Source organism: Scardinius erythrophthalmus (genome assembly GCF_964197995.2).
Source record: "Scardinius erythrophthalmus genome assembly, chromosome: 19".
Taxonomy (NCBI): domain Eukaryota; kingdom Metazoa; phylum Chordata; class Actinopteri; order Cypriniformes; family Leuciscidae; genus Scardinius; species Scardinius erythrophthalmus.
Window position 1 is genome coordinate 36462189 of NC_138239.1, and position 52118 is coordinate 36514306.

At 39.5% G+C, this 52118-nt stretch overlaps 3 protein-coding genes across 3 annotated transcripts; all 3 read left to right on the plus strand.

Moving 5' to 3' along the window:
* The first annotated feature begins 1653 nt into the window (after nt 1-1653).
* acyp1 (acylphosphatase 1, erythrocyte (common) type) lies at nt 1654-7430 on the plus strand. The gene is made up of 3 exons (XM_081394361.1): nt 1654-1798; nt 1896-1994; nt 7026-7430. Exons 2-3 carry the CDS (start codon nt 1911-1913, stop codon nt 7239-7241), a joined length of 300 nt encoding a protein of 99 aa, XP_081250487.1. The 5' UTR covers nt 1654-1798; nt 1896-1910; the 3' UTR covers nt 7242-7430.
* A 13065-nt stretch (nt 7431-20495) lies between these two features.
* On the plus strand, nt 20496-25772 carry fosaa (v-fos FBJ murine osteosarcoma viral oncogene homolog Aa; the record flags this gene model as incomplete). Its single annotated transcript, XM_081347852.1, has 4 exons — nt 20496-20591; nt 21130-21339; nt 21634-21741; nt 25122-25772. The coding sequence occupies 4 exons, from the start codon at nt 20496-20498 to the stop codon at nt 25770-25772; spliced, it is 1065 nt and encodes a 354-aa protein (XP_081203978.1).
* A 6302-nt stretch (nt 25773-32074) lies between these two features.
* On the plus strand, nt 32075-49738 carry jdp2a (Jun dimerization protein 2a). The gene is made up of 4 exons (XM_081394359.1): nt 32075-32292; nt 45147-45364; nt 47618-47722; nt 48933-49738. The coding sequence occupies exons 1-4, from the start codon at nt 32202-32204 to the stop codon at nt 49089-49091; spliced, it is 573 nt and encodes a 190-aa protein (XP_081250485.1). The 5' UTR covers nt 32075-32201; the 3' UTR covers nt 49092-49738.
* The last annotated feature ends 2380 nt before the right edge of the window (nt 49739-52118 follow it).

A 52118-nucleotide genomic window follows, 5' to 3' on the forward strand; every position in this document is an offset into this window, starting at 1 on the left:
CTGTGTGGTCCTTTGCAGGTGTCTGAATGATATCACATCCTGTCACATGATATTGACCGCATGACTTTTATCCAAAATGGTGCCTTTATATTGGTTACTCCGAATGACATCAATGAAATTCATTTTTAAGGACAATCTTTCTCTTAACAAAGAAATGACTTCTACACATAATTTTAATACCATTTTGCACTATGTTGAGATATAATGTTATAAAATCAAGCCAGAATAAAAAATATATAAATCTATTAAATGTTAAGATATTTTAATCACAAATGAAATGGCTGTATTGGCCTTCGGACGGTTAAACCGAATGACCTTTTGACATTTCAAAATCTTTAAAATACCTTTATATGTAGTAAAATATAATTAAAACCTTTTGGATTCAATAAAAGAGATCAAGTTGTTCTACCTTACATAATTTGGATGTTATATCTTTGTTTTTTATTATTATTAAGGCCTTTGGACAAAAAACTGACCCGTCACGTCATTGACCCAAATGTATTGCTCATTGTTAGTTAATGTTAGTTATACATTAACTAATGTTAACTAATGAACCTTATTGTAAAGTGTTACCGACATTTCTTTAAAAAATAGTCAGGTATCATTTGTTCCTGTTTGTTCGGTACATCTTTGGTTGCTGCTTATGTAAAGTCCGAAAACATCATTAAAGAAAAGTACATCTATATGTGTGCAATATAAGGCAGTTAAATTAAACTTTAAAATCCACAGTGTTAATATCTAGCATTTCATTACATTACCCAGTCCTTGGGTCTGACAAGCTTGACTGTAAATATATATATATATATATATATATATATATATATATATATATATATATATATATATATATATATATATATATATATATATACAGTGCTATGCATAAGTTTAGACACCCATGCTAAAGTTGACTAAAAAGAGGAATAAAAAATCATCTTTTGGAAATTGAACTTAATGCCTTAATTTAAAAAATTAGGAAAAATCCAACCTTTAAGGACACCAATTTTCTTTGTGAATGAATAATGTATCGTAAATAAATAAATGTTCTTCCTTAAAATACAGGGTGCATAAGTCTGGACACCCCTATGTTAAATTCCCATAGAGGCAGGCAGATTTTTATTTTTAAAGGCCAGTTACTTCATGGATCCAGGATACTATGCATCCTGATAAAGTTCCCTTGGCCTTTGGAATAATCATCATCACATAGCCTTCACCATACCTAGAGATTGGCATAGAGTACTTTCCATAAGATCATCTCTCAATGCAAATCAAACCAGCTATTAGGCTAACTGAAATAAAACCATGCCAATCTCTAGGTATGGTGAAGGCTATGTGATGATGCGGGGCTATTTTAATTCCAAAGCACTGTATATATATATATATATATATATATATATATATATATATATATATTCACCAGTCAGTTAGTATCTTGACATTTTTATTAGCATTTTCATTCAAATGATAAAAGATTGAATGTATATTTAGCTTTAAACTCACCGACTCGTGTTGTCTGTGACTGTGAATGTAAACTGCTGGATCACCTCAGGTTTCCACTTGTGTTTACACTAGTTGCTTAGGAACAAGACAACGCAAACTGCCTTCGCATTTGTTATTGGCCAGTTGCGTCAGACGTCATGCCGTAGTGACGTCATCCGCATGAAGGACGCGCTGTGATGATGGTGCGCATGCGCCACTTCATGAGCGAAACTTGTGTGTTGAGGTTGAAACGATAATAAAGTCGATTTCACTGCGGATTTCAGAAACTAGAAAGCCGTTTAGTATCGCCCATCCACCGGTACGTCGTACAGTGTGTTTGACAGAGTTGAGAAAGTTGTGAGTCGCATTGGTCCGATAATGTCGGAGCTGTTATACTGATGTTGTGAGTGTTTCAGGTGCTCATCATCATCATGTCCACTGAAGAAGAGCTGCTGTCTGTGGATTATGAGGTGTATGGGAGAGTGCAGGGCGTGTTCTTTAGGAAACACACACAGGTAATGGACATATCAAGGTCGTGTGTGCCGGGGCTAGTTGTCACATCAATATACAGTCAAACCAACATTTATTCAGACACCTTCAACATTTCTCACATTATCACAGTTTATTCACTTAAGAAAACGGTAATAAAATATGAGCAGAACTCAAAGTTATCAGATCAGCTGATATTTGACTGGTTTTGTCCATCCTTCTGTTAGACTGTCTCACACATGAATTATGTTGAATATCTGTCAGCTGTTAAATTTAACCACACAATTAGATAATACCAGTTTAGCTCAACCAATGACCAAGCAATGCTTCATTGTGTTCAGTCTGTGTGTAAAAAGAGCATTAGCAATTAAAGAAAAAACACTTCAGCAAAACATGATCAGGTCAAAGTGTCTGAATAATAATAATTTTTGGTCCCAAAAGTTTATAAATGTAATTGGTAGTCACTTTATGATGAATTTTTGGTTATAATATGTCACAGTTTATTTTGCTATCCTCACTTACATAAATGAACTATAGTGTCCTGCACACACTATTTAAAAAAATATATATCTGAATAATTTTTGTTTTGACTGTATTAGAGGTGTTTCTGTGTATCAAACAGCATGCTTCTATCAGCAGATTGCACAAAAAGATACAAATGCATACTTGAAATGTGAAGTAAGTTGCTGTGGATGAAAGTGTCTGTCAAATGGATGAACGCAATTTAATATTTCTTAATTTTGGAACATTTCTGTATAGACAAAAACATTAAGGTCTTGACTAGGAAAAGTTTTAGACATACAAGAGATACAACTCATTGAACAGCTCATTTTTATGCTTTTTTTAACAGTAAAATAATAATGAAACAACATTTTGGAAAAGTGCAAAAATATAAAAGGTTACAAAAACTGTAGTTTATGAATTGTGTAGAATTATTACAACACGAAACAACTCGTTTACTAACGTAACTTCGGTTCCCTGAGAAAAGGGAACGAGTATTGCGTCTGCTATAGACGGTATGGGGAAAACTCCTTTTTCTCTGAATACTGAAGCCTTTTTTTTTAAATAACGCAGAGCTACTGCAAAGCCATAACAGTGCAGAGACTAATCGCACGCTATTGGCTAGTCAGTGGGAACTGTAGAGCGGCGTAACTGAAACCCAAGACAGGAAGCGCAAGACAGGAAGCGCTAACAGCGCTTGGAGGTTCCCCACTCACTTGACCGATGCTAAAGCTAGCACTAGTGCAATCTTAAGCGAGAGTGGTTTAAATGTTCTCGAAAGAAGGCCCCTTTTTTCAATAAGCTCATTACTTCGGTGCAGAGGACGTGAGTCACGTTGCTCCTCACTGAAGTGTCAACTATGCCCGTGAAGTGGGGTGGATTGTGACCGAATTGGAGCGAGTAACCTCGTTCTAGTGTGTTCAGAACCCATTGTGACACGCCAGGGATGGCTTTCCATGCAACGGCCCGGCTGGCTATGGGTTGGATAAATTCGAGTGACGGTGTGCTGCATTTGAGCAGGGAACCAATACCCGTGTGGTGTGGAAGAGGAAAAGTGCTCTTCTTTTCCGAATATTTTTGTTTTTTATTGTGTTTGCTATAACAGCGGTCGATTGCAAGGGGGCTTGAACTTGAACGGGACCACTGCTTGCAATCGCAACTTCTGCTCCACCGGCCAGAGCTGAACAGGGCGTTTGGAGGAACTCTCTGGGCTTTTTGGAGGGTGTTCCGGCTGCGGCGAGACTTAGCCCTCCCCTCTTCCTGTTTTTTATGATCAGGACTGCTTCTTATGTTCAGGGTCCAGCGTGATTCTAGGCCGGGGTCCCTGACGCTTAGGTGGGAAGCGTTTCGCCTGATGAGGGCGCTGCCGCTGCTGAGTCGGCGCAGGCTTGTGGCGACTCGGAGCTGCAGAGCTGGAAGTGTCGCATAGCCTGCGATGCCTTTTGTGCAGTCGTGAAGCGCTCAGTGAAACCATCCACTGCGGGGCAGAAGAGACCAGGGGAAGAAATAAGTGAGTCGAGGATGGCGGTTCTATCCACGTCCTTTATCTCGGTTAAGTTCAGCCATAAGTGGCGCTCCAGCACCACTAAGCTGGCCATAGCCCTTCCGATGGTTTCGTAGTGCGCAGGGCCAGATCTGTGGTGCTGCGGAGGTCATGAAAAGCATCTGTGTCTGGTCCAGACTCATCCATGGATCAGAGGAGCTTTGCCTGGAACACTTGGACCGCCATGGAGTGGAAAGCAGAGCCTGCCTGGCCAGAGTACGTGTAGGCCCCGTCATTCTGCAGGGTTTGGATGGGTGAGCCACCATGGACACAGTGGGTGGGCAAAGGTGCGCACCCTTTTCCTCAGCACCGTCAACGTTTAAGAGCGTGGCAGAAGTGGATACTGAGTAGGAGGCGCACCATGACTTCGTCAGTTCTTCGTGAACCTCTGGGAAGAACGGTGCGGATCTATGGCGAGGGGCCTGTTGGCTCCTCGGCAGGAGCCCAGTCGAGACCGAGCTCCTCGACAGCTCTTGATAGGATGCGGATAAAGTCGGCGTCCAGTACAGCTTAGGAGTCGCTGCGCTCATCCACAGAGCCCATCCCGTCCTCCGCGTCCGAAGCCGCTAATGACAGTGAGTCATCGTGAGGATCGTCCTCGGATCCCCCTGAACGAGACGAGGCCGCTGGCGTCACAGGAGGCATGCTGGTCTGAACAGGTGAACAGCACAGGCGACATCTCTCTCTGTGGAGAAAGTGTGGCACGCGGGGTCTGGGCTGGCGTGAGCTCACTAACCTCCAATGCTCAGCCCTCTGATTCTGCCGATTCTTCCTCCGTGGCTCGAGAGGAAAGGGAAACAGGAGAGCGCAAGGGGCGGAGTCGCGCTCTGAGAAGAACGCGATCCAAGTGTGGAGAGATGGGAGCAGCTCATCTCTGTAAGAGCGGCGTCCGCGTGGGCTTTGCCGCTGTGTCTGTCCTCAGCATGCAGAGGGGCTCTACATGTGCCACATCCGTGGCGTGACATTTGAAGCAACGTCGCTGCTCTTTTAGAGAAAGCTCGCTGGAGAGCGTTGGGAAACGGCGCGATAGCTCGCCGTGCGATTATCAGCTGAAGAGCGGGCTGGATCTGCTGCAGTCCGCTGGCTTGCACGCTGTTCCGCTGCCGGCTCTGATTCCTTGGCGAAGAAGGCGAATTCTTCTGAGAAGTATTGCTTGAAGTTTCTGCGAGCTCTGAAGATCGTCGCTTCAGTAGATTAACCTGAATTATATGGCGAAATGAGCATCTTTTATAGGCAGATGGCCTGCCCCTTCTGGCGGGCTCTGTGCTCAGATCGGCGGGAGGTGCACCGATGGTTCACGCAGTTACGCCGCTCTGCCATAGGTTTGTGCAGTTCCCACTGACTAGCCAATAGCGTGCGATACGTCTCTGCACTGTTATGGCTTTGCAGTAGCACTGCGTTATTTTATTAAAGGCTTCAATATTCAGAGAAAAAGGAGTTTTCCCCATAGCGTCTAACAGACGCAATATGATCGAAAGGGAACCACAACCCATCCTGACCAGACATTTCTTTAAAATAATATTGCCGCGCGAACACAGCTGAACATTTGGCTGAAATCTACTTTCATAATGTATAAGTCAACATGAAATCAAAAGACTTTATATACACTTTACATGTATTTTAAAAGAATAATCTTTATCTTCATAATCTTCACAATGTACTTGCTCAAACAATTAAATTTTAGGTTAAACCAAATTAAAATGAGACATGAAGGCAACTAGCTGAAATCATTATATACAGTGTGTATATATATATATATATATATATATATATATATATATATATATATATATATATATATATATATATAAAATTGTTTTATTTGATCTCAATTAACATTTATTATATTACAAGTAATGATTTGTTTGTTAAATCAAATCCCGTTTCAGCAGTTTTTCTCATTGACTGGCCTTTACCTTCAGAAAAATGTCAGATTACAGAAGTAAATGGCTAACTAAAGGCGAGTTTTACACATGGGTTTATTTTGTTTTGTTACAAAAATATTGGAAATGTTGTTTTGAGGATTTAAACATTGTTATAATTTAATTTCTGTCCTTTTATTGTCATTTTTATTTGTTTCATTAAATTAAGACCTGCCTTTCTTTTTTAAGTCTATTTTCATGGTCTTAAAGTCCCCCCTGTGGTCAATAATTGTACTCACTCACAGCAGCTCAGAGATCCCAACCCGATCTCACGGCAATTCGTAAGAATTTTACAAGGTGGATAATTCGAGGTGGACCTCACTCGTACGAATTCGTGCAATTTTTGCTAAATCATACATATTTTACGAGTTGCCAAATTTGTACGAATGGCCTACCCCTGACCCCGCCCCTAAGTCTACCCATCACGTGGGTTTAGACAAATGGTACGATTTTGTACGAGTGAGGTCGTAGGAATTAGCCGCCTTTTAATCACTCGTATTGGTCGTGAGATAGCGTTGGAGATCCACTCGTTGATGATCACACTTCCGCTCAATTGTAATTTTCCTTCATTACTCCGTCTGGGTTTGCGGTATATTCGTGGGTTTTCTTCGGCCAAATTTTTACCGGTCCAATCAGCGAACAGAGGTAGTGGCTGAGAACGATGACGATGAGGTCGTGCGCTAGTTTGAGTTGTAGGGTTACGTCACGACCAAACGTTAGCGATTGGTTATGTCAGATCCAGAGTGGCTCTGGGCAGATCCAATAGTTTTAAACTTCATCAGAGTACCCGCCTTCAAGGACGTTAACGCTTGTCAATGGAGAGTGGCCAGACTCTCTGTACAAATGAAATGTAGGAGAGTCTGGTAGGACCAGGCTAATTAAAAACACCACATAAGAGGCCCAGAGGCATTTGAGCGACGTCCGTTGGTGACGCCCCTTTGGAAATGAGTTATTAATGAAGCTTTGCCAGACCATAACTCAGTTACTACTGAGAATGGTCTGGTTTTAACCAGGCTAGCTTTCTATGATTATGTTCTTAAATGTGTATGAAGTGCGGTGCTCATGCGTCCTGTGTGTGTGTGTGTGTGCAGTCAGAAGGGAAGAAGCTGGGTCTGGTGGGCTGGGTGCAGAACACCGACGCCGGGACGGTCCAGGGGCAGATCCAGGGTCCGGTCGGTAAAGTCCAGCAGATGCAGCGCTGGCTCCGCACCACCGGCAGCCCGCAGTCACGCATCGCCAAAGCAGAGTTCGCGAACGAGCGCGCCATTGATAAACTGGATTTTAAGGACTTCAAAGTTGTTCGTTAATGACAGAACAACTCAAGTAGTATTTATTTACATATACTATTTATTTTAGGGTTTTTTTGTTTTGTTTTTTGTGACCTGTTGCCTGTTACTGGTATAAATATGAGGGAAAACACCTTTATTGACATTATATACCAGCTTCTTCCAGTTTCTGTAACACTCACAGCTAATATAATACACTCCACCCCTGTTCCTCCAGTGTGTGTGTGTGTGTGTGTTTTATAATGGCTTGGCTTGTATCATCCACACCTTTAATTTCACCTTGGTTTTAAGGTCTATACATCAGTGCTTGTGTTAAACCATATTCCTAGATCTTCCCAGCTGTGTAAACATGAGATTTATCCACAGTTATGTGAAATCTGTCAATAGTTTTATCCCTTAAAACTCATCTTTAATCACCAAAATTACACAATTAAACGTTTTCCTTACATTTAACATATCTTGACTGTAACTCGACACCCTCACCTCATTTAGTATGCATGGTTCTATGAATATGCAAATGAGCCCCGCCTCCACTCACTCAGCTCAGAGATCCACTGGTTGACGATCACACGTTGATCTGATTGGTTACAAGGTAGTTTGTGACGTCAGAAACACCAGCGATTTCAAAGCGTGTTTTTGAGACTGTCTTTGGTTCACTGCAGTTTTAAGGAGGAAATACTCAGCAATGCTGTCGACTTATAAATTTACACATGGTTTGTCTTAAAGCAGATTAAAAACACCACATAGACACATAAACAACATTAAAAGCTGGATTTTCACCACGGGGGGACTTTTTAAAATACATGTATTACAATAATATCAAGAAAAGATTAATATGTTTTTTGTTTTGTTTTTTTAGGTAGGAGGTTGTAAGTGTTTGTCCTTCAACAGACAAACAAAACTAACTTGTGCAAAACTAATGTGCTTTTTCTTCAAATATTTCAAAGCCAAGGCAATAAAACATTGTGATACTAATGTCTATAATGTTTTAGATCGGTGGACGGTAAAACTCATTCCAGTCTCAATTTTTTTTTTTTTTATGTAAATAGAGGAAAGTTTTGATATAAAAGTATAGATTGCAAAAAAAACTCAATTAAAACAATGACAAAAATAAGGACAATCAATTTTTTACTTGCCGTGCCAATATTTTCACTGGACCACAAAAATAAATAATTTAATTAAAATGATCTGGGTCATTTTATATGTCAGGAAGTAATACGTTTTTATTAAACATAATTTTGCAAAGTAATAAAAGGCCTGCAATAATAGTCTAAAATTATAATGCTATAACTTATTTGTTTGGGATGTACACTCTGGATGTTGGGGTCTTCAGAACAATAAAACATTCAGACGATATTGGAATATATGGAATTTTTTAAACAATCACTTTATTATTTTTTTCTCTACATTTGTGCAGTGTTGGGGGGATTTAAGATATTTTTTTAAATGTATATGAATATTATTTTTTATAAAAAAAGGTAATTTATAAAAATAACTTTTTATGTAAAATTCACTTTAAAAAATATCCACATTTCTTATTTTCATTCATAAAGATCACATGGACAGTGTGTCATGGTTTAATGTCATCAACTGGAGAACAAACATTTTTAAAACTAAAATAACATGGGATTTCAACCACAGCCAGTAGAGCCAGTGGCTCATTCCTCATGGGTATATATCTGTACACAAGGTTTTTATTTTTTTATATTAAAATTTAGGTTTATGTTTAGACATTTTAAAACAATTAGCATAACAATAAAAAATGACTTTTTCAAAGTTTAGCATTTTTTTGTACTGAAGTATAATTTTTTACAATTATGACACATTATTATAGTCAACCTGAACACAGTGTTAAATATGTGTTTTGTGTGTATGTTGTGTGTTTGCATTTGTTCTCCATCGTGGAAGTGTTGTGGTGTCACTCCATCATTTCTGTGTGTGTTAGCATAGTCTGCATCATAGCAGATTTATGTGGAGCAGAGAGCAACTTATGGCAGCCCATTTTTCATTTCTCATGAGTGATTTTGTGTGTGTTGTGTGTGTTTACTCCATCAGGGATGTGTTGTGGTATCACCCCTTCATTTCTTCTGCATTGTAACTGATTTTGTAACTGTAACTGATTGAGAAAAAAAATGTTTTTTGTCTATTTATAAAAATAATTAAAAAATCCTTAAATCTTAAATCTAAACACTGCACAAATGTAGAGTAAAACATTAATAAAGTTTTTTTTTTCCACACTAACAAACATCCAGATATCATTCCAATGTATTTTCCTTGTTTGTAGAGGTAGCAAATGTCAACCACCTCGTCAAGTCTCAGGCTGTGTAGATGAAGGGGACAGCAAATGTCATTTAGGGGTCAAAAGGACCCGAATAGCTTACAAGGGTTTAATAGAGACCATTCTGATAGAAAATGATGGCATACAGGGATTTGTGGATTCTAACTGATGCTTAAAGCAGACTATCATTAAAAGATACTTTTATCACAACACTTGTTATGGTGACCGTTCCACACAGATCTAAATTATGTCTTAAAACGTATTTTTTCATTGACAAAACAAGTAGTTGTCAAAAAGTCAAAAAAGTAGTTGCATAAACAGTATGATTCATATTCCACATATGCAGAAATATGCATTGATGCATGTAATGAGGAATGGGTTTTGAATTTAGTAGTAAAAGGCAAAAAAAAAGAAGAAATCTCTCTCTGAAATTAAATGCAGATTTTGGCTGAGGGTGCACCATGACGTGGCACGATCCATAAAACACACATCTCCATGATTCTTAGCTCGTATGCCATGTTTCACATGTACATTGACCTGTGTGTCTGGTATTCTCCCAGAACCAAGTCTCCAAGATGAATGAGTGTATTGTGAAAGAGCCAAACATTCCAGGAAATGAGCGTTCCCCACCCTCGTCTCCTTCCAGAGACCAGCTTATTTCTGCAGCCGCTTCTCAAGGCCCATCCACACACACGTCTCTGCACGAGCTGAGGCGAGTCCTTCTGATGACGTACACCACGACTGGAAAACGGCTGGATATACAGTCACACCAACATTTACTCAGACACCTTCAACATTTCTCACATTATCACGGTTTATTCACTATAGTGTAGAAAACGGTAATCAAATATGAGCAGAACTCAGAGTTATGAACTCAGTTTATATTTGACTGGTTTTGTCCGTCCTTCTGTTAGACACATGAATTATGTTGAATATCTGTCAGCTGTTAAATTTAACTACACAATTAGATAATACCAGTTTAGCTCAACCAATGACCAAGCAATGTATTAGCAATTAAAGAAAAAAACACTTCAGAAAACATGGTCAGGTCAAAGAGTCTGAATCATTTTTGGTCCCAAATGTTTATAAACTTTACTGGTAGTCACTGTATGAAGAATATTTGAGTATAATATGTCACAGTTTACTTTATTTTGCTATCCTCACTTACATAAATGAACTATAGTCAAGTCAAGTCAAGTTTATTTATATAGCGCTTTTCACAACACAGGTTGTATCAAAGCAGCTTCACAGTAATAAATTAGAACAATACATCAATCGTTCTCTATAGTGTCCTGCACACACTACACTGTAAAAAATGTTTTTTTTTTTTGGTGAAGTAAATACTACTGAAAAAAAACAATGTAATTTACATGAAAAAGTTAGTTCAGGCAAGAATTAAAAAAACTAAGTAAATTCCATATCAGTACTTAATTAAAGCGAGTAGAAATGAAAGCGTAAACTTTTCTGATACTGGGGTTCCCATCATGCACTGGACCTTGAATAATTAATGAGGTTGATTTTTCACTGTTTTCCAGCTGTATTTACACTGTTTTATCATTGCTTTTGTTGTCAGGATTACTAACTTGCCATTTTGTGACATTTCGAGTAAATTTTCTGCTCAAAATGACACATTCAAACACAAAAATGATCCATCAAATGTTACCGTCATTGTGTATTGTCTACCAAGTATTGAGGTCTTTGCATTCACATGATGCTTAACATCTGACATGATATAGTATAAATTACTTCGATAATCTAAGTAAAGCACATACTATAAATGACTGGTATAATTCAATATTATTGTTTGAGTGAAATCTAATGCAAAGGAAATTTCAACTAAATTGATATTAATCAACCTTATACTAGCCAAGTTAAAATAACTTATTTTCTTTGTTACTTTCACTTAACTAGGTTAAGTAAAGTTTACTTAATTCCATATTTCAAGTAAATTTAACTTAAAGATTTCTAATTAAAGCTACTGATAAATATGTTTAGGTTTTTACTTGGCAAACTTTGTAAATTTACTAGCATTTTCTGAGTGAAAAAACTTAAGTAAATCCTACTCTAAATTTTTTTCAGTGTAGTAAAAAATTATATCTGATCTATAGCTGTATGAATAATTTTTGGTTTGACTGTTCATCACTTGTCATTATTACTGAGTTCAGCATCTGATCTGTAAGACAGCAATCAGATCTTTGTAAGAGAATGTGTTATTTATTTCTTGGTACTGTTAGTAAAATGTTTTTTGTTGTGCAATATAGGTGGTAAATACCTGCCTTTAATACAGAGAAGAATTAATTAAACTGCGGTTCTAATATTGTTTTTAAACCATCAGTCGTTTCTTTAAAGTCACCATGAAAACAGAATGTCACAGTGATTATAAATGATTTATCCGTGCACATCATTATTTTTTAAAGTCCCCCTGTGGTTTATAGGGTAGATTGTAGTTGTTGTTTATGTGTCTATGTGGTGTTTTTAATCTGCTTTAAGACGAACCATGTGTAAATTCATAAGTCGACACCACTGCTGAGTATTTCCTCCTTAAAACTGCAGTGAACCAAAGACAGTCTCAAAAACACGCTTTGAAATCGCTGGTGTTTCTGACGTCACAAACTACCTTGTAACCAATCAGATCAACGTGTGATCGTCAACCAGTGGATCTCTGAGCTGAGTGAGTGAGTGGAGGCGGGGCTCATTTGCATCATAGAACTGCTTATACTAAATGAGGCAAAGGGTGTCGAGTTACATTCAAGATATTTTATCTTTTTTTTCAAGGACTTTATTTTTCCAAGGAAAAATCGTTTAAATGTGTAATTTTGAGCGATCCGAAAGCACTCTGAGCTTTATTTTAAATAATTACTACATGAACGCAGCATATGCTCGAAACAGCAAGCAGAACTTACCGTCATCTTAGAAGTGATGAGAAATAATGTGTTCCGACTTCAAGCAGCATTCCAGGTGTTAAAGTTTGTTGTAAGAACCATTATTTATTTGTCCATTCGCTCTGAAAAGATACCTTGTATACATGAACACCGGTGACTCGAACCGCTAGAGTTAGCTTTAAAATGCTTACATTTAAAAGTGTAATCCTGCTTTTTCTCTCAAAATTCCCAGTGAATCATGGGATAGACTAGGCTGTGGAAGATTCCACTCATTATATTCTCTCTAATGTGTTTTTATTTTTAATTATTAATTTATTTATTTTGCCCACCCTGTTACTTTTGACTACTTTCCCTTTAATTTAAAGTTGGAAAAATTAAATGACATAATATCATAAAGCAGTCATCACTTCTTTGGCAGGAAAACAACTTCTATTTTTTAGCAATTTTATCTTTCAAATTTGATTTGGTCAATCTTAGTACAGGAAATATGAAAAAAAGTGAATAGAAAAATACTAATATTTTTTAAATTACAGTTTTAAAGACCATGCAGTTCTTTATGAGATGGATCTCCTATAGCAGCTCCTGTTGCTGAGATGCGGTTCAGTGGCTGATGTTAGCTCAGAATATCCACCCTGTTAAACCTGAAGACACTGAGAGTGAACATAGTGATCGAGAAAGTAATTTATGTTTAAAGTTGAAGAATTTAATATTCTTTGGCAGTGTTTTACATATTGTTTCCCATCTAATTCCAGTTCAAAATAAAGTAATAATGTAACTGGTTGTATGTGAGAGATGGAAAATCATCCATCCATCTATTCTTTATTCCACCCTGTTATTATTTTGTCCATTAAAAAAATTTTTTTTTTAGTATTTTATGAAATCAGCAAACACAAAAACAAATAAAAAATTCAGTGCACACTTGAAGTGAAAATTGAAAGTCGAAAACAAAAACGCCCATTGCCATAACAACGTCAGCTGTCCTGAGGCTTCCTACACCGTAAACTATTGACAGTAACGAACACTGACGTTGATTTTACCATATCAATGCGAGCGCTAGTCCGATGATGAAACACTGGAAGAACAAGTTATTCAACCCGAACCTCCATCGCAAGGACGACTCGAGCGGGACTCAGTGTTTCTCAGTGATACACTACTCAGTTTGAGGTACATTATATGAGATGTTGCAACTGTAACTCCTCACCATCAGCATTAACAAGTGCATGTCCATCAACAAACCGATTATTTTACTTGTACTAATTTATTTACCGAGTATTTTTCTAATATATTATATTATGATTATACTGCTGTGATATCGTGGTCAGGGGCGGACTTTACCATTAGGCAAAGGTCGGCAATTGCCTTGGGCCCCAAGCTACCTAGGGGCCCCCAAAATGCCCCATTAATTTATGCTTAAGTTTTTTTTTTTGTTTTTTTTTTTAATTTTCGCAAATTATATATTTCTAAATCTCCATTTGCGAAAAATGGCATCAAATCATTAGTCGCAGAAAGGAGGGGGCCCCCCACCTCACTACATTGGACTATTCCATTATCTCACGCATCTGCGAAAGTGACAAGGCTGTATTGCGACAAAAAACTGACAGAGAAAAAGAAGTGATTGACAGAGTGTACAGAGTAGTAGAGTAAAAATGAAGCGAAGCTACACAAGCGGTGCTGAAAAAAGGAGGAAAAATTGCAGAATAAGGTAACAAACTTTTTTGTGATGCCCGCTGACAATGACAACAACGATACAGGAAATACACAAACAGAGCAAGATGAGTCTAAACGTGAAAATGAAAAGTTTCGAAGTTACCCAAGCGTCTCAAATAAAAGAAAAAAAGACTCAGATACTGTAAGTAGGCTATTGGGAAAGCTGCCAAAGATGACAAACTTTTTTATGGCTAGGAACAACAAACGTCCAACGCACAGAAAGATCGTGAAGCAAAGAGGACATGGAGACCGACAGACAAAACAGAGCAGTTTAAATTACTTATGATATGAAAAATCTCAGGTCTCAGATTCTGTCAATTCTATTACGAAATAATAAATACCGTTTGGAGCTTGTAATGTGACGTGACCGATCCCTAGAGGCACGTGAACTGATCATCTTCGGTAATAACTTACCAAAATGTATTCCTTATTCATAATATCGACCAATCAGTGTTTTTCAACCGCGGAAAGAGGTAAAACAGCTGGAGAACAATCGTCACATAACATTTAGCCTAACGTTCCTCAGGAAAGCCATTTAGTTACCATAATATAGGCTATAGCATGTTAGTTGACTAGAAAAATAAGATATAAAGAGTATTTAGCTAAATAGGGCCTATGTGTAGGCCTACTATATTATTTATTTAGTATATTGTTTACTTATAATTTAATTATAATAAAAAAACATTGTTTAATTTTAGTTATTTTTAACCTTAAATAATACCAGCTGATATGGCTCTCTGTATGTTCACAGCATTATGTAAGTTTTTTTTTTCTTGAGAAAAATTAACGCCTATCTTGTGTACCTAATATGTATCCAAATGAGTCAATATTGAATCAAATCACAAGAATTGAATCGAAATGGTGAAATTTGTCAAGCAAAAAAAAAACAAAAAAAACAGAGCTTACCAGAAATTGTACCATGTAAACATTGTAACGTTTCTGTTTAGGAGTGAATACATGCATGCAAGGTTTAAAGGGGAAGTTTTATTTCTCCTCTCCAACCTTTACCTGCCTATTCACCATTCAGTCTGTAAAAAAGAGATTTCGCTCTCTTTTAAAGGTGCAGTGTGTGATTTTTAGACGTCACAATAAGTCGATCTTCATAGAAGGGGGTTCCCGCGGTTATGTAGATATGAATGACTCATTCTAAGGTAATAAGAACATAACGGTTCATTAAGTAAGGTCTTTATACACCACTGAAAACATAGTTATGGATCTTATATTGCATTTCTGTCAATAGATCCTCAGAAATATGACACATTGCACCTTTAAAGATCAGATGGGGGGCCCATACATACCTTCGCCTTGGGCCCCCAATTTGCTAAATCCGCCACTGATCGTGGTAAAGATGAATTTTAACCACTGATTCTTTACATGCTCGTCTTTGGGCAGTGAAAAAAAAACTGGCTTCACCTTCACATTGTAGAGCACAGCGTCTTCTCCACATGATGCTGTCCAGTGCCCACAGGATCAGCTGCTGGTTTGAGGTTCCCTGGTGTCTGTGTGCAATAAGTGGGCGGGCAATATGCTAATGTTTCGTCTTGACGTCACAATGAAACGACTTATGACTCGTTTGAAAAACAATTAATTTCATTGACTCAGAGTCGACTCTTACTTTTAAAAGACAATAACTTTATATACGGTGCGCTGTCAGATCTAAAACTTTGCAGGATGTTTTCATTCACTTAGAGCAGGGGTCTCCAACACGTCGCTCGCGAGCTACCAGTAGATCGTGGCCTGATTGGAGGTAGCTCGCCAAGGGCCATTCACGTATTGCGTCTTTTGCCTGCTCAAGTTCGTTATTTCAAATAATTGAAGCGACGCGCTCATTTTTTCCAGGCGCAATGAGTCAACATGAAGGATGGGGGTGCACCCAAACACTACGGGTGTTTTTTTCTTCTCCGTAAATAAATCTAGTAGCAGAGCTACAGCAAACGTTTCTCGGTGGCGGAAATCCATTAGCTATTAAAACTTCTTTGTCGTTGTGGAGAGCGCAGTGCATGGTTGCATAGCAACGACAGACGCCACGGGAAAATCGGACCGAATTTTACTATTAATAATAAAAGATAAGCTATGTGCATTGTAAATGTCAGTAATTTATCTTTTTTTGACTCATTCTTTTTATAAAAATGATTTAAAGGCTGAAATATGCGAGGTTTATCTTTTTATAAAATCTTTTTTGTCTAAACTTTATTTGAACTTGTACATGTCGGTAGATAACGTTGCAAGACACTCCTTTAAAATCTGGCCATCATCTTTAATGTTATTATTTTAATGTTTATTTAAACAAAAAGTGCAAATTGATGCTAAGTTTGCTGGTTTTCGACATAAAACTTGGTGAATTGATTTTATTGTGTAGTATTAGTACTTTTTGAACAGGATTCTGTGATAACCGTGATCATTTTGGTCACTATAATCATGAAAGGAAATTTTCATGCCATTTCATCTCTAGTTATGATGCACTATAAAATCAACTATAATTATGTTTTTACAGTATAATATGCAAAGTACAATTTTCTATCTTTTTTTTTATCTCCGATTCTGTTCTTTTCTCTGACATTTAAGGGTGACATATATAGGCCTACAAAAACTATTTTAGGTCTAAAACAGTTTGGATAGTTGTTAATATGAGAGTTATGAGACATTATTTAAGAGATTTAAGTATTGTATTACATGAGTAGCTCTCGGCCACTTTCATTTTTAAAAAGTAGCTCTCAAATGAAAAAAGGTTGGAGACCCCTGACTTAGAGATATGTTACACACTACATGAATGGTCATTTTCAAAAATCTATAATAGGGGCCCTTTAAAAAACCCATGCATCAGTTCTACACAAATCACATTTACATTTAGTCATTTAGCAGACGCCTTTGTCCAAAGTGACTTACAGTTAGGACTGAATTAAGCGAGTCATCATGAAGAGGCAAAAACAACGCGAGAAGTGCTCAAAATACGAAGTTCAGGCATTGCTCAGAGTAGCATAAGCCAGACAAGGGAGGATTGAATGAAAAGGATTTTTTTTTTTTTTATGAGGTTAAGTGCTCACGGAAGAGAAGGGTTTTCAGCTGTCTTTTGAATGTTGTCAGGGATTCTGGATGAGGGTGGGGAAAGTGTTCCACCAGCCAGGAACTGTGAATGAGAATGTTCTGGAAAGTGATTTTGTGGCTCTCTGTGATGGAACCACGAGATGTCGCTCGTTGACCGATCGTAGGCTTCTGGTAGGGATGTAGACTCGTAGGAGTGAGTGAAAGTAGGAGGGAGCTGAGCCTGTGATAGATCTGTAAGCAAGCGTCAATGCCTTGAACTTGATGCGAGCAGCGAGAGGTAGCCAGTGCAGAGAGATGAACAGAGGAGTGACGTGTGCCCTCTTGGGCTCGTTGAAGACAAGACGAGCTGCAGCGTTCTGAATCATTTGTAGAGGTTTGGTTGCACATGCTGGAAGTCCGGCCAGAAGAGCATTGCAGTAGTCAAGCCTAGAGATGACCAGGGCCTGGACGAGAAATTGTGTTGCATGCTCAGTTAGGAAAGGCCTGATCTTCCTGATGTTGTGCAGTGCAAACCTGCATGATCGAGCTGTCTTTGAAATGTGATCTGTGAAGGTCAGCTGGTCATCAAACGTTACTCCAAGATTTCTGACCGACCTTGATGGGGTGATTGATGATGATTCTAGCTGGATAGTGAAGTCGTGCTGTAGAGACGGATTGGCAGGGAGGACGAGAAGCTCAGTCTTTGCCAGGTTGAGCTGCAGGTGATGTTCCTTCATCCACGTCGAGATGTCCGCCAGACAGCTTGAGACCCGTGCAGCTACTGTGGGATCATCTGGTTGAAATGAGAGGAAGAGCTGTGTGTCATCAGCATAGCAGTGGTAGGAAAAACCATGTGCCTGGATGATGTGTCCCAGTGATGTAGTGTAGATGGAGAAGAGGAGGGGACCAAGAACTGAACCCTGGGGAACCCCTGTGGTCAGCTGATGTGCTCTGGATACCTCGCCTCTCCATGCGACCCTGAAGGACCTACCTGTGAGATAGGACTCAAACCAGTGGAGAGGAGTACCTGTAATGCCCAGTGATGAGAGGGTGGACATAAGGATCTGATGATTCACAGTGTCGAAGGCAGCGGACAGATCCAGGAGAATGAGGACTGAAGATTTGGAAGCAGCTTTTGCGATCCGTAGGGCTTCTGTGACTGACAGTAATGCAGTCTCGGTTGAATGCCCTTTCTTGAAGCCAGATTGGTTGACATCCAGCTGGTTGTTCAGAGACAGGAGAGATGTTACTTGGTTAAAAGCAAATCGTTTAAGTGTTTTCGCAATGAATGGAGAGAGACAGGTCTGTAATTCTCTACAAGTGATGTGTTTAATGTGGGTTCTTTAAGCAGTGGAGTAACCCGAGCCTGCTTGAATGCTGTAGGGAAAGTGTCAGTTTGGAGGGATGAGTTGGTGATGTGTGTGAGTGCTGGGAGAAGTGTGGGAGAGACGGCTTGTAGAAGGTGTGAGGGGATGGGGTCTAGAGGACAGGTGGTAGGATGACTGGAGAGGAGAAGTGTAGATTCCTCGGTTAGCAGAGAGAAGGAGGACAGAGGGTTATTGGCTGTGGAAGGGGTCGTCAGGGTTCCTGTGTGTGTGGAGCTGAGAACTGACTGCTGATAGTTGTTGTTTTGTTGGTGAAGAAGTTAGCAAAATCATCAGCCGTTAAAGAGGAGGCGGGTGGAGGTGGACAGAGGAGAGAGTTGAATGTCTTGAAGAGTGATCGTGTGTTAGAGGAGCTGTTGATCTTGTGGAAATATGAAGATTTCGCGGCATGAACATCAACAGAAAAGGAAGAGAGCAGAGATTGATACATACTCAGGTCAGATGTGTCTTTTGATTTGCACCATTTCCTCTCCGCTTCCCTGAGTTCAGTCTGGTGTTCACGAGGCACCTCAGATAACCAGGGGATGACTACAATATGGATCTTACTGGGAGTTGTAAGTGTAATAGCATGATATTTGAAATCAAACGAGTTGTTTTTGCATAGAGAAGAGAGAGTTGAGTATTTCCAATCATGAGAAATGAGAAGACCTGTACCCCCCGTCCCAGACTGGCGAGGGGTGTGAGAGAAAGAGAAGTTGTTAGAGAGAGCAGCGGAGGTTGATGAATCTTCTGGACGAATCCAGGTCTCAGTCAAGCCCGAGATATTAAGAGTAGAATGAGATGCAAAGGCTGGAATAAAGTCAGCTTTATTGACTGCTGACTGACAATGCTATAGACCCACAGAAAGAGAGAGAGGTGTGTGTGTGAGGATGAGAGAATGGAACGCAGATTAGCAGTATTGTGCTGCCTTTTGTGTGTGATGAAAGAGCGATGTCGAGAGACAACAGGAATGTATTGAAAACACTGTAAGCTCACATTCATTGTGATCATTACATTATGCCATTCAGTGAATAAAATGTCTGACATAATGCCATCAGATATTGGCTATAGAAACTTTTCAGCTTAGTTATGTTTTGCTATCTGCGCAATATGCTCATTTGTATTACTGACAGGCGTCTAAACACGTTTTGGAGAGAAAAGCACAAATGCACTGCACAAAACACATAGCAGCAGCTTCAGCCCAGACACATGCTCACATTTCTCAGCACTGGAATCCCAACACGTAGTTATCCTTATATGGCCATTTTCCTGTTTGACAGTGTTACGTCACTGCGTGACGCGTGAGCAGGTGCAGATGCTGAGACTGGCGGGGAGAGCGACGCACATTAAAATACACTTGATTATATGCGATTGCAAAACATATAATCATCAGTGAAATAATTTCTACTAGAAAGCTGGTCCAATGTCTTTTTTTTTTACCTTTCTTTCACTCCCTCATTTTCACATTACTCAATAGTTTTTGTAGCTGAATTACATGACAACAGAACACAGATCAAATACTGCAGTGTCGAATATGAGCATCAGTTTGCATGAAATGATTGCGTTTTAAAATAAGTCATGCATTATTCAAAAGGACTTAATGCATGTCCTTATGCATATCAGGGTCCATCAGAATTTTATGAATGAATATGTGGCACGCACCACGTTTCGTCCTCTCAGGGGTTCGCCATCGACTCAGCGCGCGCAGCTTCACTACACTAACATCTGTTCCAATCGGCATTTTAGTTGGATATGGATAAAAGAATAACAATTAATATAAAACTCTCACAGAAAACTCTTTTTTCTTTGCATGTCGCTTAGAGCAGCTCCCCAAACGCGGAATGGTACGGCCCGTTTCATTCATAAAATTCAGGCGGACTATAAATAGGAGCTCGCGGAGCTGAGTGTCACTGACCAGGTTTATAAACCTGGAGAGAGCGACTGCAACATCACGAAGCGAGGGATTCGGACCAGAAGAGCTGGAATCCAGTCAATAGTTGCGTCTGTTTGTGCTGGAGAAATGTTCCTGAGCAAAGCTAATTCTGATCCGGATTCCTCGTCCTCTTCTGCCGGGGACGCGCGCGCGCACAGACCGATGGACAGCAGCAGCACACAGGTATGATGCTTTCACTTTCATCCATACATCATAATAATAACATCCACGCCATGATCGATGCATGTGTTTTAATATCTAATACATAATACAAATGCATTTGTGGATTCTTATTCAAACATTTAGGCTGTTAATCTGAAGTGTTATTAAATATTTATATATTTTGAATAGGCTAGCACACTATTGCAATGTTGGTGCTTCATCTGTTTATCAGATGTTGAATGTGATGTTGTGTCGCGCATTCTTTGCAATGCAGTGAAACATGGTAAAGCATTGTAAAAATGCAGCTGTTCATTGAGAAAAATAAATCCAGCGAGGAGAGCCCACAGCAGCTCTGCGTAAGCATTGACGTCAGAGACAATGCAAAAGTTAAATATTGATCAGGAGGCTATTTTTAGATGTTCGAGTGTATTTAAAGAAAGAGTCATAAGTGTAAACTTAAAAAAAAAAAAAAAAGTCATGCATTAATAAGAGACCTGGTATAAATAAGTGTTGTGTTTACGGCGCTATAACGATATCTATTTCTGTCGCATCATCGCAGGGCTCGTGCGTGGATGCCGAGTCTCCGGGCTCGTTCGTTCCGACGGTCACCGCGATCTCCAGCACGCCAGACCTGCAGTGGATGGTCCAGCCCACGGTCATCAAGTCTGGGTCTCCGTCTCTGGGAAGAGCCGAAAGCAACGAGCCGGCAAAGAGCAAGGTCGCTGGGAACAAGGGGAAATGCGCTGGCAGAAAGAGCAAGAGCGAGCAGGTATTTCTGCGTTCACTGCATGTCTGGCACGCGTGCTGATCTGTGACTGTGAAGCATGTGCCTGCATGGGATTGATGGGGATGCAGCTCTAGCTTTGGCATGTTGCCTAGACCAGCAGCATCCAATTTATATTCAGGTCACAGCGAGTCTGCAACAATAGACTATTTTTAGACGCATTGCAGAGAAACACGCTTTTGCCATTGCGTGAATAATTGGCGATAGAAGTCAGGCGTTTTAGCGAGGCGCGCACTGATTCTTCGAGATGACAAGTGCAATTCATCTTGCTTTGACTAGCTCTCTCCGGAGGAAGAGGAGAAGAAGAGGATCAGGAGAGAGAGGAATAAAATGGCTGCAGCGAAGTGTCGCAATAGACGGAGAGAACTCACCGACACCCTGCAGGCAGTGAGTACAGACATCACAACACATCCCTTTAACAGCTACACTTCATTCAGAAACTTGAACGCTCTTCTGTCTCTGTTTACTCACCCACTATTGAAAACATGATGATACGACGCTGTTTTGCGCCATCCCAGCTAACAAAATGTTATACATTGTAGGCCTAATGTTGCCATTCTGAATGTTCTCTGAACGTTTTTCCCGTTTATTAAATTTGTTTTTTTTTCTTTTTTGTGTGTGTGTGTGTGTGTGTGTGTGTGTGTGTGTGTGTGTGTGTGTGTGTGTGTGTGCAAACATTCTGGGAACGTTACTTTGGAATGTTCTGAAACAGTTAACATCTAGCAAATGGCAAACCTTCCATAAACTATGTATAGGCTAAATAATGTATTAGTGCCTTTACGTTTTGAGAACATAATTAAAAACCCTGATAAATTTTAATGAACATTAATGTTACTGGAAGAACGTTTGTTCATAGCTTTGCGGGAAACTTGCCAGGACATTAAAGTTCAGGAGAACGTTCCCTGTTAGATGGGATTGTCCAAGACTTCTGAAGACATGATGTACATACCAAAAACAGACCCCAATTTAAAGGTTAAGTATTAAATTCAAAATAATGATAAACGCTCAGATAAACATATTTAGACACACCGCCCAAACTCTTACCATTAGTAGAGTCTCAGATGTTGTGTGGTTCAAACAAACAGAGCAATATTTACAGGCGTATCCACCTTTATTTTTAACGTAAGAGCTTAACTTAATGTGTGAGGCATCCGGTGTCGTCCACTTACAAAAAAAGATTGCTATGCTGCTTGATTAGTGCTGGGCGGTTTACCGGTTCATACCGAATACCGGTGTTTATTTTTGTTACGATATGAATTTTTAATATACCGCAATACCGGTGTATGTCGCTTTAATCGGAACGCGGCGCTGCGCGACACAGTCTCACCCCTCATTTACAACACACGTCTGCGGCGCATTACAGCTGCGACAAGGTTTTATTCCGTCCTCCACGCGGTGCGTCAAAATAGACTAGGCGCCTATATTTAGCGAAGCGGCGCGGAGAGCCGGAAGCTTCGATCTGAAACACAAGCATTGACTAGAATGGGCACGAGACGTGTGGGGGTGAGAGTGTCTTTTTTCTCGCGGCGCGCGTGTTTTTATACTGTATTAACGTATCTGAAGTGAACTGACGGTCTTTAGAAAAGTTTCTTTGTTATTACGATTGAATCTTTCTTTATCTTTCCTGATAAAGCAGTGTTTATGAGCGTTGCTGCTTTGTGTACAGCCGTTACCGGGGAAACCACTGTTTCTGCCGCTCCTAAAGCGCGTCCTGCTGGCACCTCTTTGTAAACAGCCTTGCAAACCTGTATTATTAATATTAGTGTGGATTTTTTCTATAATATTCACTCATGACAATAAAATATGGCATTATAAGTAAATCTACTGCAGTATTTCCTCTCTCACTCAGTAGAAAATGTGGTTAACACCCATCATGCTTGAAAAAAAAAAAAACCGGTAAAAACCGTGAAACCGGTATAATTTAGAAAAAAATCGTGATGTTGATTTTTGGTCAAACCGCCCAGCACTATGCTTGATATTGCAAATTCTAAAGGTGCAGTCATATTTACCATTGTTCAGAGATTGTTTCTTCCAGTTTTTTCAATAGGCATCCACATGGTCAAGATTTTCACATGTGAGCAAACGTTTCCCCATGCAGGCTTTGCATCAGGGTTCGAGTTGGTCACACTAATTTACTCCGTCGATCAACTGAAAGCTGTTTGGTTTGAAAGTAACTTCTGTTCTGTGCGAGCAATATGCATCATACATCGCCACACTATTGACAATGGACCCTTTTTCATTTGCTATTGGGTTAAATGGTAACGCAAAATTACATTTGCTGTCGTCTCCCATTCACTATAGACGTTTACCCAACTATGATGATTTCACCTTCTGAGAAAGCCGGAAATGTGAAAAGATGGACCTTTTTGCCCATCTAATTGTGCTGACAATTCGTTAATGTGAACACACCCCTTAAATGTTAATAGCCCCCCCCCCCCCCAAAAAAATCATCAATTACTCACACACATGTTGTTCCCAGTCCATAATAATTATCATTTTTTAAAATTTACTTACTTACTTAAACTTACTTTTAGATTTGGTTACGGAAGCTCAAGCATAAGGACCAATGAAGCTTGTTCTTGTGTGTCTGTATGGTCGAGCTTCTGTTTATGTTCGCTGATCAATGTTTATACGTGAATAAAAGCCTAAATTTGATCTGATTATATGATCTGTTCATCATATAAAGTGATTGTGTCTCTTCTGAAGACTTGGATTAAACAGCTTGATTCATAAAGATTTATTTTACGATCTCTTTATGAACATTTTCAGAGTTTTGGGTGAACAGAGTTTCAATCTCTCAGATTTCATTAAAGGAGAACTCCGGTCAATTTTAACATTGAGCTCATTTTTTTGTACATTTGGAGTGCTGTCAATACAGAGAACAGTATTTGCACCCTGTTGACTTGAATGGGGCAAGTTTTAAACCTGCTTTTAGCCTCTTAACATCCTTGATGTGTCATTACAAGTGCACAGCCAATGTGAGTGATTCCTTCAGAGTGAACATGGTGAATCTGACTGCAGTAGATGTGAAAGATATTAATAAAGTCCACAGTAGTCGATTGTCGAGTTCACGCGCGTGATAACCTATGCGCGTAAACTCGACAGTCGACTACTTTGGACTTCGACCGAAAACAGGAAATAAATACAGGTATGAGCACTGGCTGAATTAACATAATTTTTATTAATATCTTTCACATCTACTGCAGTCAGATTCACCCGTGATCACTCTGAAGGAATCCCTCACATTGGCTGGGCACTTGTAATGACACATCAAGGATGTTAAGAGGCTAAAAGCAGTTTTAAAACTTGCCCCATTGAAGTCAACAGGGTGTAAATTTTAAAAAGAGGATAACACGGTGTAGGTAACACTGATTTTTGTCGTTGTTCTCTGTACTGACAGCACTCCAAATTTACAAAAAAATGAGCTCAATGTTAAAATTGACCGGAGTTCTCCTTTAATATCTTCATTTGTGTTCCAAAGATGAACGAAAGTCTTACAGGTTTGGAATGACATGATGGTTAATAATTGAGTGGTTTTTGAGTGATTTTAAAGATCACTTTGCACCATAAAGGTTTGGAACAACATGTTCATTCGTGTTCTGAAAGATACATGAAAGTCTTTTGGAGTGACATTAGGGTTTCGTAATTGAGTGGACTATCACTTTAAGCCATAAAGGTTTGGAACGACATGAGGGCGAGTGAATTATTTTTGGGTGAACAGCTCCTTTAAATCTGTTTGTGGAATAACCCAGTTTTGTTTTCTCCAGGAAACAGACAAGCTAGAAGAGGACAAAGCTGCCCTCCAGACTGAAATCGAGAACCTCCTGAAGGAAAAGGAGAGGCTTGAATACGTTCTCGCCACTCATAAACCTCTTTGCCAACTGCCTGAAGAGCTGGACTGCCTGTTTCCAGACTCTCCTCAGCCACTTCCAACTCCCGAAACGGCCAGCAAACTCCCAGAGGATAGTCCGCAAGACGCCTCTTCCCTGCAGGACTTGGAGATCCCGACAGTGCCGTCCACCGCTATTTCTGGGAACTCCAACATCTTGTTGTGCTCCAGTGCCGAGGTCAGTTTGTGTGACCTGGAACCCTCTCTGGACGTCAGGGATGAGTTCCTCTCCTCCGTCGACGAGGACCGGGTCTCGGCTCGCTCCGTCCCCGACATTGACCTGACCGGCTCGCTGGGCATCACAGACTGGGAAACCCTATACAAGTCTGTGGCCAATGACCTTGAACCTTTGAGCACCCCTGTGGTGAGCACTTCCACACCTTCTTGCAGCAACTATCTGTCTGTATTCACCTTCGCCTGCCCCGAGCTGGACTCCCTGGCCGAGGGACTGGATGGTTGCAAAGGTGGCGTGACCAAAGCAGAGTCTGGCGTCGATATTCTCAACTCTCCGACCCTTCTTGCCTTATAAATGCAAGTGTAGATGATGTAATGTCACGATATTGTTCTTAATATCTATTGGATATCGCAGTGTTATGACGTCCAGATGTGTGATGTTGGTGTGAAGCCTATGGAAGTTTGTTTCCGCCACGGAATAAAAGATTAAAAAGGTAATTGCGACTTTTTATCAGGGTTGCAGGGTCTGCACAACAAAACCTGCCCAATTGCAAATCAAATCTAGCCCAATCATGGCCAACACAAGCGCCAAATCATGATCCAGGGGGGTTTCCCTGGTGAAATACGCTTCAACCCGCGGTCTACAAAATCAACCCGCGGTCTACAAAAACTGGGCGGCAACAGTGTAAAAGTAGCCCACAATTCTGACACTTTTTTACTCACAATTGCGAGTTTACATCTTGCAATGGTTTCAAATTGTGAAATATATACTCGCAATTATGAGAAATACAGTAAAGTCACAATTGCAAGTTATAAACCCGCAATTGGGAGTCATAAAGTCTGAATTTCCATAAATATAAACTCACAATTATGAAAAAGAAAAAATGACCTTAAAATTCGGACTTTATAACTTAAGTTATTAAGTGGGTTTATATCTTGCGATTCTGACTTTATATAACACGCAATTGCAAATTTATATCTCACAATTCTGAGAAATAAAGTCAGTTGCGAGTTATAAAATCAGAATTGCGAGTTATAAAGTCAGAATATTGAGTATATATCTTGCAATTCTGTCTTTATTTCACAATTCAGAAATGTTTACTCACAACTGTGAGTTAATTAATCAATTCTGAGAAGAAAAGTCACCTTAAAATTCTGACTTTATAACTTGCAATTTGCTGGTTTATATCTTGCGATTCTGACTTTATATAACACTCAATTGCGACTTCGTATCTAACAATTCTGAAAAATAAAGTAAATTGTGAGTTATATAAAAGCCAGAATTGTGAGTTTGTATCTTGCAATTCAGACGTTAATACTCACAACTGTGAGTTTGTTTCTCAGTTCTGAGAAGAAAAGTCCGAATTGCGAGAAAAAAACACAATTGTGATATTAAAAAGTCGCAATTATATATATTTTTATTCTGTTGGGGAAACACGCTTGCATTGAAGCCAGCTGTTCCATGTACAATGTGAGGGTCGGGGTATTACTTTCTTCCAGATACATTTGATGTAGCCCAAATACAAGAGCATGGACAATTATCTTATTCGAGCAGATATGAACTATGTTCTGGTTTGAAAAGCATGCACAAGATATCATGAATATATATATATAAATATATATAACATATATAGTATATATGTATCAGTTCCATATATGTTTGATCTGGTGCTAAGTTCTGTGGAATTGACTGCAGTTTTGTGTTTGTTTTCTATGGCAATAGATTATCGACTTGTGTTGTGCTTTAATATACAGTCATCAGAGTTATCACATACCTCAGTGTCATCATTCGACTGTGTTTTCACATTGTTCTTAAATGTTTAGAGTTTTCCATGAAAACATCCAGTGCTATATCGATGGAGATGTATTTTATGATAATTTATTTTTCTACATTTTAAATTTGACTTCTTTGTCAAATGAAAAGATCAGAAAGAGCATTGATTGCTGAATAAATATTCACGATATACAATCATGCACTGGTGTTCTTGTGTCCTTTGTTTCTGAATAAATTGCTGATAGAAAGTACAGCTTAATATTTGACATGTGAAGAGGTCATCTGCAAAAACAGATTTTATAAATTTTCATAAATCGTGTTTTTTTATTGTGCATATTTCAAGTAATATCTATCAAACTGCAGTTGGGTTGCTTTTATTAAGTAATAATAATTAAAGTTCATTGAAAGTCTGTTTTTTATATTTTAAAAGGTTTTTTTTTTTAGCAAAAGCAGATAACTCCACATTTCATGTTTCAGAGTGAAACAAAACCAAGTAATTGCTTTTTAATTGCATTTAAGTGCAATATTTAACATTCTTTAACTTAAAACAAGTAGGTAAAGAGCAGTAAAAATAGCCCATTAATTAGCTAAATTAAACATGACAGAATTTTCCCTCACCACTGTAAGTAACTGCTTTAGCAAGGTTGCAGAAAAAAGTTTAAAGGTCCCATGGCATGAAAATTTCACTTTATGAGGTTTTTTAACAGTAATATGAGTTCCCCTAGCCTGCCTAAGGTCCCCCAGTGGCTAGAAATTGTGATAGGTGTAAACCAAGCCCTGGGTATTTTTGAGAAAATGAAAGCTCAGACGGGCGAGTCTGGAATATTCCCCTTATGTCGTCATAAGGGGAAATGTTGCCTCCCCTTTCTCTGCTGGCCCGCCAATGAGAGAATGAGCGGCGCGAGCGCGATATTGGTTTTTCCTCGAGAGACATCATGGCTTGCTGAACGAGCGAAGCATGGCAGTTGCTCAGTGTTTGGATGTACAAATGAACACAAAAGTATTTTTTTAGTTCCTTCATCCGAGCCTCTGGAGAACCAGTGGGTTATGGGAATTTCTGATGTGTAATTGTTCAAGTTCAGACAGATAATCTTTCTCTCAAAGTCGTTCAATACTGTTTATGCATCAGTAAATCAAGCCAGCGACTAAACGATCAACTTCACGATCGTTTCTCTTAGTAGGATGAAAATAATCTTATTTAAACTGTGATTAATATACAGAAAGCGATCAAAGAACAATCCCTTTCCAATCGCCCAAGCTGTCAATCACACAGCGCGAGTTTATCTGGACACTTGCCAAAACTCGTTATGAAATCAATGACGCTGTTACACTGCACAACGAAGCTCTTACTGTACTTACCTCATGTTTGCATTGGTGAAATCATTAGTGAGTGCAGAAACTGTGTTGCAATGATAAGATCTTCATTCACGCGATCAACAGGCTGTCATCTGCTCAATGCTCATCAATGCAACCTTTTATGTGATGGGAATAGATCTAAATACTTAAAAAACGTCTCACGATTCGTTAATCTCGATAGCTGTAATAGTAAAAACATATAATGGCTGTAATAGTAAAAGTTTTCGAGAGAGTTCCACATGTAATGCTAGCTATTTAATATGCAAGCATGTCAGCCAATCACAGCAGTGGGCGTTTACACTGAAGTCTCACAGCAGCCAATCACAGCAGTGGGCGTTTACACTGAAGTCTCACAGCAGCCAATCACAGCAGTGGGCCTTTACACTGAAGTCTCACAGCAGCCAATCACAGCAGTGGGCGTTTACACGGAAGTCTCTCAGCAGCCAATCACAGAAGTGGGCGTTTACACTAAAGTCTCACAGCAGCCAATCACAGCAGTGGGCGTTTACACTGAAGTCTCTCAGCAGCCAATCACAGCAGTGGGCGTTTACACTGAAGTCTCACAGCAGCCAATCACAGCAGTGGGCGTTTACACTGAAGTCTCTCAGCAGCCAATCACAGCAGTGGGCGTTTACATTGAAGTCTCACAGCAGCCAATCACAGCAGTGGGCGTTTACACTGAAGTCTCTCAGCAGCCAATCACAGCAGTGGGCGTTTACACTGAAGTCTCACTGCAGCCAATCACAGCAGTGGGCGTTTACACTGAAGTCTCACTGCAGCCAATCACAGCAGTGGGCGTTTACACTGAAGTCTCACAGCAGACACACCCCTTCAAACAGAGCGTTCATATCAGAGGCTAAAATCAGGCTAAAATGCCCTTTGTTTCTAAATTATAACAACTTTTGGTCTAAAAAACATACTAACATTATAAGGGCACCCCAGGAAACATTCTAAAATAATAAAATAATACATGCAATGGGACCTTTAAGCTTTTATTTTCCTTTTACGTCCCGGAGAAGATATGGGTTCATCAAGTTCACCGAAATTATCCATCCTCGATCACTTTTAGTCAGCTTTGACGAAACTCCTCTCAGCTAGTGCGCCTTTCCGAAGTGACTAGCAGCCTTGTCACCTGACCTGAATACTGCGCGCTGATTCGCTAAAACTGACTTATTTGGTTGTGTTCTCAAACAACAAAGGTGCTTGTCGGTTTCTGCTGTAAAACGTGAACCCTTGATGCTTTGACGGAGGACATTATCAGCTTTTGTGACAAAACGTGTTTAGGGTTCAGAACGTGCTGTATGTGGAGAATAACGTTTTTTTTTTTTAAACGTGACAATTTATTGTTTTTATTGCAAATTAACTCTTCAATTTTCATACAGCTAAATCCCCTAACGTTGATGTCCCTACAAAAACAGACCTATGTGTAAAACTCTTGGACGTGTTTTAAAGGTTCTATGCCACAAACTTTACATACTTCACATACTTTTGAAAATCCAACGTTTAGTTGATCCAAATCCAACGTAGATTGCTCATTGTCACAGTTGTAAACACGACAGCTTGCTTTTTCCATAAGGGGGTTTGGCATCACGGCATCTTTGACCGTTAAAGAACGCGACACACATGTCTCCCGGAAATCCTGTAGAATTCAACCAATCAGATGACGACTTCGAAAATCCTGAAGTGTTTACAATTTTGTGTTGTCGTTTGCATCAGATGTTCAGCCAGCGGACCGTGTTCAGACTACAGTCACCCTTACACCAACATGTTCAGTTACAGTCTAAGGGATTATCTTATTTCAGTGCTTTTATTTGATATGATTGACAGTATTATCTAACAAATATCGCTACAAACCATGGGCCCAAGCACCAATGGCTCATGTGGACGATTACAAGTGAAATTAATATTTTCAAATATAATGTGGTTTTTACAGCAAAGCCTGTCTTGAATGTTCACTGAACAAATGTAGGCGGGGCTTGATTGTGTCTGTGGGGAATTGATTGGATGGTTGTGGTTTGCTATTGGCTGATCTCATGTGAGTGACAGGTTATAGCTCCGCCCTCGTCATCAGAGAAGAGAAGAGATGCTGCAAGAGGAACTTATTCTGATGCCAGGAACATGAACTTAAAACAGTCGCCGATACAGGCATTTTCAAGCGCAAGAAGACGGGAAAGAGAGATCAATTCAGTATTCACGCGCTGTCTGAGACATGGATTTCTGGGTTCGCGCTTCGGATTTTGCGCAGAGAAAACGTCCCACACAGCATGTCACATTGGTTTCCCCTTCGTGTCTTCTTGCTCTTGAATATTCCATTTGGCAAGGCTTACACTTTCATGGCGATGCAGCTCTTGCCCGTTCATGTTCTCACAACATTGCATTGCTAGAATTCATAAAAATATGGCGATTGACACATTTCATACAGCTAATTCGGTAACACTTTATTTTACAGTTTCCTTGTTACGTAACATGTTATGTAACATGTCCTTAACATATAGTCATTTATGAATAATAAAATTAGGCATAATTACATGCAACCAACCCTCAACCAAATCCAAATCCTACCATAATATAAGTACATGTAGTTAATTAATATTACTCAGCATTTAAATGTATAATTACACTGTAACAATGACACCTTAAAATAAAGTGTAACCGCTGACAACGATTTTTACTCGCATTTGGCTCTTAGCGGGTGTTATATATATATATATATAGTCATATTATTTTAATTTATTATCGTTTTCATAAACACACTAATTTAGTGTAAATAAGTTTATTGTCGCACACCAGATGAAAAACATCACACTGTGAACCTAAATTGCTTACTTCTGTGTTGAAAAATTAGGTTTTTTCCTCAAGAAAACTGGATTTAAAACCGTAATCTGAACTCATATATTGAAACAAATTAGGTTAAAAAAAATCAGGAGGATTACCAACGCACAGCTAACAATTTTTGGTTGCCATAATGTTCCCAGAACAGACATCCTAACTCTCTCTGTTGGTTAGCCAGAAATGTTTTATTTATGTAAACAAAACGTTCCCTGTTAGTTTGGTTTTCCTAACATTCCCAGTATCAGTCTTTTTAAATTCAAGAAAACTGAAACTGAAACAAATTAGGTTAAAAATTATGCTATATGCTTAGATCATTTTAGGAGTTGGTTGGGATTTAGGAGCTTATGGTTGTTTAGGAGAAGTAGCCTATATAGTATAGTATAAAGTGCTAGTACATACAAAAAAAAAAAAAAGAAAAAAAAGAAAAGTCCTATTTGCAGTCCTGAAACTGCAGCCTCCAGGATTGCAGGGTCAAGCTATACTGCACTTTAAAACTATTTATATTCATTCATATATCCATTAAAAAAGAGCATCAACATATGAAGACCCTCTTTTGATGGGGTGAACGGCTAAAAACCGGTCCTGGTACATCAATCTGCCGTTTGAGAAGAACTTCTGCTTGTTGAGGGCATGTAAAGCGCTGACGGTGAACGGGATGTTTGTTTTCTGGTTTCTAAGGGGTGGAGCGAGTCTCTGCTCCTCACTTCTCCACTTCTCCATGAGTGTTTTCCCTGCAGTTCATTTCTCATCCTCCCTGCTGACGTCTGACTTCCGCATTCCTCGCTCTTCCCGATCAGGGATCAGCGCTCGCGACTCGAGCTGATGCAACGATTCCCGCTCTTCAAGATCTACTCGCGACCTCCAGCTGACGTCACAAAGGGACTCCACTCGCTCACCTCGAGACCAAAGTCAGGTAAGAGGCCAACTTTGACAACTTTTGCACGGCTTCGAGTCCTAGGCTCTGCATTTCCCCCCGGCTGTGTCTCAAAGCGCAGAGAGACGCCTAGCGGAGCGCGTTTTTGCGCATCGGACGCGCGCAGGAGCATTCATGGACATCGCGCGCGCGCTCCGATTCAGTGATGCGCAAAAATGCTGTCTATCTAGGGAGCTCGCTAGGTTTTGAGACACAGCCCGAGTGTATGCAAGCACAGAATGTACACTGCAACATCAGCAACGTGCGTATTTATTTTGAATAACAACAATAGATTCTGTTGCAGGAGCTGCATGCGTTATGCAACTTAAATACCGCTTTATTTCACGCATTTCTCTCAGGCATGTCCATCTCTAGTTGTAGCCTACATAGGGAATGTTCACTGATGATGGGACAGACAGACAGACTCAACACTGAAGTTCATGTTACATAAGAGAAACTTCCGCTTTGAGATCATTTCGAGTCACTGTAGGGCGTGGTGCAAATGCACATTCATATGTTCATCATCTTTACCTTATTATCTCACTCACTGTATTGTCCGGTGTCACACACAATCCATTAAGCTTGTAATCAGTGAAACGGATGCATGTGTGTTAATGGGCAGCAATACTGTAGACACAAACTTTTTTAAATTCACAATTCATATTGTACTGTAGGTTAAAATCTGGGTTCAAGTCCAGTTTTACAGTAATATGCATTACTATATGCATGAATGTTGTGTGTCTTCGCCTCTAAAACTTAAGTGCTGCAAAAATTTGCATGTTACATCACGATAAAGTTAAATGAACTCTCTGTAGATCATCAGCATTTTCAGCTGTTCAGAAAAGGGTTTCACTTCCACTCAAAAAGAAGTGGGCGATAAAATCTGGAAGCAATGTGTGAAACTGTTTCTCATTGCATAACAGTGCTATTATAACTGCATGCATAATGCAACGAAATGACACTGACCTTTACAGATGTAGGAACGTTGATTATGACACACAGCTCATACACGCAATGATGTGATCAACACTAACTCATGCAAATATATGTCACTGTCAATAAACCTACTGGGTATCAATGTGCATTATGACGCTCTCAGGCATTAACAACTGTGTAAAATGATCTAAATGTATTGATTCGTTAACATTATAAAATGTGAAGAGTGTTTAGTGTTAAACATGCCATGTTTATGCTATACTTCATATGAAACGACTTTAAACTGCATTCATTTACAGTGAGCTCAACGCATATCTGAAATCTGTTGTCTCTGAAAACACTTCTTTCCATGCAGAAATGTGGTTATACTTCAGTGTTTTGAGATTTATCTAAAACACAGTTTAACATATGTCTTTAAAACAATATTTAAACATTAAACTGATGATTGAAAAAGGTTTGCTTCGTGTCAGTTTGGAAGTGTCGTTTTAGGATGTAATTTCAGTCACTTTTATAATTAGAAGCAGGGAAAAATCTTTGCCTTGTTGGACTAAATGAAACCTCATGGTTAATTTGAATGCTGTTAAACACGACTCACATGAAGCGACTTACAATCAGATGTTAATATGTTGCTATAAGAATATGATTCTGCAGCAAGCAAAAAATACACAGACAGCACACACAAATATTGGGTAAAATAGGTGTTTAATTAGACTGAACTGTTTTAGCGGCACTTGTTACAACTACTGAATCTAATTTTTATTCATTTGAGCTGCACGATTAATCGTTAAAAGATGCCGATCTCGATTCAAACACACAAAATGGCAATGATTCGTCTCTGTCTATTAAACTTTTAAAAAGTACGATCACAGCAAACATTCAGATCTGCGTTCTGATGCAGAGAGAGCCATCGTCATGTGTAGATATGAAACTGTGTCTTTTCAACACACACAGTGTGATTATTTCTGTGCTACAATATTTCAGATTATCACAGAAGTACCTGGATAAAAGTTTACAGTTCGGATATAAACACTGATGTCTATGGTAGCGATCAAAAATAGAGTAAATCAGATTTTGAAAGTAACTTGACGCTTCAAATAAAGATTGTATCAACTACATCGTTACACCAGTAGGTGGCGACAAGTGACTGTTAGAAAATGTATTTGTCATTGAATCATTCACTCAAGAGATTCGTTCAAAAACGCTGATTCATCCAGTAATGAAACAAAGAAGTCTTTAGGTGTGTTGGACTTGAAACGATCGTTGAATGGCATTAAAGACCCTGCGAACGATTAGAGAGCATTAGACGTCTCCATATGATGAGATACACCGATCAGTCCAGCACCGCTTCAAGTCCAACATACCTAGTATGAGCGAGTCATTGAATCATTCATTCAAACAGATTTAAAAATAATAATGGTTCATTCAAATCAATTAAAGTCCCCTGTGGTGAAAATCCAGCTTTTAATGTTGTTTATGTGTCTATGTGGTGTTTTTAATCTGCTTTAAGACAAACCATGTTTAAATTCATAAGTCGACAGCATTGCTGAGTATTTTCTCTTCAAAACTGCAGTGAACCAAAGACAGTCTCAAAAACACGCTTTGAAATCGCTGGTGTTTCTGACGTCACAAACTACCTTGTAACCAATCAGATCAACGTGTGATCGTCAACCAGTGGATCGCTGAGCTGAGTGAGTGAGTGGAGGCGGGGCTCATTTGCATATTCATAGAAATGCGTATACTAAATGAGGCGAGAGTGTCGAGTTACATTCAAGATATTTTAAGGCATGAATATTTTTGTTTTTTTCAAGGAAAAAATGTAATTTTGGTGATCAAAGATGAGTTTAAAGGATACAAAATATTGATTACAGGGGGACTTTAAGTTGTTTGTTCAGAATCATGATCTCAGTTGGAAAAAAAAAATGTGATTCTCAAATTATCCAGATTTGTGCAGCTATAACTAGCCTTATTAAATATTAACTCTTAAAGTCACTTTTATTTAGTTTTTTATAGACGTAAAATCAGTTACTTGCTGAACACAATTTCTCAATGTGTTGTTTAGCTTGGTTGTGCTGAATTTAACATATGGACAATAAATTGATTATTGTATTTATTTTGCTTGTTGTCCATATTATACTTGGACAAGCAACATAATCAAGTGTGGCATGTTTCATCATTCTCTGTAGAGTGCTAGACAGCATTACTTGGATATTTACTGAAGAACGGGGCAATCAATCAATTAGAGCAACACTTTATCTGTGATAATGGATCAAAATATTAATATAACATGTGGTAACGGTCACAGCGGAGAGAGCGTCGGTTTGCACGGCTCTGAACTAAAGCGCTCTTTAGAACTTTCCAGGGAAAATCTAAACAAAGAGAACAGTGTTGTATTCTGTTTATTTTTCCAAATCCTTCATGCTGTCATTCCCTCAATACATACTTGTCTTGACTGGTCGGTATGAAGTTTTATTTGGAAGTGTGTTAAAAGTTTCAAAGATGGTGATTTTTTTACTGTGGAAATCATTTTTCCATTGGGGCTTTTAGTGAGATGGCTCGTGTTGTAGACATGAAAAACCTCACACACCTTCTGAATATGAAACACACTTGAAAATGTTCCTGATTAATGTATTGCAGACGGGATTTAGTTAAGCATCGGGTTATTCAGTATATGCCTATATGGGAATATAAGCTTACTATATTTTGTGAGCATTTTTTCTTTGAGGTTGTAGGGTTTTTTGAGTGTTCTGGCAAATACAAAAGATCCCTCCATATCTGTCTGATATTGTGTAGTGATAAATGGATTTTTTTTTTACCAAATCAACAAAATGTTCAAAATGTCCATGTTCAAATGTTCTTGGCTATGTGAACGTTAAGGGAACATTCCGTTTCATCATTCTTCACACGTTATGGAATGTTACTTTTGAATGTTCTCTGGACGTTCTGAAAACAAGTTGTAACATTTAAAAACATTGGATAAACGTCCAACTAAAATGTTTCTTTAAAAAACATTCCATGAACAATTTATAAATAATGTTTTTGTGCTAATGTTTTGAGAACATTATTAAAGACCAGATAACTTTGAACAAACGTTATTAACTTTGATCAAACGCTATTAGCGTTACTGGAAGTACGTTTGTTCATAACTGTGAGAGAACCTTGTCACATCTCATTAATTATTGGCAAGCAACATGTGCAACATATTCCATAGCCTAGTAATAGTTAACAGAACACTCTTTATTAACAGAAAGTAATCAAATGGAAAACAACACTGCGTAGTCTTCACTGTATAAATGAAATATGGATTAACCCTAATAAATCTACTAAAGAGCAGTGATTGATTTTTTTCTGTCTTTTGTTGTTTAAATTAACATTAATGACACGGACAGCAGCAGGTTTATTAGGCTACTGTCACTTTAAGACCGAATCATAACCGACGGTGTTCAATAACTCTTTTTATCATCGACTACATCCTGCAGTTTAGCAACAGTAGACTGTATTTGATTTGGATGTCAAGTTTGGGCTTTTAGGGAGGAATGAAAGCGCAGATCTGTGAAGGAAAGAAATGCACTAGAATCACCATATAAACGAGAATCACACAGCTCTAGTTTCTTACTGTCATTGTTGTAGAGTTGCTGTCGTTGCAATGTCTCCACTCCACAAAGACGTTGCAAATGTATTGTTCAGGTGTCTGAACACCCGGTAGAACTGAATGTGTTGAAGCAATTTTAGCTGTGCATAGAAAAATTCACAACTCGCGAGTTTTGTGTCTTCTGATCGACCTTTATAGCTTAGGCTACAGACTCGAAATGTTGTATTTGTGTAGCGACAGACCAGCGCTCATGTGACAAAAGAACGCAGAACTCAGACCCGAAAGACTCGAAAGATGAACTAATCATTTCCGTTTTTGCATTCAGCCTATGGGTTTGTGACTTGAAGAACCAATCGACTCGAACCCGAAAAGACTCGAGAGATGAACTAATCATTTTTCTTTGCGGTACTGATAGCATAGTCTCTATGGGACTAACAGAAAGAACGAAAGACTCGGACCCGGCCTAACCTGAACCAGACTCGAGAGATTAACAAATCATTTCTGATACCGGACCGGTACTGCAGTGCATTCAAATGCACATATGGGGCTGTGTCACACGGCCCAGATCGAGATGGACCTCACTGCAGAACACGAAATCCAGGGGGAGGAGTTGGATCCAGATCCAACTCCTCCCACCTTACGTATACCTAAACCTACCAATCTCCACCCCTTAGATCTGGATCCAGCTCCCCCTGGATCTCGTGTACTGCAGGTGCTACTGCCCAGATCAGACACTGACGAGTCGACTGAACTAGCTAAACGTCTCGAAGTTCGAACCTGAAGACATGAGGTGGGGAACAGATGTGATAAAATTGAAGTTAGAAAAGAAAGAACGTCTCGGATCAGGAGGTGAGGTGAACTAACAGACTGCAAGAGCCTGAACTTAAGACCCAACTAATCAATTAAAGGAGCTGTATGTAAGATTGTGGCCAAAACTGGTACTGCAATCCCTTTCAAATTACTGTAGAGCAGTGTATCCGCTCCCCCTCCCCCCTGACTCGAGGTTGCCAGATATGCTGCAGGATCCAGCAGGAACGTAGGCTGCTACAAGGAGCTGCAGCTGTGGTAGAAGCAGCAGAGCTGGCAACCTGGAAGCCGAAACACTACTGACTTCGTGATTGGTAGATAGGTGGAGGGTGGGGCTTCAGGCCAAAACACAAGATGACAACATCAACATCAGTTGAGGGCTGCAAGTTAAATTTTTAAATTACAAAATCCTGGCCGTACTACTGTTGTCAGCGATATAAGTATTTGAAATGAACATGATTTCTTAATGTCTAGTGACATATCAGGGCCATTTTATGATTAATTGAAATACATTTCTTACATACAGCTCCTTTAATTAAACATTTCGGGGTCTTATAATTTGGCTTTGGCTGCATTACCCTGTATTTTATTTTTTGTTTATTTTTTCAAATAAAAGTACTAGATGTGTTGGGCTATTTAACATGACATTTTAATTATATTCTGCTGAAATGAACGAAATGACTCGAAAAAAGATTTGTTCATTTTGCTAAACGAGATTCAGTGATCCGTGACACATGAACTCCAGCATTGAGAACATTGTTTGTGTACACAGAGTTTACTAAAAAGAAAGATCTTGAACAACTCACTGTAACTGTGTCCGCCGGCATTTTGACAGTCAAAAATAGTCAATCTCAGTAACAGGGAGGAGAGTAAAGATGGAAAGCTCCTAAAGCTTAGTTCCATATAAATTCACGGATAATTTGTTGTTTTGTTGTTAGTGAAAATCAATATTGACCTTGTATTTGAAAAAGGATCCTCATATAAGAAACAATACTAAAATTCAGAGTCAGTTCATTCGCATTCGGAGATCGACTATTTTTGTCTGTCAAAATGCCGGCGGACAGAAACAACAACAGCTACAGTGAGTTGTTCAAAATCTTTCTTTTTAGTAAACTCTGTGTACACAAACAATGTTCTCAATGCTGGAGTTCATGTGTAGAGCCCCTGGTGATACTTCGAGCAAAGTTTAATGTTGTGTCGAGCCTTTTATTGTTTTAAAAATAGCGTTTTTTGATGCTCTCATAGAAGTGCCCCAAACACTCCCATTCAAAAGCATTTAACCTAAAATAAAAATATGGTCAAGCTTAAAAGTGGCGTTTCCATTCTAATTATGCTCTTAAACGAAAGTTTGCCTCAAGTAGAATAACTAAAAGAGCCTAGGTTGCATTTTGGCGAGAGTTACCCTTTAAAGGGGTGGTTGATTATGATTTCACTTTTCTAACTTTAGTTAGTGTGTAATGTTGCTGTTTGAGCATAAACAACATCTGCAAAGTTCAAAGCAAAGGGAGATATTTGCTTTTAAAGAAATCGCTTTTTAAGGACTACAACAAACGGCTGGTAGAGACTACACCACATTCCTCCCGGGTTAGTGACATCACAAACTCTAAAATTTACATAAACCCCGCCCCCTGAACACGATTTATAGATTATCAAGACAGAATTTGCTAATCAATGACTAGAAGATAACTACACATCAGCTACATACATACATACATCCACTAACCATTCAGAAATGTCCTGTTGCTTCTACATGTTGTCACTTCTTCTTGAGTCTCTCCATCATTGTCAGAATCCGGTTTGAACATAAAAGGCTAGAAGTTTTTGAAATTTTCAGTGCATGTGTGTGTGAGTGCATGCTTATGAAGCTCCGCCCCCTGTGCCGGGAGCAGCAGCTCATTTGCATTTAAAGGAACAGACACAAAAACTGTGCGTTTTTGCTCACCCTCAAAAAGATTTTTTTTTAACATGCTATATAAAAATATCTGTGGGGTATTTTGAGCTAAAACTTCACACACACACTCTGGGGACATCAAAGACTTATTTTACATCTTGTGAAAAGGGCATTACACCACCCCTTTAAAAAGGCATATTTTTTCTCATTTTATATTGTCTGCCTGGCAAAAGTCTCTTACAAAAGAAACACTTCTCAACAAGCTGCATAATTTGAATGATCTCTCTGTGAGAAAGAGTGCATGACGAGCGATGTGCTTAAGTTAGTAGGTTAAGGTGTTTGTTTAAATGACTAACGTTCAGTATGAGCAATGAGCAAAGACTAATGAAACTTCCTCTGAGTCAGAACGGTTGTGTGTGCCATGCAGAGGTTCACATATGGCAGTGATTTCTGGTGTCATAGTGAGGGCGTTTCTTCAAGAAGCTCATTCATGCCGGTCCCTTTCTGTTGTTCATCTCTCTGTAAGAATGGAAAGACTTGAGAGTGTTTTCTTTAAAATAGTTCTTCTCAAGCTATGGACTGCACATCTGAAGGGTTTCTTTATTTGAGGCCGATGACATTGTCCTGTTCGTCTGCGGCCACATTCCTCTCGGCTGACATGGAGAACTCAGATTTGGATGGGGGAAACTCGGGCAGCGGGCGGATCTTGGCTCAGTTCTCAGTTGTTCTCTCCACGGCTTTAAGGAGAATGTGTCTGGGTCTAGTTTTGTGCCTCTCGTAAAAAAAAGGGGGGGAAAGGAGCAGCTTATCTTGCCAAGGGTCTGTAAGTGGTCGTTTTATATACACATGTCAGATATTGAATATCTAATATGCAGAATAGACAGTGCATGGGCACAATTGACATGTGTCAATCAAAACAATGATTGGAGACTTGTGTGTATGTAACATTTCTGTTGGTTAGTTAAAGTAACCCATATATGCTATTTAAAAGGTTCCTAATTTCAAAGTTAAATTTTCTTTCTGGCAGTGTCTGAAACAATTCGATCAAGGATTCAGTCTCTCTAAGCCCCTCCTTTCTGAGAGTCTGCTCAGCTCTGATTGGTCAGTTGGCTCAGTCTGTTGTGATTGGTCTACTCTGCTCTGATTGGTCAGATGACCCAGTCTGTTTCTGATTGGTCAGATGGCTCAGTCTGTTGTGATTGGTCTACTCTGTTGTGATTGGTCAGATGACCCAGTCTGTTGTGATTGGTCTACTCTGCTCTGATTGGTCAGATGGCTCAGTCTGTTTCTGATTGGTCAGATGGCTCAGTCTGTTGTGATTGGTCTACTCTGTTGTGATTGGTCGACCGCTTACAGCGCATGTCTGAAACGAAACACCCACTACTTATTTTAATTTCAGCTCTTCCACAGCACTTGTAAACAGAGTGATGCGAACAGTAACGATGGCGTGGGTTTTACCGTATCAATCTCATCAAAGTGGATTTGCTTTGTCAGCAGAAAACAGCGTCTTCTCCACATGAACAACACGAACCAAACTCTTCCAGTCTCAGATACAACTACAGTGTTTGAGGGAGGAGCAAAGAGGATGCCCCGCCCTCAGCCAATGAAGACAATAAGCTGGCATTATGCAAATTAGTTACAAACGTAGGTTCGAGCAGGAAGTGAGTCTGGAGTTACTGACGACTCATTTCAGGCAGGTCAGAATTTCTTTTGGGAGACAATAAATCCATTTATCTGCACTTTGATGTTTGAAACTTTGCAGAGCTTTTACATTCACAAACGGCTGTATTACACTGTGCATGAAAGGTCATACCTGAATATAGGGGCGCTTTAAAAACATTATTTTAGTTCAGTTGTTTTTTTATTGTCAGAAAAGGTCTAAATGATGGATTCCAGTGACAGATTGAGCATCTGGACAAAACCTGCTGCTGCTTTGTTGGTATTTCTGCACAGGTGGTGTTGTGAGGGTGACTTTTATTTTGTAAAGATTAGACAATATCTTTAAATCATGGATTTAGGACATTATAAAATATAACATATTTTGCATTACTTTTGGTTTACTTTTCCCTTTGAAGTCTTATATGATTGTAGTTGATGTGTCAATTCTTCAATAATAATAATGGCTACGTTCACACTGTCAGTTTTGGGGATTGACAGCTGCATTAACTCGAATAAGTCGATAAGTCTCTAAATGTCCCATTCAAACAGAAACTTACAGTAACCTCTCGAATACTGTCTGAATGAACGTGCAACAGGAGTCAAACCACTGATCCATTAATGTTTGCATAACCAATAATTTTTTTTATATATATTAGAAAACTGGACGTTTTAAATGATCACAGAAAATTCTGAAATAACGGTTTTATAACTTAATGGGAACATCAGCAAAAACGTTTTTAGATTTTTATTTTTTTTTAGGTAGGATGACCAGTGCTACACATCTTGGTAATCTTTGTAATAGACACAACTAATCCAAATTAAATGTACATTTGTGAGAGTATCATGATCTTACGTGGTCTGATGTGCTGCATATCAGTCGAGCAGGACACGTTTTCAGGATAAAGATCTGTAATGTAATTTGAGGATGTCTGTGAATTGCAGGATATAGAGATTGTCAGATTATTTTATTATGTATTTAATTTTTAAACAGGATAATTTATTTGGAGGAAATTAATTTGAATACAATATACAATGATTACTATAATACAAGCCTCTAATAATATATTGATAAAATTCATAAATCCATTAATCAGCACTCTGACATTTATAATACATATTCCAACATGTCTTGTCTGTCAGCTCATGAACATAACTTGCTCTCGTTTTCAATAAGTAGGAAGTATTCCTGACTCAACATAAATACCCAGTTACAATTGGATGGGTAACATTCACTCTTTTGTTCACTTCACGAGAATTTAACATGAAAAATGAGTCATGATCAATTTCCACTGAATGTAATCTGAACAAATATGTGTTATTAAAATAGATAATATAATAAAAGTGTGTGTATATAGGCTGAATAACTGCAGTCATCACAACTGGGCCGTCTGACCACTCAGAGCTGAGTAGACCAATCACAACAGACTGGATCATCTGACCACTCAGAGCAGAGTAGACCAATCACAACAGACTGGATCATCTGACCAATCAGAGCAGAGTAGACCAATCACAATAGACTGAGCCATCTGACCAATCAGAGCAGAGTAGACCAATCACAACAGACTGAGCCATCTGACCAATCAGAGCAGAGTAGACCAATCACAAGAGACTGAGCCAACTGACCAATCAGAGCAGAGTAGACCAATCACAACAGACTGAGCCATCTGACCAATCAGAGCAGAGTAGACCAATCACAACAGACTGAGCCAACTGACCAATCAGAGCAGAGTAGACCAATCACAAGAGACTGAGCCAACTGACCAATCAGAGCAGAGTAGACCAATCACAACAGACTGGATCATCTGACCAATCAGAGCAGAGTAGACCAATCACAACAGACTGAGCCATCTGACCAATCAGAGCAGAGTAGACCAATCACAACAGACTGGATCATCTGACCAATCAGAGCAGAGTAGACCAATCACAACAGACTGAGCCATCTGACCAATCAGAGCAGAGTAGACCAATCACAACAGACTGAGCCATCTGACCAATCAGAGCAGAGTAGACCAATCACAACAGACTGAGCCATCTGACCAATCAGAGCAGAGTAGACCAATCACAAGAGACTAAGCCAACTGACCAATCAGAGCAGAGTAGACCAATCACAACAGACTGGATCATCTGACCAATCAGAGCAGAGTAGACCAATCACAACAGACTGAGCCATCTGACCAATCAGAGCAGAGTAGACCAATCACAACAGACTGAGCCATCTGACCAATCAGAGCAGAGTAGACCAATCACAACAGACTGAGCCATCTGACCAATCAGAGCAGAGTAGACCAATCACAACAGACTGGATCATCTGACCAATCAGAGCAGAGTAGACCAATCACAACAGACTGAGCCATCTGACCAATGAGAGCAGAGTAGACCAATCACAACAGACTGAGCCATCTGACCAATCAGAGCAGAGTAGACCAATCACAACAGACTGAGCCATCTGACCAATCAGAGCAGAGTAGACCAATCACAAGAGACTAAGCCAACTGACCAATCAGAGCAGAGTAGACCAATCACAACAGACTGGATCATCTGACCAATCAGAGCAGAGTAGACCAATCACAACAGACTGAGCCATCTGACCAATCAGAGCAGAGTAGACCAATCACAACAGACTGAGCCATTTGACCAATCAGAGCAGAGTAGACCAATCACAACAGACTGAGCCAACTGACCAATCAGAGCAGAGTAGACCAATCACAACAGACTGGATCATCTGACCAATCAGAGCAGAGTAGACCAATCACAACAGACTGAGCCATCTGACCAATCAGAGCAGAGTAGACCAATCACAACAGACTGAGCCATCTGACCAATCAGAGCAGAGTAGACCAATCACAACAGACTGAGCCATCTGACCAATCAGAGCAGAGTAGACCAATCACAATAGACTGAGCCATCTGACCAATCAGAGCAGAGTAGACCAATCACAACAGACTGAGCCATCTGACCAATCAGAGCAGAGTAGACCAATCACAACAGACTGAGCCATCTGACCAATCAGAGCAGAGTAGAACAATCACAACAGACTGAGTCATCTGACCAATCAGAGCAGAGTAGACCAATCACAACACACTGGATCATTTGACCAATCAGAGCTGAGTAGACCAATCACAAAAGACTGGATCATCTGACCACTCAGAGCAGAGTAGACCAATCACAACAGACTGGATCATCTGACCAATCAGAGCAGAGTAGACCAATCACAACAGACTGGATCATCTGACCAATCAGAGCAGAGTAGACCAATCACAACAGACTGGATCATCTGACCACTCAGAGCAGAGTAGACCAATCACAACAGACTGGGTCATCTGACCAATCAGAGCAGAGTAGACCAATCACAACAGACTGGATCATCTGACCACTCAGAGCAGAGTAGACCAATCACAACAGACTGGATCATCTGACCAATCAGAGCAGAGTAGACCAATCACAACAGACTGGATCATCTGACCAATCAGAGCAGAGTAGACCAATCACAACAGACTGGATCATCTGACCAATCAGAGCAGAGTAGACCAATCACAACAGACTGGATCATCTGACCAATCAGAGCAGAGTAGACCAATCACAACAGACTGGATCATCTGACCAATCAGAGCAGAGTAGACCAATCACAACAGACTGAGCCAACTGACCAATCAGAGCAGAGTAGACTCTCGAAAAGGAGGGGCTTAGAGAGAATGAGTTTTTGTGCTAATCCTTTCAGACACTGAGAAAAGAGCTGATGCTGCAAAGAGAATTATAAAAAGAGAATTAAAGTGCTTTTGACCTTGAATGCATATAAACCTATTGCAGGAGACTCCAAAACTAAATTAGGAACCTTTAAAATAGCATAATGGGGCACTTTAATAAGCCTTGGTAGTGTCTTAAACGACTGATATTCGACTGATAACTCGATTTTGAAAATGTAATAGACGGCTTATTAGTCTCACATGGAGAATCGTGTTGTCTTTCCTCCAGCTGTGGTCAGGGGTGTTGGTGACGTGATGCCCGGACAGATCCCGGACCCCTCGGTGACGGCGGGCTCACTGCCCAGTCTGGGCCCTCTGGTGGGCATTTCTGCCACCACACTAACCCAGCACCTGAAGTACGCCGACCTCTACAACCTCGGGGCCATGCTGTCGCCTTTACATCTACTGGGAAAGCTGGGCAAGCGGCCGCTCCCCATTAAAGCTGAGGTGAGCGTCTTCATCTCTAGACTGAGGGCATCTGAAGGAAACAGCACTTTATCTAGTTCAACTAGTTCACAGCGTGACCCAGTGTGTTTCGTATATGAGTAATCTGCAGGGAAACTAAAAAGTGGAGCTGTAAACTGCTTTGCTAAAAATCTAAATTGACATTTCTTATTTTTTTTTATGAAGTATTGCAGTGTTTATTATAAACACATCATTGTTTTAAATTCATATGTCTCGTAATCTTTAATCAGAATAACCTCCCCTCCCTCTTGCAGCGACATCTCTTCTCTTCTCTTCTCTGATGACGTGTTTTTGGCATCACATTTGTCTCAGACTACATGTAAATATCATGCATGTGAGCCGTAGAAAACTTTTTTTCCAAGTTGTAAATGAAACAAAAATAATTGGAGTTTGTTTTTACAAAGAAAATATAATTTCAGTCTTTCTACTTCAAAATTTTACATTTTAATTCAATGTGTTACTTGCCATTTCTTTGTAATTCTGTGTATATTTTACTAGCAATTTCCAATTCAAAACTGTTTCAAAGTAAACCCAGCACCAATTTTTTGTTCCAGTGTATCAGCCAATCAGAAAGCTTGAAGGTGCAGCTCTATCTTTACAGGTGTGTGAGTTTGGAGCGGCACTGCCTGTGTGTACCTGGGAAGATTGAGCAGATCTGTGTGTCAGGTTGCAGTCAGTGTTAAAACATATCGGTGGTGGTGTTTTCTGTGCACTTATCAAACTGCAGTGACTCCATCTAGTGGACAGACAGTCACTGCTTCAGTGAAACACACTCTGAAATCATAAAAGAAGTGAATCTAATGAATCACAAATGAAACATAAAAGCAAAAATGCCATCTGGCCCAATTATATCAGGCTATTTTTGCAGTGACAGGTAAAAATCCTCTACACTGATGATATTTAGACTAGACCAGAGATGGAGTCAGGTAAACACGGTAAAACATGTTCACGTCACAGTTAACTGAATTAAAGTAGGGTGGTAAATTGGTACTCATAAATATTTATTTTATTATAAATACTGTACTGTAAATATGTTTTTATTGAGATATAAATATTTTATATCGGACTATTTATGACATTTCCTGCCTTTTCATTCAGTTTGATATTGGAGATGTTAGTAGGGAGTTTTTAAAAGCACAGCTCTATAAAGAACAGAGTAAACATAAAAGCAATTCATATTTTTGCTTTTATGTTGTGTTTTCATTTGAGCAGATGTTGCTGACTGAACAGCTGCTCCTGTTAATGCAGACTGACTGAATGTTATTTATTAAAGAAGTTTTTATTATACCCTTTTGCACGACTTGCATTATTTGTACTATTAAACGACAAGCATTGCATAATCGCCATCCGTTCAGGCTCAGTTTATGTGATCAGCAAGACTCATGTTTTTTATTTCCGACTGACTGTAGTTATTATGCTATACTATAGCTTTCATTTTTATTATATTAATTATTGCATTGCACAGTTTGATGGCAAACAGAAAGCTTTTTCACTCTAGCCTGCAGAATACTATGATTAATATGTTTTCAAGGTCTGTCCCTTTTTTCTTTGATTTAGAGAACATGTTTATATAAATCCCAACCAGAAATGTATAATTATCAACAGCACTTTTGAATATTAACAAAACACTTTCTATGCATGGATGTCACCTAGTGGTCAAAACTGATAAAGCTCTTAAAAATGGTCAGTTTATAGTTTGCAACTATATTTGTACCCTTATAACGTCACCTTCCTAAAATAATTGCCTAAGTAATTTTTTCAGGTTTCTCAGAAAACACAAAAAACTGAACCTAACTCCAGAGGCCAAGTAGATTTTCGTTCTTCTTGATGCAACTGCCATCTTGAAAAGCTTGTAAAAGTCTCATTGTCTTTTGACTTAGGCAAAATAAAATCTAAGCCTAAGTCACACTCTTGACATAGGCCATTATACTACAAGGGTAGAAATGCATGATCTGTTAAACTGAGGATGTGGGCGATTTTACCAGAGGTGGCCAGCATCATGAGAAGATGACTATTCAATAAAATAATTTTTGTCAAAAAATGACTTAGGCAATTATTTTAGGGAGGTGACGATAATACTCTTTTCTTTTCTTTTCTTTTTTAAATATTGCATGCAACTTCCTCGAATTTAAAGGTGAATTTGAATGTTTTAAACAGGTTGCCTAAACAAATGAAGTACTTAAATGGCAGATTGTTAGCAGACTCATTAAAAGCCTTGATTTTTGCTGTTGCCAGAAAGATGAAGAGGAAGACCGGAGGAAAAGAAGGCGAGAGAAAAACAAAGTGGCAGCAGCAAGATGTCGAAACAAAAAGAAAGAGAGAACGGAGTATCTCCAAAGGGTAAGTGGTTCATGTAAGAGTCAACATGCAGCGCTGGCGTATTAAAGGCATACTTCACCCAAAAATGAAAACTAGCCCATGATTTACTCACCCTGAAGTCATCCATATGACATTCTTCTTTCAGACGAATACAATCAGAGTTTAAATATCCTGGCTCTTCCAAGCTTTATAATAGCAGTGAATGGCCGGTTTCTGTTTTTAAGTCCATAAAAGTGCATCTATCCATCATAAAAGTGCATCTATCCATCATAAAGTGCTCCACAGGCTCTGGGGGGTTAATAAAGGCCTTCTGAAGTGAAGCGATGCGTTTGTGTAAGAAAACACAAAATGCATTGTGTGGAGCACTTTTATGATTGACAGATGCACTTTTATGATTGACAGATGCACTTTTATCATGGATAGATGCACTTTTATGATGGACAGATGCACTTTTATGATGGATAGATGCACTTTTATGATGGATAGATACACTTTTATGATGGACAGATGCACTTTTATGATGGACAGATGCACTTTTATGATGGATAGATGCACTTTTATGATGGATAGATGCACTTTTATGATGGACAGATGCACTTTTATGATGGATAGATGCACTTTTATGATGGATAGATGCACTTTTATGATGGATAGATGCACTTTTATGATGGACAGATGCACTTTTATGATGGATAGATGCACTTTTATGATGGATAGATGCACATTTATGATGGATAGATGCACTTTTATGATGGACAGATGCACTTTTATGATGGATAGATGCACTTTTATGATGGATAGATGCACTTTTATGATGGATAGATGCACTTTTATGATGGACAGATGCACTTTTATGATGGATAGATGCACTTTTATGATGGATAGATGCACTTTTATGATGGACAGATGCACTTTTATGATGGATAGATGCACTTTTATGATGGATAGATGCACTTTTATGATGGATAGATGCACTTTTATGATGGACAGATGCACTTTTATAATGGATAGATGCACTTTTATGATGGACAGATGCACTTTTATCATGGCCAATCACTGCCATTATAAAGCTTGGAAGAGCGAGGGCATTTTTAATATAACTGATTGTATTCGTCTGAAAGAAAAATGTCATATACACCTAGGATGACTTCAGGGTGAGTAAATCATGGGGTAATTTAAATTTTTTTGGTGAACTATCCCTTTAACGTTCCCCTCAACTCTTCCGTTGAAGGAATCTGAACGTCTAGAGATGATGAACTCGGAGCTGAAGTCACAGATCGAGGAGCTGAAGCACGAACGACAGCAGCTCATACTGATGCTCAATCGCCATCGGCCCACATGCATCGTGAGGACAGACAGCATCAAGAGCCCTGAGAAAGAGGCCGAATGAGAAGGATCACACATTCCCATGTTACTGTTTACAGGTTAGCTCTTCTGCTAGCTGAAGCACTTGGCTCGAAGCACTTGGACATTTTAAGGAAGAGAAAATGGCGTTCGTTCTCTGACCTTCGAGGTTGGAGAGGTGCGAATAAACAAAGCAACAAGAGGAACACACTGATGGCCTCAGTATTGGGCTGTGTTAGTTACGAAACTTTTATGGGATTGTTTTTCTCCTGTAAAACTTTTTTTTTGTCATAAAGTGCCTTGTTTGTTTTAGTGCATTTAGGAAAGAGTTGTCTAAAGTTTGTTATGAATTCATGAAAACACTCATCGCACACATGTTGTGGCCTCGCCATGTAAACTGGATGATTCTTCATGGACTATCTCACCATTTGCTGCCTTCAGTTGGGTTTTTTGTTTTTCTGACGCAGGCGTCATGTATGCACATATGTATGAACTGTTTACATCTTGCCAATTTATTATAGTTATCTACTATATATATATGATTTTTATACTTCCAGTACATGGACTTATCACTAGACGTGATACATTTTATGCAACAAACAATTTCATAACCTCTATTTCTGTGACTTATTCAATTTGTTGTACAGCTGTGAAAACTGCAAGCAATTATTAAACAAGTGTTTCCCAAATGTTATTTTGCCATTATCAGAAATGTTTTTGAGTTGGACGACCTGCAGCCATTTTGCAATGTCATTTTTAGTCAGGGAACATACATACAATAAAACACAAAAACCAGTTCGTCCAACTCAGAATTATAATATACAGAATGTTTGATTGGAACTCTTTGGTCTCTGATTTATGTGTCAATGACCAACAGTGGTGAAAGATGGTTTTTGCTGCTTCCAACTCTCTACAGAAGTTCTCAGTGACAGTCGTCTCTAGTTCTTGCTTTCTCACTGTTTCTCAGCAGCGTACATCCGGTCTCTCCATGCCAATTGCTACAACAAGACACAGGTGTTTGTCATTTGCACTTGTCCTACTTACTCACCGCTCGTCTCCCAACTCTCTCTCCCGTCGCAGACCTCGCTGAACCACGCCCCCCACGCATAGACTATAAAAAAAACTGGACGACGCCCCTTAACCAAGGGGGTAATCTTTCAGAAAAAACTGAAGCTTACCCGGGGGCCGCCATTAATTAGCAGACCATCACCTGCTGTTAGCATGCCATTGACTCCCATTCATTTTGGCGTCACTTTGACAGCGAATAACTTTACATCTGAGGCGTTTAAAGACTCCATTTGTCCATTATTTATTTCTAAAGAAACACGAAAATGTATAAAAGGCTCCATTACCTTGTATCTTACCTTATGGCCCAGAGGTAGAAGCAGTTTTTGTAAAAATAGGCTAACGATTGCGTCATAACCACGCGACTCTCTGTCGCACAGTAGAGAGATTACCGTATGGACAGGAGGAGAAGCTCGAGGGCAATCGGGGGGACGTGGAGGCAATATGACAAGATTATTAATCAGAACACCTAGCAAAAGTTTCTCCTGCTCCAGCTCATGGACAGCTCCTACTCACGCTCTTCGTCTCTGCAAGTTTCGGAAGGGAATGATTCAGATTTCTCTCGGCACAGCTCCTAGAAGACAGACGGGTTGCTCACGTCACATCTACGTCGTCAAGCTCAGTTTGAGTCTGCGCAGTCGCTCAGCCATCAGGAAGAGAGAGCTTCTAATTTACTTCACTTTTCTCCGTTGAAGTCTATGGGGTCGCTGTGTCCATTTCTTTTTCCATGCTTCTGCGCTGGAGTGAGCCGGAAGTAAAGCTGCGGTATCAAGGTCCCGCCCTCACTCCCGCAGAAACGGTTAATACAAAATTTACTGTGTGAAATAAACAGTTATGGACATGTAGAAATTAAAGTTGAAGCTCCAAAAAGTCAGTTGTTGCCTTGGTGACTACTTTGTTTAGAGAAGCTGTCAATCACAGCTGTCAATCATGACGTCACATTCCCGTTTTTTATAGCATCAAATAACTAAGACCAAACTTATTTAAAAAAAAACGAACACTTAAACTTAAATCAGCGTGATAAAAACTGCCTAAAATGACAGAAAACATCTTTGATCAAATTAATTTGAAGTGTAATTTGATTGTTTAGTTTCCATCGCGTCCAGTAGCCTTCATGGGGAGACAGGGTTTATGACACTGGGGCGATCGAGACGCTTTGGCTTCACTTTTCAGCAATTGTGCGGCACGCTTGTCTGTTCGAATGACCTCATAATGTGTGACCTCAAAGGGTCCTTGCCACTTAGCGAGTAATTTAGAATTAGAAGTAGGGAGCAATACAAGTACTTTATCTCCCGGTGCAAATTCACATCGTCTGGTTCCCCTGTTGTAAAGCCGGCTCTGTCTGTCCTGGGCCTGTAACAAATTCTCCATAGAGAGCTGTCCCAAAGTGTGGAGTTTTGTTCTCAGGTCCAGCACATACTGAATTTCGTTTCTGCAATCTGAAGGTCCGTCCTTCCAAGTTGCTCTCAGGATATCCAACACCCCGTGGGGCTGACGTCCATAAAGAAGCTCGAAGGGGGAGAACCCTGTGGAGGCTTGCTGGACCTCACGCACAGCAAACAAGAGGGGTTACAACCATTTGGTGTCTTCGTGAACCAACTTCCAAATCATGGTTTTTAATGTGCGATTAAATCGTTCCACCTGTTTGTTTGTCTGTTTGTGGGTGATAGACACTGGTGCGAATCGATTTAATGCCCAATAATTTATACAGTTCGCGTAAGGTTTGTAACATAAATGCCTCGCCGTGGTCAGTGAGAGTCTCCTTCGGGATTCGCACTCGGGAGATTAAATGAGACGTGTGTCCGCTTTTTGTGGAAATGCTGTGGAGCGCCTTGGGGGTCAGCCTCTCAATAACGCTCTGTTCCCCCGGGTTCAGGCTCCAGTGGTCCCGGTTCTGCCTCTCCCACCATGTGCGACTCCCGCTCCCATACATTCTCTTTCCACAAAAGACATCCGTACATAAATACCCCAATAATTTACTAAAAGCAGGTCAATTTGTTCCCAAAAT

Bases quoted from the DNA above. Each gene is read 5' to 3' on its own strand.
- jdp2a (XM_081394359.1), top strand. From the start codon at position 32,202: ATGCAACGATTCCCGCTCTTCAAGATCTACTCGCGACCTCCAGCTGAC. The intron at 32,293-45,146 runs GTAAGAGGCCAA...TCTTTCCTCCAG, and splicing joins CACCTCGAGACCAAAGTCAG to CTGTGGTCAGGGGTGTTGGT. The intron at 47,723-48,932 runs GTAAGTGGTTCA...CTTCCGTTGAAG, and splicing joins GAACGGAGTATCTCCAAAGG to GAATCTGAACGTCTAGAGAT.
- acyp1 (XM_081394361.1), top strand. From the start codon at position 1,911: ATGTCCACTGAAGAAGAGCTGCTGTCTGTGGATTATGAGGTGTATGGG. The intron at 1,995-7,025 runs GTAATGGACATA...GTGTGTGTGCAG, and splicing joins TCTTTAGGAAACACACACAG to TCAGAAGGGAAGAAGCTGGG.